This window comes from Salvelinus sp. IW2-2015, linkage group LG3 (assembly GCF_002910315.2).
Source record: "Salvelinus sp. IW2-2015 linkage group LG3, ASM291031v2, whole genome shotgun sequence".
In the NCBI taxonomy this organism is placed as follows: domain Eukaryota; kingdom Metazoa; phylum Chordata; class Actinopteri; order Salmoniformes; family Salmonidae; genus Salvelinus; species Salvelinus sp. IW2-2015.
In genome coordinates, this window is record NC_036840.1 from 19655076 (window position 1) to 19723900 (window position 68825).

At 43.1% G+C, this 68825-nt stretch overlaps 1 protein-coding gene across 2 annotated transcripts; it reads left to right on the forward strand.

The window, feature by feature from the left end:
• Window positions 1–24208: 24208 nt before the first annotated feature.
• On the forward strand, window positions 24209–60698 carry LOC111952012 (insulin receptor substrate 2-B). Of its 2 annotated transcripts, XR_002875671.3 has the most exons (3): window positions 24209–28574; window positions 56303–58130; window positions 59135–60698. XR_002875671.3 is itself a non-coding variant. In XM_023970420.3 (2 exons), the coding sequence occupies exons 1-2, from the start codon at window positions 24539–24541 to the stop codon at window positions 56305–56307; spliced, it is 4041 nt and encodes a 1346-aa protein (XP_023826188.1). In that variant the 5' UTR covers window positions 24209–24538; the 3' UTR covers window positions 56308–60698. The 2 variants fall into 2 exon arrangements, 1 of the variants encoding a protein (XP_023826188.1); XM_023970420.3 differs by having other exon boundaries at window positions 56303–60698.
• The last annotated feature ends 8127 nt before the right edge of the window (window positions 60699–68825 follow it).

Consider the following 68825-nt stretch of genomic DNA (forward strand, 5'->3'; position numbering starts at 1 on the left):
CTAGACCTGTTGTGGATGGCCCCTCCCCGGTCTCTATGGCGGTCTCCATGGTGACATCTGCAGCTTCGCCATCATCATCCAGGAAGGGGTTATGAGGGGCCCGCCCTTCTGCATGCATGGGGCAGTCTGCTGCAGGTAAGAGACTACATTACGCAGAGTACACCTGTACAAGGAACAGGAAGTGGTCATGAGTGGGCCGACCTTCTGCATGCTGGAGCAGTCTGCTGCAGATAAAAGTACATTACCCAGAGTACCCCAGTACAGGTAACAGGAAGTGTTCCCCCGAAGAGGTGTACATTTTAGTTTTTGCCCTAATCCTACACACCTGATTGAAATATTCAACACATCATCAATCCTTTGGAACTTGGTCTGAGTGGAGTTAGGTGTGTGGCATTGAGAAAAATATAAATGTGCACCCCTATAGGTCCCCAGGACCAGGATTAAGAAACAGTGCTCGAGAGTCATGTTGCTACTGTATTTTTCTTTAATATACAGGCTGTTGTCCTTTTGATCTTTACCCCCTGCCCCTCCAGAGTTGATCCAGAAGATCCGTAAGCCCCCTCCGCTGTGTCATCTAGTGGTCTAACCTGACTACGCCCCATGGAGTGTATCCAGCTGATGAAACAGTGATGGAAGGAACAGCCAGACAGACGGCCATGCTTCGACGAGATCTTTGACTTGGGTATGTATGTGTACTTTATTAGATGTAGAGATGAATCCGAATCAAATTAACATGTTTTCAAGATAAGGCAATGATACAAGTTATACACTAAGTGAACTCAACATTGCTCTTTCCATGACATTGACTGACCAGGTGAATCCAGGTGAAAAGCTATGATCCCTTATTGATGTCTCTTGTTAAATCCACTTCAATCAGTGTACTGGAGGAGACGGGTTAAAGGAGGATTTTTAAGCCTTGAGAGAATTGAGACATGGATTGTGTATGTGTGCCATTCAGAGGGTGAATCAAATCAATGTGGGCAAGTCAAAAGATTTAAGTGCTTTTGAACGGGGGATACCTTGTCAGTTGTCCAACTGAATGTATTCAACTGAAATGTGTCTTCCGCATTTAACCCAACACCTCTGAATCAGAGGTGCGGGGGGCTGCCGTAATCAACAGCCACGTCTTCGGCTGTCACGCCCTGACCGTAGAGAGCTTTTTATGTCTCTATTTTGGTTTGGTCAGGGTGTGATTTGGGTGGGCATTCTATGTTCTTTTTTCTATGTTTTTGAATTTCTTTGTTTTGGCCGGGTATGGTTCTTAATCAGGGACAGCTGTCTATCGTTGTCTCTGATTGGGAACCATACTTAGGTAGTTTTTTCCCACATGGTTTTTGTAGGTAGTTATTTTCTGTTTAGTGTTTTGCACCTTACAGGACTGTTTCGGTTTCATTTATTCTCTTGTTATTTTGTTTAGTGTTCAGTGTAAATAAAAAACATGAACACTTACCACGCTGCGCTTTGGTCCGACTACTCTTCTTCAGACGACGAAAACCGTTACATCAGCACCCAGGGATCAGTGGGTTAACTGTCTTGCTCAMGGGCAGAACAACAGGTTTTTACTTTGTCAGCTCGGGGATTCGATCCAGCAACCTTCCAGTTACTTGCTCAATGCTCTAACCACTAGGCTACCTGCTGTATGTGCTAGGCGTACCGGTTTGTTTCAAAAACGACAACGCTGCCGGATTTTTCACGCTCAACAGTTTCCCATATGCATCAAGGATGGTCCACCACCCAAAGGACATCCAGCCAACTTGACACAACTGTGGGAAGCATTGGAGTCAACATGCCAGGGAAGCATTGATGTCAACATGGGCCAGCTTCCCCGTGGAATGCTTTCGACACCTTGTAGTGTCATGCCCCGACGAATTGAGGCTGTTCCGAGGGGGGAAAAGGTGGTGTTCTTAATGTTTTGTATGATGAATGTATAGTGGCAAGAAAAAGTATGTGAATCCTTTGGAATTACTGGGATTTCTGCATAAATTGGTCATAAAATTTGATCTGATCTTCATCTAATTCACAACAATAGACAAACAGTGTGCTTAAACTAATAACACACAAATTATTGTATTTTTCTTGTCTATATTGAATATATCACTACAGTACAGTGTAGGTTGGAAAAAGTATGTGAACCCCTAGGCAAATTACTTCTCCAAAAGCAATTGGAGTGAGGAGTCAGCTAACGTAGAGTCCAATCAATGAGATGAGATTGGAGATGTTGGTTACAGCTGCCCTATAAACACTCACAACATTTGAGTTTGCTATTCACAAGATGCATTGCCTGATGTGAACCATGCCTCGAACAAAAGAGATCTCAGAAGACCCAAGATTAAGAATTGTTGACTTGCATAAAGCTGATAAGGGTTACAAAAGTATCTCTAAAAGCCTTGATGTTCATCAGTCCACGGTAAGACAAATTGTCTATAAAATGGAGAAAGTTCAGCGTGTTGCTACTCTCCCTAGGAGTAGCCGTCCTGCAAAGATGACTGCAAGAGCACAGCGCATAATGCTCAATGAGGTTAAGAAGAATCCTAGAGTGTCAGCTAAAGACTTACGTAAATCTCTGGAACATGCTAACATCTTTGTTGACGAGTTTACAATCCGTAAAACACTAAACAAGAATGGTGTTCATGGGAGGACACCACGGAAGAAGCCACTGCTGTCCGAAAAAACATTGCCGCACGTCTGAAGTTCGCAAAAGAGTACCTGGATGTTCCACAGCGCTACAGGGCAAAATATTATGTGGACAGATGAAACTAAAGTTGAGGCACAGCATAGCAACATCAACCTCATCCCAACTGTTAAGTATGGTGGAGGGAGCATCATAGTTTGGGGCTGCTTTACTGCCTCAGGGCCTGTACAGCTTGCCATCATCGGAAGAAGGAATTCCCAAGTTCATCAAGACATTTTGCAGGAGAATGTAAGGCTGACTGCTAATTGAAGCTCAACAGAAGTTTGGTGATGCAACAGGACAACAACCCAAAACACAGAAGTAAATCAGCAACAGAATGGCTTCAACAGAAGAAAATACGCCTTCTGGAGTGGCCCAGTCAGTCCTGACCTCAACCTGATTGAGATGCTGTGGCATGACCTCGAGAGTGGTTCACACAAGACATCCCAAGAATATTGCTGAACTGAAACAGTTTCGTAAAGAGGAATGGTTGGTCCAAAATTCCTCCTGTCCCCATTGTGCAGGTCTGATCCGCGACTACAGAAAACATTTGGTTGAGGTTATTGCTGCCAAAGGAGGGTCAACCAGTTATTAAATCCAAGGGTTCACAAACTTTTCCAAGCCTACACAGTGTGTTCAACAAAGACATGAAAATGTATACTTTTTATGTGTTATTAGTGTAAGCAGACTGTTTGTCTATTGTGTGACTTAGACGAAGAGCAGATCAAATGTTATGACCAATTTCTGCATAAATCCAGGTAATTCCAAAGGGTTCACATACTTTTTCTTTCCACTGTATATCCGTTGCTTGATATTGACCAATATGATTTAACCCTACTGGTATTTCCATGACATACGTTTATCAGGGTGAACTTCTTACCTTCAAGTCTGTCTCTGTTATTCACTCATAAACTTAGGGTCACTGACTGAACCTGTACTGTATTCCTTAAATGCTCTCATTCTCTCACTCTTTCCCTCACTCAGTCTCATCATTCACACACTATATACTCTTTCTGTCTCCAGTTTAAGAAAAATCAACAAGGGCAGGAAGACCAACATCATAGAATCTATGTTGCGGATGCTGGAGCAGTATTCCTTTAAACTGGAGGACAGAGGAGCTAGATATAGAGAAACAGAAGACCTGAGAAACTACTCACTCAGATGCTGCCTTCGTAAGCCATATAAAGACACCGGTACACACACATACACATACAAACACACCTGTAATGTCTCCCTCTCACTCCTAGGTCCGTGGCGGATGCCCTAAAGGTGGGTTGTAGGGGGTGGTACCAGGCAGTGATACAGCCCGACAGGATGCTCTCGATTGTGCATCTGTAAAAGTTTGAGTGATTTTGGTGACAAGACAAATTTCTTCAGCCTCATGAGGTTGAAGAGGCGCTGTTACACCGCCTTCACCACACTGTCTGTGTGGGTGGACCATTTCAGTTTGTCCGTGATGTGAACGCAGAGGAACAAAACTTTCCACCTTCTCCGCTACTGTCCCGTGGATAGGAGGGTGCTCCCTCTGCTGTTGCCGAGGGAATTCATGTGTGTTATTACAGCTGTTTACATACTGTCACAAGCAAACACCCGGAGGCAGTCTTTATTGTCTTGGGTGATTTTTAACCAAGCACGTTTAAAATAAAAAACTTCCAAAATATCACCATGTATCCACGAGAGGAAACAACGTGCTGAACCATCTATATACAAACATCTGTGACGCATACAAAGCCATTCCCACCCCCACTTCAGCCAATCAGATCAGGTCTCCCAGTTCCTATTCCCTGCCCACAAGCAGCAACTCAAGAGAGCCAACACAGAATATTGAGGCGCTGGACAGAAGAGGCAGACTCTAATACTGCGGGACCTTTTTGAGAATACTGATTGGAATTCAAAGCTGTTAGGTGCCAACCGAAGCCTCACGCCCAGACAAGCTTAACACATTCTATGCTCGCTTCGAGGCAGACAATACTGAGTCATCCAGGAAGACTCTCGCTGCCTATCAATACACACACAAGTTACAGCCTTATTCTAATAGATTACATWAAAAAAATCCTCAGCAATCTACACACAATACCCCATAATGACAAAGCGAAGATAGTTTTTATAATGGTTGCAAATTTATTAAAGATTAAAAACAGAAACACCTTATTTACATACGTATTCAGACCCTTTGCTATGAGACTCAAAATTGAGTTCAGGTGCATCCTGTTTCCAGAGATCATCCATGAGATGTTTCTACAACTTGGAGTCCACCTGTGGTAAATTCAATTGATTGAACATGATTTGGAAAGGCACACACTTGCCTATATAAAAAGGTCCCACAGTTGACGGTCCATGTCAGAGCAAAAACCAAGCCATGAGGTTGAAGGAATTGTCCGTAGAGCTCAGAGACATGATTGTGTCGAGGCACAGATCTGGGGAAGGGTAGCAAAACATTTCTGCAGCATTGAAGATCCCCAGTTTCGAACCACAAACTCTTCCTAGCGCCGGCCGCCCCGGCCAAACTGAGCAATCAGGCGAGAAGGGCCTTGGTCAGGGAGGTGACCAAGAACCCGATGGTCACTCTGACAGAGCTCTACAGTTCCTCTGTGAAGATGGGAGAACGTTCCAGAAGGACAACCATCTCTGCAGCACTCCACCAATCAGGCCTTTATGGTAGACTGGCCAGACAGAAGCAACTACTCAGTAAAAGGCACAAGAGCCCGCTTGGAGTTCCCCAAAAGGCACCTAAAGACTCTCAGACCATGATAAACAAGATTCTCTGGTCTGATGAAACCAAGATTGAACTCGCTGTACAATTTGCCCAGGGTCATCCTTGTTTGGCTGGTGTAGGCAGTCATTAAGAATTTGTTCTTAACTGACTTGCCTAGTTAAATAAAGGTTACACACTCTTAATCTCTATCCAACAATGTCACCAAGCTTCTCAACACATAGAACCCCCATAATGCTCTGTGGCACAATCCCAATACAACTCACTAGGTTCATTCTCTGATCCTAATTCTATGATTGATGGACAACATGTCAGTTCATACTGCAAAAGTTGATTGGTTGGAGGACATCCTGGTCGTGGTCATAATTACCATTTATCAAATCAAATCAAATTTTATTTGTCACATACACATGGTTAGCAGATGTTAATGTGAGTGTAGCGAAATGCTTGTGCTTCTAGTTCTGACAATGCAGTAATAACCAACGAGTAATCTAACCTAACAGTTCCACAACTACTACCTTATACACAAGTGTAAAGGGATAAAGAATATGTACATAAAGATATATGAATAAGTGATGGTACAGAACGGCATAGGCAAGATGCAGTAGATGGTATCGAGTACAGTATATACATATGAGATGAGTAATGTATGGTATGTAAACATAAAAGTGGCATAGTTTAAAGTGGCTAGTGATACATGTATTACATAAAGATGGCAAGATGCAGTAGATGATATAGAGTACAGTATATACATATACATTATATTAAGTGGCATTGTTTAAAGTGGCTAGTGATACATTTTTGATCAATTCCCATCAATTTCCATTATTAAAGTGAGCTGGTGTTGAGTCAGTATGTTGGCAGCAACCACTCAATGTTAGTGGTGGCCGTTTAACAGTCTGATGGCCTTGAGATAGAAGCTGTTATTCAGTCTCTCAGTCCCAGCTTTGATGCACCTGTACTGACCTCGCCTTCTGGATGATAGCGGGGTGAACAGGCAGTGGCTCGGGTGGTTGTTGTCCTTGATGATCTTTATGGCCTTCCTGTGACATCGGGTGGTGTAGGTGTRCTGGAGGGCAGGTAGTTTGCCCCCGGTGATGCGTTGTGCAGACCTCACTACCCTCTGGAGAGCCTTCCGGTTGTGGGCGGAGCAGTTGCCGTACCAGGCGGTGATACAGCCCGACAGGATGCTCTCGATTGTGCATCTGTAGATGTTTGTGAGTGCTTTTGGTGACAAGCCGAATTTCTTCAGCCTCATGAGGCTCCTGAAGTTGAAGAGGCGCACAACGCTGTCTGTGCGGGTGGACCAATTCAGTTTGTCCGTGATGTGTAKGCCGAGGAACTTAAAACCTACTACCCTCTCCACTACTGTCCCGTCGATGTGGATAGGGGGGTGCTCCCTCTGCTGTTTCCTGAAGTCCACYATCATCTCCTTTGTTTTGTTGACGTTGAGTGTGAGGTTATTTTCCTGACACCACACTCCGAGGGCCCTCACCTCCTCCCTGTAGGCCGTCTCATCGTTGTTGGTAATCAACATTGAGAATTAAAATTAATTGCGAATTAAAAGTGAGGGTCGACCTCTGTCTAAGATCAGTTTCATGAAGAAGGATGAAACGGTGCGTGCGTTCAATACCAACTGGTACAACAGTATAGCTGGTTAACAGGAGCCTTTCATCAAGCCGCCTGTATGTCTATAGAAGGGGGTGAGGCCTACCAGCCTCCTAGGTTTTGTATTTAAGTCAATGTGGCCAGAGGAGGACAGAAGCTAGCTGTCCTCCGGCTACACCATGACAGTGCTGTTGAAGTTACCTTCATTGCAAAACAGTGTATTTTAATCAATTATTTGGTGACAGGAATATATTTAATACAGTTTTATCTTAGGATACTTTTTTTATCTTAGGATAGTTTTATCTTATCTTATTGTTACTATTGTTATGAAATTTCACTGAGTAGGATGGTCCTCCCCTTCCTCTGAGTAGTTGCTTCTGTCTGGCCACTCTACCATAAAGGCCTGATTGGTGGAGTGCTGCAGAGATGGTTGTCCTTCTGGAACATTCTCCCATCTTCACAGAGGAACTGTAGAGCTCTGTCAGAGTGACCATCGGGTTCTTGGTCACCTCCCTGACCAAGGCCCTTCTCGCCTGATTGCTCAGTTTGGCCGGGCGGCCGGCTCTAGGAAGAGTTTGTGGTTCCAAACTGGGGATCTTCAATGCTGCAGAAATGTTTTGTTACCCTTCCCCAGATCTGTGCCTCGACACAATCATGTCTCTGAGCTCTACGGACAATTTCTTCAACCTCATGGAGATGCATACAGCCTATGTGCGCTGTCCATTTGGTCAGGTAAGGTTGATGCAGTTTGACAGGGTTTTCATCCGCCCAGGACCAGGAGTTTTTTTTCTTCCGTTTTAAAAACATTGGACTTGATTGGGAAAAACTGGTCCCATCATAACCCTTATGTCACGTTCGTCGTAGTGAAGAGACCAAGGCGCAGCGTGATTGGAATACATTCTTCTTTTAATAAACGAAGAACACTTAAACAAACTAACAAAACAACAAAATTAATGTGCCGCTATAAACAACTAGTGCTGACATGCAACTAAACATAGACAACTACCCACAAACCCAAAATGGAAATGGCAACCTAAATAGGATCCCCAATCAGAGACAACGATAAACAGCTGCCTCTGATTGGGAACCAATTCAGTCCACCATAGACCTACATGACCTAGACATACAAAATCCCCATAGATAAACAAAAACCCTAGACAAGCCAAAAACACACATACCCACCCTCGTCACACCCTGACTTGACCAAAATAATACAGAAAACATAGAAAACTAAGGTCAGGGCGTGACACCTTATAAAAACGTTTTACAACTGATTAATCACTGTCATACCTTATAGGATCCAGAGTTTTCCTGGTTAGGTTAACAGATTAGGAAAAACTCTGGGCCCCAGGGGGTAAAAATGGCCCCCCGCTCTGGGACCTATGGTGCCACCAGTCTGCTTGCAGTTGTCTGTTATGGTCAGGTATGTGGATGATCAGGGCTTTATTCCGGAACGTTTCTTGGGCTACTTGGATGTGTCACGTGGGCGAGATGCCAACTCTGTGTTTAACTTCACGGAGAAGCTTCTTCAAACCTACGATGGCGCAGCTGTAATGGAATGTATCTGCTATTTGTATTTCCAGCAAAGTCCCCTCCTGTTCCCTGATTTTAAGAGGTGATGACCAGTCCACTCTGCTACCAGTGTCAACTCTGTCCTGACATGAACTGAAGCCATGTCTCATGTGCCCGCTCATCCACTTTTAAATTCAACCTAGCTAATTTCCGAGATTTCCGCTAATTTCCGAAATTGTTTGACTACAGAGGTAGCAAAACTGTACTTCAAATCTATGATACTCCCCCACTTAACATACTGCTTGACTAGTTGGACCCAAGCTTGCTGTACAACATTAAAACCTATTCAGTCTGTCTACAAACAGGCTCTCAAAGTGCTTGATAGGAAGCCCAATAGCCATCATCACTATTACAGCCTCAGAACGCATGAGCTCCTGAGTTGGGCAAATCTTGTGCAATACACCGACGCATGTCTTGTATTCAAGATCCTAAATGGCCTGGCTCCCCCTCCACTCAGTATTTTTGTTTAACAGAAAACCCAAACATATGGCAGCAGATCCACAAGGTCTGCCATGAGAGGTGACTGTATAGATCCCTTAAGGAAAAGCACCTTTAGTAAATCCGCTTTCTCTGTGAGAGCTTTCCATGTCTGGAATACACTGCCATCAGACACACATAACTGCACCACATATCACACTTTCACAAAATGCATGAAGACATGGTAAAGTCAATCAGTTTTGTGAATATAATCCTAGCTGTGTGTTGCCGCTTTCCATGGTGTCTGTTGTCTGTAGCTTGTGAGGTGTGGAAACACTTTGTTGCTTTTATGAATTTTGTCTTGCTGCTTTTTGTTCTATGTTGCTCTGTCTGTATGCAACGTCTTGCTTGTCCTATGTTGCTCTGTCTGTATGCTATGTCTTGCTTGTCCTATGTTGCTCTGCGTGTGCTCACTGCTCAATGATTGTCTATTTGTAATTGTTTTTAATAACCTGCCCAAGGACTGCGGTTGAAATTAGCCGGCTGGCTAAACCGGCACTTTTACTGACAGTTGTTTAATGTGCACTGTCCCTTTAAAAATAATAAACTCAATGCCTCAAACATTGAATGTTTCCTCTCCAAGCCCTGTGTACCCTATCATTTTCTCTCATTACTCTATGTAGAGTCAATCACATACACAATCACATTATTACACATCAATGATTTTGCTCCGTGCTTGGTCTAATTGTGTTGTGTTATTGTTTTTTTTGTCTTCCCAGACATTCTGTCCTGCACTGAAGTCAAGCCTCTGAACACCTCAACTCATGCCTCACACATCATTGAATCACTGCTGTGATACACATGTGGAACCTCTTATTCCCATTCCCCATAATATTGTAATATAAATGTCTTTTATTAAATGCTTTAGGTTAAAATAGTTACTCTTTTGACGATTTTTGAAACACACTGACATCTCTGTGCATTCAGCACTTATACCGTGGGTCTCCCATCATCAATTTTTCAAGTCACAAGCATCCACTGATATATATATATATATATATATATATATATATATATATATATATATATATATCTATATTAATATATATATAGCCGCAAGCTCCGGCTTACTGTCTCTCGTTCAGGCAAATGAGAAATAAGTGCACTCAGGCTATCCAGAAGGCCAAAGTTAGTTACTTTAAGGAGCAATTCTCTCTCTGTGGATCTATCCCCAAGAAGTTCTAGAAAACAGTTAAAGACCTGGAGAATAAACCCTCCTCACAGCTGCTCATGTCCCTTAATGTTGATGATTTGTTTGTTACTGACAAGAAGCACATGGCTGAGCTCTTCAATCACCGCTTCATTAAGTCAGGATTCCTATTTGACTCAGCTATGCCTCCTTGCCCATCCAACATTTCCTCATCTCCCACCCCTTCTAATGCTACTATCCCCGATGCTTCTCCCTCTTTTTTCCCCCTGCCCCGCTACAAAGTTTCAGGCAGTCACTGAGTCCAAGGTGCTAAAGAAGCTCCTTAAACTTTACCCCCCAAAAAACACGAGTCAGATGGTTTAGACCCTTTAAGGTTGCTGCCCCTATCAATCGCCAAGCCCATCTCCAACCTTTTTAACCTCTCTCTCCTTTCTGGGGAGGTTCCCATTGCTTGGAAGGCAGACCTGGTTCGTCCTTTATTTAAAGGGGGAGATCAAGCTGATCCTAACAGTTATAGGCCTAGTTCTATTTTGCCCTGTTTATCAAAAGTGTGAAAAACTTGTAAAATAATCAACTGACTGACTTTCTTGGTGTCTATAGTATTCTCTCTGGTATGCAGTCAGGTTTCCGCTCGGGTTATGGATGTGTCACTGCGACCTTGAATGTCCTCAATGATGTCACCATTGCCGTTGATTCTAAGCAATGTTGTGCTGCTATTTTTATTGACTTGGCCAAAGCTTTTGATATGGTAGACATTCCATTCTTGTGGGAGAAGGAGAATTGGTGTCTCCTGAGGGGTCTTTGGGCTGGTTTGCTAACTACCTCAGAGTGCCGTGTATAAAGTCAGAAACTACTGTCTCAGCCACTGCCTGTCGCCAAGGGAGTACCCCACGGCTCAATCCTAGGCCCCACGCTCCTCTCAATTTACATCAACAACAAAGCTCAGGCAGTAGGAAGCTCTCTCATCCATTTATATGCAGATGATAGTCTTATACTCAGCTGGTCCCTCCCCTGATTTTGTGTTAAATGCTCTACAACAAAGCCTTCTTAGTGTCCAACAAGGTTTCTCTACCTTAACCTTGTTCTGAACACCTCCAAAACAAAGGTCATGTGGTTTGTTAAGAAGAATGCCCCTCTCCCCACAGGTGCGATTTCTACCTCTGAGGGTTTAGCGCTTGAGGTAGTCACTAGGGATGCACGATATATTGGTGAACATATCGGAATCGGACAATATTAGCTAAAAATGGCAACATCGGTATTGGCTGATGTCTAGTTTAACGCCGATGTTAAAAACCGATGTCAAAGCTACCGTGCATACCTATATAACGTAGGTACATGACCTAATGACGCCACTTAAAATTTTGCGCTACACGTGCAACACAGCATTCATAACCTAGCCCACACAATGTCTGCTGTGTGGATTTCAGTGAGACAACTCAAAGGCGAAATCTATTAAAGCCAAGATAATGGAATTCATTGCCCTTGACAATCAACTGTTCTCTGTCGTGGGTGATGTTGGCTTCGTCGACTGGTCGAGCACTCGTACACACTACCACGTGCACTATTTTTCAGATGTTGCCCTACCGGAATTACACTGTAAATGCGTCACTGCTATTAGCTTCATGACATACATACTGTGGAACGCCATTTGGGTCTTTGCGCGTCAAAAAAGATACAGTAGCACTGTCAAAGCTGTACAAAAAAGTATGCAAACAAGCAAACCCTGGACACGAACGATGTGTTTACAATACCGCGTTGGTGATAAAGCATAATTTGCTCGACCGGAACTTCTGGGGTAGCTAACTTTAGCTTGGTACCAAGCTAACGCCAATACAACCAGCCTGAAAACAATGACCAGTAGAAACTGCAGTCATTTTCATTATTCTTAGCAATGATATAGAAATCCTTGTGAGTAAGTATTAGCTAGGTATCCACTTATTGTTCGCCTATTGAAATTGAACTTCAGTTCATGAAAATAAATAGCTAGCCAGCTACTTAACCCTGTTGCCCAAAGCTAACGTTATAAGCAGCCAGCTAGCTTCATCTGACTAGTGAGGTTCGATCAGACCGGGTTGTGTTGTGAAGCTAGCCACAATCAGGATTAGGCCCAATAGTGGAATTTGCTGTTTGCCTTCAAAATAAAATTATGTCATTGAGTGATGCAAATGAATACAAATAGTAGAATCATGCCATACTTTTATTTTGAAGGCTAACCGTAAAGTCCAGTATTGTGGCTAGCTTCACATAGATGGGTCCGACCACCATTAATCAAATAAGAACTGTCTTATAAATTAGGGTTATTTTAGATGATGACACCTAGCTATATTTTTAGCTAGCTAACTATAGCTACTGAAACATAATGTCGTTTTGCTATGTTTTTGGGGAAGAGCATTGTTTCCATCCATGAGCTAGCTAGCTTTTTTTATGACCAGCACTGTAGGTGCGCGAGACAACGTTACCAGCATCATAGCATACGTATCGATGAATCGTAGTGACATATGAAACACGAGTGATAGTGTAATCAATGTGTTAAAAAAAAGTATGAACGCGTTAAATTATTATGTGACGTGCTGTCATATTCAGGCCCTGATTGGTCAACAAACTTATTTGAAACGTCAAATAGTGTTATTTGACACGCAAAGACCCAAACGGTGTTCCATAAAAATCCTGGTTCAGAATGAAACGACTAAACAAATGAACAACGAAACAGCACAGCAATAAGTGAAAGAGAGGATTTGATGATGTTTTACTGGTAATGGGGACACAAGTAAATGCCAACAAAATAACTTTTTGGTCAGTGTGGTGTGTGTGTGTGTAACCTTTTATTTAACTAGGCAAGTCAGTTAAGAACAAAATGACGACCTACCAAAAGACCTCCCGAGTCACATTTMATTTATTTTCCAAGCTATAGCAAACAATATTTGACATAGAACAGGTTTTTAAAGGACAAAATAGTTAGATCTGCTTCGTGTTCATTTTTGCCATGGAAAAAATATTGCGATACTGGTATCGTCCAGGCCCTAATATGAAGCACGTACTATAGGGTCTTATAGCATTTTATATCAGCTGCCAATAATGCTCCCTACTGTATGTGTGGAATCCTACATATGTTGTTTGTACTGTACAGTCGTGGCCAAAAGTTTTGAGAATGACCAAAAAKWTTTTTTCACAAAGTCTGCTGCCTCAGTGCCTTTAGATATTTTTGTCAGATGTTACTATGGAATACTGAAGTATAATTACAAGCATTTCATAAGTGTCAAAGGCTTTTATTGACAATTACATGAAGTTGATGCAAGAGTCAATATTTGCAGTGTTGAACCTTCTTTTTCAAGACCTCTGCAATCCGCCCTGGCATGCTGTCAATTAACTTCTGGGCCACATCCTGACTGATGGCAYCCCATTCTTGCATAATCAATGTTTGGAGTTTGTCAGAATTTGTGGGTTTTTGTTTGTCCACCCGCCTCTTGAGGATTGACCACAAGTTCTCAATGGGATTAAGGTCTGGGGAGTTTCCTGGCCATGGACCCAAAATATCGGTGTTTTGTTTCCCGAGCCGCTTAGTTATCACTTTTGCCTTATGGCAAGGTGCTCCATCAGGCTGGAAAAGGCATTGTTCGTCACCAAACTGTTCCTGGATGGTTGGGAGAAGTTGCTCTCGGAGGATGTGTTGGTACCATTCTCCCTTGGCTGAGAAGCAACCCCACACATGAATGGTCTCAGGATGCTTTACTGTTGGCATGACACAGGACTGATGGTAGCGCTCACCTTGTCTTCTCCGGACAAGCTTTTTTCCGGATGCCCCAAACAATCGGAAAGGGGATTTACCCCAGTCCTCAGCAGTCCAATCCATGTACCTTTTGCAGAATATCAGTCTGTCCCTGATGTTTTTCCTGGAGAGAAGTGGCTTCTTTGCTGCCCGTCTTGACACCAGGCCATCCTCAAAGTCTTCGCCTCACTGTGCGTGCAGATGCACTCACACCTGCCTGCTGCCATTCCTGAGCAAGCTCTGTACTGGTGGTGCCCCGATCCCGCAGCTGAATCAACTTTAGGAGACGGTCCTGGCGCTTGCTGGACTTTCTTGGGCGCCCTGAAGCCTTCTTCACAACAATTGAACCGCTCTCCTTGAAGTTCTTGATGATCCAATAAATGGTTGATTTAGGTGCAATCTTACTGGCAGCAATATCCTTGCCTGTGAAGCCCTTTTTGCGAAAAGCAATGATGACGGCACGTGTTTCCTTGCAGGTAACCATGGTTGACAGAGGAAGAACAATGATTCCAAGCACCATCCTCCTTTTGAAGCTTCCAGTCTGTTATTCAAACTCAATCAGCATGACAGAGTGATCTCCAGCCTTGTCCTCGTCAACACTCACACCTGTGTTAACGAGAGAATCACTGACATGATGTCAGCTTGTCCTTTTGTGGCAGGCCTGAAATGCAGTGGAAATGTTTTTTGGGGGATTCAGTTAATTTGCATGGCAAAGAGGGACTTTGCAGTTAATTGCAATTCATCTGATCACTCTTCATTACATTCTGGAGTATATGCAAATTGCCATCATACAAACTGAGGCAGCAGACTTTGTGAAAATTAATATTTGTGTCATTCTCAAAACTTTTGGCCATGACTGTACACCAGTACCATGTCAGTGTGCGGGTGTACAGGCTAGTTGAGGTAATCTGTACATGTAGGTGGGGGTGAAGTGACTATGCATAGGTAACAAACAAACAGCGAATAGCAGCAGTGTAGAGGGGGATGTCAATTGTTTAGGGGAGATTTTTATGAATTGTTCAGCAGTCTAATGGCTTGGGGGTAGAAGCTGTTGAGGAGCCTTTAGGTCCTAGACTTGGCATTCTGGTTCCGCTTGCCGTGCGGTAGCAGAGAAAAGTCTATAACCTGGGTGACTGGAGTCTCTGACAATTTTATGGGCTTTCCTTTGACACCACCTATTATATAGGTCCTGGATGGCAGGAAGCTTGGCCCCAGTGATGTACTGGGCCATTCGTACTTCCCTCTGTAGCGCCTTGCGGTCAGATGCCGAGCAGTTGCCATAACAGGCGGTGATGCAACCGGTCAGGATGCTCTCGATGGTGCAGCTGTAGAACCTTTTGAGAAAATGGGGGGCCATGCCAAATATTTTCAGTCTCCTGAGGGGGAAAAGGTTTTGTCGTGCCCTCTTCAAGACTGTCTTGGTATGTTTGGACCATGATAATTTGTTGGTGATGTGGACACCAAGGAACTTGAAACTCTCGAACTGCTCCACTACAGCCCCGTCGATGAGAATGGGGGCCTGTTCGGCCCGCCTTTCCCTGTAGTTCACGATCAGCTCCTTTGTCTTGCTGCCAATACCATGTCTCTTCAGCAGAGTTGATTCTCCCTGGTAGTTCGTTGATTAATTGTCATGGATTGACCATTGTGTCCACTCCCCTGGTTGGGGAAGGATGAAGACAGGGATGGAAATTAAGCTACCCCACTAGCCCGAGGCTAGTAGAAAATTGTCTTTTCAAATATCGCAGGGCACAGATTTAGGACCCGGACTTGTAAAACTTGTGGTCTATAAGTCCGACTGAGCAGTACCCAAAATCCTTAACTTCTTACCGTCCCACCTGCCCAACATCCGGTGAAATTGCAGAGCGCGAATTTCAAATTACAGAAATATAAATATTTAACATTCATGAAAATACAAGTATTATACATCAAAATAAAGCTTAACTTCTTGTTAATCCAGCCTCTGTGTCAGATTTCAAAAAGGCTTTACGGTGAAAGCACACCATGCGATTACCTGAGGACAGCGCCCCGCATACAAAAACATGAAAAACATTTTCCAACCAAGCAGGTGCGACACGAAAGTCAGAAATAGCAATATAAGAAATGCCTTACCTTTGAAGATCTTCTTCTGTTGGCACTCCAAAAGGTCCCAGTTACATCACAAATGGTCCTTTTGTTTGATAAAGTCCTTTATATCCATAAAAACTAAGGTTTGGTGGCGCGCTTCATTCAATAATCCACCGGTTTCCCTCCTTCAAAATGCATACAAAATGAATCCCAAACGCTACCAATAAACTTATCCAAACAAGTCAAACAATGTTTATAATCAAACCTCAGGTACCCTAATACGTAAATAAACGATACAATTTAAGACGGAGAATAGTATGTTCATTACCGGAGATAAATAACAAAGAACGCGCTTTCACCCACATGCATGGAAACACTACAGCCAAAATGGGAGCCACTGAGAAAAACTACAACTTCTAGCTCATTTTTCCAAAAACCAGCCTGATACTCTTTCTAAAGACTGTTGACATCTAGTGGAAGCCCTAGGAACTGCAATCTGGGAGGACTTCGCCTCATAATAAACATGAAAGCCATCGGAAACAGTGGGAGGCTGAAAATTATTATTATTTTGGATGGTTTGTCCTCTGGGTTTCGCCTGCCATATCAGTTCTGTTATACTCAGACATCATTTTAACAGTTTTTAGAAACGTTAGAGTGTTTTCTATCCAAATCTACCAATCTACATATCCTAGCTTCTGGGCCTGAGTAACAGGCAGTTTACTTTGGGCACGCTTTTCATCCGGACGTGAAAATAATACTGCCCCCTACCCAAGAGAGGTTAAGTTCCATCCCTGAATGAAAACCAGCAGCAGTGTTGCTGCCAGTCAGACCTCCAGGCTTAGATTTGAATAGCCCCTAGTAGAGCCATGTATTTCTAGAGTTATTTAGAAGTTGTAGAATGTTGAATCTTGTTCTAATTCTAGACATTCAGTTGCATAGCATTATTTATTATTTCAGGTCCTTCTACAAAACGTTCCAAGATGATGGAGCAGCAAACTAAAAGCACTCTTACTAGACTCTGTTCTTGTGTTGGGAACATTTATGTAAAACTCTTCTCTTGTCTTTCAGGTCTGCCCAGGAGATCAACAAGGACTTCAAGCGGCTCCTCCAGAAGGCCGTGAAGAAGATCTCCATAGTGGCTCAGATCACTATGGTGGACGATGACAACGTCATGATGCACCAAGACCGACCTTTGACCCTAGCCAGAAAGACGGGCATTATGCAAAGGCTTATTTTGACTCCATTTTGAACCAATGGAACTTGGGTTTGACCAATTGGTCACCAATTGACTACTTAAAAAATAAAATGATTCTGTGTCCGTTTTGAGCCACATATCCTCACTATTTCTCCATGGTCAACTTTGAAAGGGGAACAGCAGAGAGGGTCTAGTGACCAGCTTGTGTATGCACGTTTTTGGTGACTCTTCAAAAAGGGCAAGTGTCTAGTCATGCATTGCACAAGCCCTGGAACTGTCTCGGGCATGGGGCAAAGTTGTGTGCTGTGCAGAGGTTACTGCAGCTTGTTTTAAATAAGAAGCACCTTGCAGGATGGTAGGATGATGAGTCACATTAGCCAGGGACTATTAATAGGACTCAGTAGGACCGTATTACTCAGAAAACCACGGATTGGATCTTTCAGGAGATGAACACTTAATTCAAAGCCTCATCCTCCCGCTCCCTTCTTTCTTCTCCTACTTCCCCCCTCATCCTCTCATTGTGCCCTAATGAAAGTCTGACACGATTGGACACAGGGAACATGACAAACTTTCAAAGGAAGCACACTTTGTCCGTTTGCAGACTTTGTCCGTCTGCTGACTTACTGAAACGCAAGCTTTGCTTTCTTTAGTTTTATCGTATGTTATAATGATGTTCTTTTATGTACAGCTCAGTCTTCCAGGAAAACGCTCCTGGATTTCGAACAGCAGAGGTTCCATTGGTGGGTAGCTACAGGTGTAAAGACCAAGTCCCCAAATAAGGGAAAAGGTACTGTAACATGTACAGTACATCAGTTGAATGATTCACAAAAGTGTTTTTAATTTTTATTTTATTTATGGGGCCAAGAGGTTGCTGCTATGAACATTGTGCTCACAGAGACACATTTACGTAATTTAGCAGAAGGTCTTATCCAGAGCGACTAACAATTATTGCATTCATCATAGACACTTTTTTTTACGTGAGAGAAAATCCATCAAAGCTTACTTGTAAGAGTTATCTGATGCACAATCATACACTCTGAAGCACAAACATTCCCTCTACTCATTTTTATCAGAATTATAGTTTTTTGTTTTGTGTACCAGTATTGATTGTATTCATCTATGATTGTGTACTGTAACTTGTTAGCATGGCTTGCATTAGATACTATTTTCATGGCTTCATAATAGACTAGTCACTACTGGTCATTTTACTCACAATAATGCACTTTCATGACCCATATGTGGTGACTCAGACAAACAGTACATATGCCTACAGTATGGCCATATAGTTAAATGATTGTAACAGTGTGCCGTCTTTCAATAAACATATTTCCCAATATCACAAATACTGTAGCTTTGGTATTCTGAATGGCATTCAAATTAGATACACAGAGGAGCAAGTAAAACCTAATTGCTTACATCAATTATGAAAACTTGTATCTGTACTTAGAGTGCACATTCTACCTACTCCCATGATCGAATGATATCTGACTGTTATAATAAACCATTTTTCCTCGATCACAAATATATATCTGCGGGGTTCTGAATGGATCTCAAATTAGATAAAAGATGGGGCAGATAAAACCTAAATCTCAATGAAAGGGTTATGAAAAATATATGTATCATTGGTTACAGGCAACCCCTGTATCTGTAGGCTTACTGTCTGTCCCTATGTATCAGTACATGTCTCAGGGTTTAATCAAACTACAGCACTCCCCCTGGTGGCAGAGGGAGCAAAAGCAGCAGATGGTAACCCAGAATGCAACTGGGACTGGGATTATCTCATAGAGATAGATATAGGACTCAAGTGCCCAAAAGCCTGTTTTAGCATGGACAGTGCCATTGAGGACTTTCACCATTTTGAACTAGTCAACTGGGTGGGACTTCCCATGGGTTAAGGAAGGATCACATGAGTACATCTTGATCATCATTAGGGATCAGCCAATGAATTATACTCGTGAGCAAACATTCCATAACTAGGTGGCAGTAAATCGCCAAACTTGGCTTTATACCTGTTCAAACAACACACTCTAAATGGCAGTATGCACCCTTTCAGTTTGTTTGCCAACTCATAGAAGTAGTAGAAGAAGAAAATGTACTATTTCAAAATGAAGATGGCCTCAACGGCGCTGCTCATGCTCTCACATGTGCCATAATGGGACAGGTACAATGATGCTATGTCTATCTACACTAAACAAAAATATAAACGCAACATGTAAAGTGTTGGGCCCATGTTTGATGAGCAGAAATGAAAGATCCCCGAAATGTTCCATATGCATAAAAATAGTATTTATCTGTTAGTGAGCATTTCTCATTTGCCAAAATAGTCCATGGACCTGACAGGTGTGGCATATCAACAAGCTGATTAAACAACATGAACATTACACAGGTGCACCTTGTGCTGTTGACAATAAAAGCTCACTCTAAAATGTGCGGTTTTGTCACACAACACAATGCCACAGATGTCTGAAGTTTTGAGGGAGCGTGCAATTGGCATGGTGACTGCAAGAATGTCCACCAGAGCTGTTGCCAGAGAATTTAATGTTAATTTCTCTACCATAATCTTCCTCCAACGTAGTTAAAAAAAAACATTTGCAGTACGTCCACCTGTAGACCACATGTACAATGAACACAATTGCAATTTATTGATGGCAATTTGAATGCACACAGATACCGTGACGAGATCCTGAGGCCCATTGTGAGGCCCATATTTTTAAAGGTATCTGTGACCAACAGATTATTATCTGTATGCCCAGTCATGTGAAATCCATAGATTAGGTCCTAATGAATTTATTTCAATTGACTATGAACTGTAACTCAGTAAAATCTTTGAAATTGTTGCATGTTGCGTTTATATTTTTATTCAGTATAAATCTATGAATTATCTACTGCTCTACTACCTGCGGCCGGGGAAGTCTGCCTGCTCCTAGAAGGACATAATGTGTAGGAGGGCTGGGTCATCCTTTAGCATATTATAATCACACTACAGGCCCAGTTATAAACCTGCTCATAGATAGACCCACACACAGATTATATGCTGCCTGGGAATATGTATCAGACTACATTAACATTTCAGTGTTATCAGATTCTACTACTGGACAGGAACAAAAAACAGCAAACCCAGATTATAGTCCCTCTGCACCATTTATAAACTTAATCATAGATAGAGCCACAGACAGATTAAGGTTATATTAGAACACACTGCTGCCTGGGAATATGTATCAGACTAAAGTATAATTTCGCCTACAGTATAATCTGGGTTAGCAGATTTTTTTTCAACAGCACTACACAGAGTATATGATAACACTACTAGTCTGCTGGGGATAAGTATCCGTCTAAAGCACCATTTACTGTACATGGGGGCTACTGTCTGAGTTTGCAGAGATTTTTCCCAGTCCAGCACTACAGACAGATTATATTACAACACTTCACTGGTCTGCTATGTTGGGAATATGTATCAACAGACTAAAACACCATTTACAGTACATCAGGATGAGCATAAATACTATGGTTTGCAGGTTTTTGTTCTTGTCCAGCACTAACCAGATCGGTTTAAAAATATTTATTGTGGACTTTAATCAACAGATCACTTCAGTCTGGACCCTAGTTAGTCATATTGAGTGTATTAGTGTCAGGCTAGAACAAAAGCCTGCATATAGCTGTCCATAAATGATTATTATTAATGATAAAGTTCTGTAAGACATACTGGTTAAACACAGTAATGCATGTATTGCACAGTATGTCTGTATATGGATATACAGTGCATTCGAAAAGTATTCAGTCTCTTTGACTTTTTCTGCATTTTGTTACGTTACAGCCTTATTATAAAATGGATTCAATTGTTTTCCCCCCCTCATCAAACTACACACAATACCCCATAATGACAAAGCAAAAACAGCTTTTTATAAATATTTGAAGATTTATTAAAAATAAAAAACGGAGATATTACATTTACATAAGTATTCAGACACTTTATTCAGTACTTTGTTGAAGCACCTTTGGCAGCGTTTACAGCCTTGAGTCTTCGTGGGTATGACTCTACAAGCTTGGCACACCTGTATTTGGGAAGTTCTTCCCATTCTTCTCTGCAGATCCTCTCAAGCTCTGTCAGGTTGGATGGGGAGCGTCGCTGCACAGCTATTTTCAGGTCTCTCCAGAGATGTTCAATCGGGCTCTGGCTGGCCCACTCAAGGACATTCAGAGACTTGTCCTGAAGCCACTCCTGCGTTGTCTTGGCTGTGTGCCGAGGGTTGTAAGTTCTATTGGAAGGTGAACCTTCGCCCCAGTCTGAGGTCCTGAGCACTCTGGAGCAGGTTTTCATCAAGGATCTCCCTGGACTTTGCTCCACTCATCTTTCCCTCGATCCTGACTGGTCTCCCAGTCCCTGCCGCTGACATACATCCCCACAGCATGATGCTGCCACCACCTTGCTTCACCGTAGGGATGGTGCCAGGTTTCCTTCAGATGTGATGCTTGGCATTCAGGACAAAGAGTTCAATCTTGGTTTCATCAGACCAGAGAATCTTGTTTCTCATGGTCTGAGAGTCCTTTAGGTGCCATTCGGCAAACTCCAAGCGGGCTGTCATGCGCCTTTTACTGAGGAGTGGCTTCCGTCTGGCAACTCTACCATAAAGACCTGATTGGTGGAGTGCTGCAAATATGGTTGTCCTTCTGGAATATTCTTCCATCTCCATAGAGGAACTCTGGAGCTCTGTCAGAGTGACCATCGGGTTCTTGGTCACCTCCCTGACCAAGGCCCTTCTCCCCCGATTGCTCAGTTTGGCCGGGCGGCCAGCTCAAGGAAGGCTCTTGGTGGTTCCAAACTTCTTTKATTTAAGACTAATGGAGGCCACTGTGTTCTTTGGGACCTACAATGCTGCAGACATCTGTTACCCAGATCTCTGCCTAGACACAATCTTGTCTCGAAGCTCTACGGACAATTCCTTTGACCTCATGGCTTGGTTTTTGCTCTGACATGCACTGTCAACTGTGGGACCTTATATAGACAGGTGTGTGCCTTTCCGAATCATGTTCAATCAATTGAATTGACCACAGGTTGACTCCAATCAAGTTGTAGAAACGTCTCAAGAATGATGAATGCATACAAGATGCACCTGAGCTAAATTTCGAGTCTCATAGCAAACGTGTCTGAATACTTATGTAAATACGTTTTCTTACATTTTATTTATAATACATTTGCAAAGCATTTTTAAATAAACTGTTTTCGCCTTGTCATTATGGGGTATTGTGTGTGAATTATTTAGGGAAAAACATAATTTAATCAATTTTAGAATAAGGCTGTGAATGTGAAAAATGTCAAAGGGTCTGAATACTATCCGAATGCACTGTATGGCATGCAGAATAGGAAGGAGACTAGAGAACAGTCATTTTGGGATGAATTATGTAATCTGGAGTTGAATGGTGGTTGAGGGGGAGGGGTAGAGGGAAAGGATGGAGGGAATTGAAGGGGGATTGGTGAGGGGGGGAGGAAAGGCGATAGCCTATAGCATTATATGTGTAAGCATGCAAAGTAGGTAAGCACTTTTACTATTCACTATTCCATTTTAGTTCTATGTCCATGCATTTTTACATAAAATAACCAAAAAACTACAATACATCACTATAGATGTAACTACAGCACACCCAACTGCGTTTTTCTCTGGCACATTGCTTAATCAGGAATATTACAACATATTATGGTGGTCCCATTATTATCAGACGGCATACCATTTACAGCACAATGGGCAGACCTTCTGTAATGTACTAAGGAAAACAGTAGAGGACGCTCAAACTGTCTGTTGTAATGCCAGTACAAAAGTACTGACAAACACATAACAATGACTATTAAAAGTTTCCACTCCTTCAATGGCCAGTATAGCTTGATAAATCCACGTTGGGTAGGCCGTCATTGTAAATAAGAATTTGTTCTTAACTGACTTGCCTAGTTAAATAAAGGTTAAATTAAATAAACAAAGATCGGGGGGGACTAGTCCAATCCAGGGATGTCCCATGTCAAATAATGAATGTGAAAAGATCATGATACTATAGTGATTAAAATAAAGTTTGGAAAGAATGAATAACTCATTATTATACTTTACACCCATCTCTGTCTCTCTGGAGCTTGACCAGACAGCAGGTCACAGGTACATTTTTGCACAAGCGCCAAGCGGCAACAACAAAACATAGGCATGCTGAGTCATGATTCACACCACTAATCATTCTACAGCAAGCTAACTAACAAGATGATTGCAAAAAGAAAACACAAATTGTCAACAGATTCTACAAACAACACCATAAATAATTACTGTGGCCCCTGACTGTGACACCTGGCCCTTCCAATTTTGCAGATCTGAAATATTCGGATAGGTGCTATCAGTTTGGTAATATCTCCAACCATTCCAATGGTTTTACTGGAGCCCACTTCTTTGGAATCTGTAAAGTACACCACATGGGAAAGAGGCAAGGGGTTGTTTTGGGGCACATTTTTCCCAAGGCCTTGCAAAGATTTTGGGGTGGCAAGTAGCCTAGTGGTTAGAGCGTTGAGCCAGTAACCAAAAGGTTGGTGGCTCGAATCCCAGCGCTGACAATTCTGCCCCTGATCAAGGCAGTTAACCCAGTGTTCCTAGGCAGTCATTGTAAATAAGAATTTGTTCTTAACTGACTTGCCTAGTTAAATAAAAATACACCTTCGTGCCAAATCAAAACAGTGGTCAATCAACAATATTGTCCAATGAAAGGGATAGCATCAACGAACGCCTATCACTGTACCTATAATCATTGGCCAGTCAGCTGTCAATCATCTCGAATACCTCTCTTTAACTAATGAAAATATGTGCGATGTCTCATTGGTCCACCGTATTGACGTAAACACGAATGACACAAAACAATTGTCTCGTTTGCCTGTCAGTTCCTGTCAATCTCGCTGAACTTCCAATGAGAAGCCCCGTCTGGCTCATTATTTCGCCTACTTATGGCTGACGCACCAGTCACGTGTTGTTTGTGCTCCGCTCTGTAGAGATATGTAGAGAGGGAGAAGGGGACAGGTTGCTAGCTAGCTAGCTTGGAGTCTTACGATTATAGAAACGTGGGCATGTTGCACAGGGGCGGCTTTATTTCATAAAACCCCATATTGGATACCTGTTTTTCGCGAAGAGGCCTGGACCGGTCGTTTTTAACTTAACAATCTGACATTTTTGCTTTGATTGTAGCTAACCATCGCGCCACCACAATACAGCAGCGCCAGCCGGAGCCCGTCTCCTAAACAAGAATGGGGTCTAGGTCCACAGCACTGCTTAGGTAAAGTGACCTTTGGTTGTGTTATATAAATGGCCAATTTTATGAATTACCAAGAAAACAAAGCCGCTATGTTGTTGGTGGAGACGCAACAGAGGGGCATCGGGACGACACCAGCGGCTACGGCAGCCAACGGCTACACCTCAATTGGGGAACCCCCTTCCCCGTTATTGAATATCTGTGGTGGCAGTGGAGCTCGTTTTCATCAGCAATTGCCGCCCTCCAACCACCACAGCCACCATCACTATTCTTTGAGCTCGCTGCCCAAAGAACAACGCCCGCTGTTGCACCACTATCAGGCGGCGACACAGCAACAGCAGCATACTCTCTCTGGTGAAAACATCCCTGGGTCCCCGGTAAGGAAAGCCTCGTTGTCGTCTTTGAACCTGGTACATGAGGACCCCTCTGCTAGCCACCACGCACTCGCTGCATCGGTGAACGCGGCGTCGGCTGCGATTCAATTGGCTGCGAATGCTAACGTTAGCGTCGCTGCCTCAGGGGTCATGGACGACATTCGGAAGTGTGGCTACCTACGGAAACAGAAGCACGGACACAAGAGGTTTTTCGTTCTGAGGGTGGCGAGCCACCTAGGCCTCAGCCGGCTGGAGTACTATGACAGCGATAAAAAATTCCGCAGTAGCCTCCGGTCTTCAGCAGCAGCCCCGAAACGGGTGATCTATCTGTATCAGTGCTTCACCGTCAACAAAAGAGCAGATTCCAAGAACAAACACCTCATAGCCCTCTACACTAAGGATGAGTACTTTGCCATTGTGGCTGAAAACGAGCAGGAGCAAGAGGACTGGTATGTAGCCCTGAGTGAACTGATGAGTGAGGGGAAAAAGGGGCATCTAGACTCTGACGAGTTGGATGATGGCTATGGTACAGTCACACCAGGTACGGTTTTCAAAGAGGTGTGGCAGGTGAACGTGAAACCCAAAGGGCTGGGTCAGACCAAGAACCTCACAGGTGTGTATCGTTTATGCCTCTCTTCTAAAACGATCCATCTGGTCAAACTAAACTCTGAGACACCGTATGTTAACCTCCAGTTAATGAACATCAGACGATGTGGACACTCAGAAAGCTTCTTCTTCATCGAGGTGGGTCGGTCGTCCTCCATAGGACCAGGGGAGATATGGATGCAGGTAGATGACTCTGTAGTGGCTCAGAACATGCACGAGACCATCTTAGAGACCATGAAGGCTCTGAAGGCCTTCGCAGAGATCCGCCCCAGGAGTAAAAGCCAATCATCGGGCTCCAACCCCATGGCGTTCATCACCACCCGCCGTCACCTAGGCAACCTGCCGCCGAGCCAGACGGGTCTCCAGCGCCGCTCCCGGACCGAGTCGGCGGTCGGTACGCCACCATCGAGTAAGAGCTCCGGTGCCAGTGGCTACCGCTTCAGGACGTCGAGTGAAGGCGAAGGGACGATGAACCGGCCATTCCGGTCTGTTACCGGCAGCCTGATCCACCTGAACACCGCCCGGATACACCTAGGGCGCCAGGAGGGTGGGGGAGGGGCAGGGAACACCGGGGGAGGAGGGCGCTACGTCAGGGCGCTACCGGGCTCCAACTGCCACACCCGCTCCGCCTCGCTCCCCGTCTCCCACTTCTCCTCCACCACCTCCCCCGTCAGTGTGTCCAGCAGCAGCGGTCACGGCTCAGTCTCTGACACCCTCACCCGGCCCTCCAGCTCGTCCATATGCGGATCCCCCTCTGACGGAGGCTTCAACTCCTCAGACGAGTACGGCTCAAGCCCCGGAGACTTTCGCTACTTCCGAGTCCGTAGCAACACACCCGATTCGCTGGGAAACACCCCACCAATCAGAGAAGAGAACTGCCTGAGTGACTACATGGCCATGGGCTGGCACCGCGAGGTGTTTGGAGCGGGCGGCGTGAGTAGCTCTGGCGGCGCTGAGGCCCCCCACCGGGACGAGAGCACGTCGACGGACGAAGACCGGTCTCTGAGGCGGCGGACACACTCGTTCACGCGGCCCGGGAGTCAGGGTGGTGTTGCCGGCGGTAGCAGCGGCGTGGCTGTGTACCAAAAGATGACCCAGACCACCACCTCACAGGACGAGTTGGTGTCTGTGGAAGAGGCTCTGTCTCTGGGCCGCAGCAGCAACCAGCCTTCCTCCCCCTCTTCCTCCCTCCGCTCTGACTACAGCTCCTGCTCCGAGCACAGCCAGGGCAGACCCCCTCTCTCCTCCTACCCCTCCTCCTCGGCCAAGGAGGACAGTGGCTATATGCCCATGTTGTGTGGGGTGGCAGCCTCACCCCGTGACACCCCGGATTACATGCCTATGCAACCTAGCTCCCATTCTCATCCCCATCACCACTCTCTCTCACACCCTCCCCACCCTCAGCCCTCCCACTCCCCCCAGGCCTCTAGCCCAGCACTGGCCCCACGCTCGGCCCACCAGCTCCAACCCCACCAGCCTACGGACCCCCAGGGCTACATGATGATGCTACCAGGGGGACCGAGCTCCTCTTCCCCAGTCCAGGCCTCCCCAAGTCCCCGTAGCAGTAGCAGTAACATGGGTCTTGGTGTCGGTAGTTCTGGTAGTATAGTGGAGCGGCCTGAGACTGGAGAGTACATGGACATGTCGTACAGCAGTGGAAGAGGAGGGAACGCGACAGGAGGACGGAAGCTCTCCAACGAGGGTGGATACTACACACTGAGCAACCCTGAGGGTACCCCTAAATCATACAGTCCCTACTTCTCCCTGCCTCGCTCCTACAAGGCCCCRGTCGCCAGAGATGGTGAACAGAGAAAATGGGAGCATGAGGAATACGTGCCTATGAGCTCCCCGGCTAAACCCGTCTACTCCCAGGTCACTGGCGTTACGACAAAGGGTTTCAGTAGTGGGGGGTCAGACACCCCTCACGCCCACCACCCCCCGCCCTACGGGGCCCACCACCAAGCAGCTCGCGGTGACCGGCGAACGACTGTGGTTCGGCCCAACCGCCTCCCCCTGGGCCGCCACAGCTTCCACGGGTCGCTGAGGGTTAGTGAGCCAGCTGCTGCCGAGGGACCCTCCAGCCCCGGCGAGTACATCAACATCGAGTTTGGGGATCCCTACGGACCCCCCACATCCTGCCCTCTCGCTGACCAGTACGTCTCACCCTCGATGGGRTCCGTCGAGCAGCGTCACTCCCCTCCCCAGAACCAGGACTATATGAGTGTAGAGGGTGGGGGTGATGATGGTTGCCGCCTGACTAAGAACCAGTCCCCCAGACCCTCTCTGGTGGCCCCATGGAACCCACCCAGCTACATTCGACCCCTGACCGCCAATTCCTCCCTGAGCGGAGCTCCTGGATCTTCTGGCGCTCACTGGCGGACGGGAACAGATGACTACACAGATATGACCTTCAACCTTAGCACGGGTGAGGGGTCGAGGGGGTCACAGAGTAGCCCCACAGCCATGCTGCAGCACCTGTGTGTGATGGAGGGCCGGTACCCCCCTACCTTACTCCCCCACCCCATCACTCCTCCCTTATCCTCCAGCCCCCAGCCTGAGCCCCCCAAAGTGGTACGTGCTGACCCCCAGGGGCGACGCAGACACAGCTCTGAAACCTTCTCCTCCACTCCCGGAGGAGGCAGAACCACAAGCTCTAGCACAGGCACCAATCCCCCCTCGGGCTCAGCCAACCCCTCGGCCCTCAACGGCGCTCTCCTGGCCGAGGGCTCCAAGTGGGCCAGCTCTGGCTCCTTTGACAGCGTGTGGATYTGTGTGGAGGGGATAGGGGTGGATTTGGCCGGTTTCCCTGCCCAGCCAGGGCCCTCTGATCTGGGCATGGACTCAGCCTCCTCTGGGGGCCCTCCTGGAGGACATATGTGCAGAAATGTGTCTGTGGGGTATCAGAACGGCCTCAACTACATTGCCATGGAGCTGAGAGAGGACCAGGAATCTAACACACTCCCCATATCCCAGCAGCAGCAGGGGGGAACCGGGCCGACCCCCAACGCCCCCTCAGCTGGTAATGTGACTGTGCCGGTAGCAGAGAACAACGGCGCCTATGCCAGTATAGACTTCACCAAGTCAGATGGGATGACTGCCACGTTCACGGGTGAGTGACGGAGGGAGTGTTTTGGTGGGGGATGAGGTGGGGTTTGTGTGTGTATGGGGGGTCTGTGTATATTAGCCTAATGCTCATAAGTGTGTCTGTGTGCTTACATCTGCTCTGTGTTCAGTGTGCTTGTAGGAGTTCTGTGTTTGTGTCTGTGTGTGTAGCCCTCCAGTTGTGTCTGTTGSCATGCAGGGAGGCATGCTTGCCCTGCAGTGTAAAAGGTGATAATGAGGAGAGGGATTCTCCCCTACTGTACTCTACCAGTGATTGGGGGGTAATCGATAGTTGCATATCGGAAAATAATTTGACCATCGCAATATTATTTTTGCACTAGTTGGCTGTACCTGCACCAACACTCCAGTATTTTTGCTTAATAGTTTGTTCTCCATCTTCCTTTTGAAATAGAGAGCCGATTTTGTTTTCGGCACTTTTTTTATTTCCATGACTGATCAAAACACATTTTCTCATGCTCTCTTTTCCAACTGCAGCAGACATATAATGAGCAATATGTTTGCAACATAGAATCACAGTATTGAACCGCAATACACAGAATCGTGAGAATGCAATGCATATCGTATCGGCACCAAAGCATCATGATAATATCGTATTGCGAGGTCCCTGGCAATTCCCAGCCCTATACTCTGCACACACTTTTGTATTGAATTTTTTTATGAATCAGCAGCATTCCTGTATCATGCTGTAGATGCATCAGTCATGAGTTAAAATCATCCAAGGTGTTACATTTTAAGGGTGCTTTGTAAATTCACTCGAGTGTCAGAGGGCGCTCAGAGCGTTTTGTAAATTCAAAGGTTGACAGATTGTCCCTTCCTAAATTCAGTGTTTCACACTGAGCGTTCAGAATGAGCACTAGACGCTCTGCAGACCTGCAAACTTGCACACATTTTGAGTTCAAAGTACGCTGGTATGAGACACGAATGTAAAATATGCAAAAATAGACTTCTAGTTGGCACATTGGTTTTTGACTCAACCGTCTGAAGTTGGAGCTAAGCCAATCAGAGGACTTGGGCAAGGAGAAAAAATTAAACACCATCAATTTTACAACGGGTGTAGAGCTTAACTGGCATACGTAGGCGGTGTGTGAATTTGGAGAAGATCATTTTCACCATTAAAAATGCACATTAATGATGCATTACATGCATGATCTCATTTACGGTCACGGAATATTCGTGTTTATAGCCTACTGCCATGTGCGCATTGCTGCACAATTAGCAGGAAAACAACATTCTCAAAAGTGACCGTAAATGCACTTTTAATGTGAATAAATAGCCAAATAGTTTATCAACATTTTAAGCTAAACGTTCTAATCTGTTGCATCAGCCTCATTGATTTTTAAAATGTTTTTTTTTTTATATTAGTGGTTGTATTAATTTGGGATCTATCGCATTCCACATCTGTCCCATCCTACTATCCCCCATTTGTAATTCTCACTCAGAAGTACAAGTTGACCAATAGAATACGTTAACTTTTGTACTTTGAGGGATAGTGGATTGACATGTTTCTTTGTTAACCGCTCAACACAGAATAGTCGTATGTGCGCACTCCCTGAAATTGTTTGGAGAAAATATATTTCATTCAGCTATGTCCAATTGTGTTCTTCATACTATAAAAGAGTCCCACGGAATTCAATGCAAATCTTGTCTGCTAAATTAACTGCTGCTAAATTAACACAGCCAATATGGCATAGCCAGATCCGGGCCTAACATAAGGACAACTCAGAGTATGCTAATCTGTTCTTCTGAAATAGACTACATTTTTTTCATATTTCTTTAGACCTGTCTTAAATGAATAATGGATTTATTGTGATGGTGTAGGCTATATTATATGGATTTATTATACTTTTTAAAATGTAGATGTTCCAAAGGTCTGAGTCAGTTGAGACCGGCAGTTATTTGCTTGACCGTCACCGGCTGACAAAATTTTKTGACTGCCACAGCCCTTGGTGTACCGTATTTTAATATATACCGGTATTGATGCATGGACCAGTTTGGGTTTTTACTTTAGCTTCTATAACAGTATTTAAATGTTTGGTTTTCTAAATGTGATACGCCTTGCATGAAGTCAATTGTTATAGTTTACTCTGCTACTTGAGTCATCTCTCTCTATGCCACTTTCCACAGACCTAGCCCCGCCCCCTGTCACTTGAGGAGCGCGTTTGTTGTTGCTCGACCACGAGACACTTGCATTCAGTCTGCGTGGTTAATGCAGCACATGCAGCAATGTTGATGACTGCGATGCTGTTTCCACTTAGCTTCTTAATATAAATCCACAAGCGTTCTATAATTACACAATTCGTTTGTGTTTCTTACATCTGCAAACAGCTAGTTTGTCTTAGCAAGTTGTGGCTAAGTCGTGTTAACCGCTAATGCTAATCGCTAGTTAGCTGGCTAGCTAGCTAATAAAAGTACTGAGTCGGCGCAAACGTAGCTAGCTATACAGCCTGATACCAGTGATGGTTTGGCCTAAATCAGCCTAAATCAGCATATTGTTTTTACAACCTTATCTTCTAAATCAGAGGAATAGGCGAAGCATGACTGTTAGCTACATGAAGTAACTAAGAGAAAATATTTAATGAAGCCAAAGATTATAGGGTGCCCTAGGAAACGATGACCAACTCTTTGGTTCCTACCCTGTCACAATAACTCCTCCCTGGCATTTTCATTCGTTGTCATGTCAAACACTGTATTCAAAGTGCCCACTATTATCTTCTAACTATAGAATTAGAATAATCATTATTTTCTTGTGATTCCAACGGTTCACATAAGTGTTTTGATCTAAATCGCAAGGCAAATCGCAACACTTGGTTAAAAACAAGCCTTATTTCCCCTCCATATCTTGCAGCCCTACGTGGCAGTGTGGAAATGATCTCAAATGAGTGCAGGAAATAAAGATTTTTGGGGGAGGGGTTGAAGTTTAATTGAACAGTAGCAAACAGTCAAAGTAGAGCAACCCATTGAAGTCACTTAGAATGTACAGTACCAGTCAAAAGTTTGGACACCTACTCATTCCAGAGTTTCTTTATTTTTACTATTTTATACATTCTAGAATAATAGTGAAGACATCAAAACTATGGAAAAACACATATGGAATCATGAAGTAACCAAACAAGTATTAAACAAATCCAAATATGTTCTGGCCCAACGCTCTAGCCACGAGGCTACCTGCCGCCCCTTGCGCTTAGTCCCACTATCATTTGTTTTTCAACATATATGGACCTCCAGGCTGTGTAAAGGCTATTTGACCAAGAAGGAGAGTGATGGACTGCTGCATCAGATTGCCTGGCCTCCACAATCACCCAACCTCAACCCAATTGAGATGGTTTGGGATGAGTTGTACCGCAGAGTGAAGAAAAAGCAGCCAACAAGTGCTCAGCATATGTGGGAACTCCTTCAAGGCGGCAGGTAGCCTAGTGGTTAGAGCGTTGGGCCAGTAACCGAAAGGTTGCTAGATCGAGTCCCCGAGCTGACAATCTGTCGTTCTGCCCCTGAACAAGGCAGTTAACCCACTGTTCCTAGGCTGTAAATAAGAATTTGTTCTTAACTGACTTGCCTAGTTAAATAAAAGACTGTTGGAAAAGCATTCCAGGTGAAGCTGGTTGAGAGAATGCCAAGAGTGTGCAAAGCTGTCAAGGCAAAAGGTGGCTACTTTAAAGAATCTCAAATATATTTTTGTTTAACACTTTTTTGGTTACTACATGATTCCATGTGTTATTTCATATTTTTGATGTCTTCACTTTTTATTCTACAATATAGTAAAAATAAAAACCTTTGAGTAGGTGTCAACTTTAGACTGGTACTGTATGTGTTCCCACTCTAGGGTCACGCACTACTCATAAAGCAAATTTTACAATTTTATCATTGAAAAACATAAAATACCACCCAAAATTGGAAAAATACTGTGATTTATATTTTGGCTATATCGCCCTAATCCAGTAATCCACAAACAAAGTTAAGAAGCCATTTTCACTAGACTATTGACATAAAGACACCTAATAATCAATACCCCTACATTTTAACCTAGAAAAATGTGAAGGTGTCATTGAGACGACTACCTCAATTTAATTTAGGATTCAACACAAGACTTCTGTGTTGTCTACATTGTTTGATATAGACTCTGTTTCAGGAAATGGCATTCAAAAATGCAAAATGCTCCAACTTCCTGAGGGGGAAGTTGACTGACCCAACTTTAGGCCTACATCAGCACCGCCTTGTCAGAAAATCCTAGGGAGAGCCCTGATTGTACATTTTAAACATATTTCTAGTTAGCTAAGGAAGAGCAGCCAATTTCCAAGTACCCGTAACAGTCTATAGTCTACCATTCCTGCTGAGGCAGTCTTCAACCAAGGTAATTATTAGGCTAAAAAAGGTTGCATTTGCTTATGATTTGAGCAGTGTGGGTGCCACCGTGGGGGCTGGGGGTGCCACCGCCACGCTGAAGTGGTACTCGTAACAATTCAGGACTGGCTGAGGAGTAGGGTTGATCTGAGCATTCTGACCTCACAATGGCGGTCAAGCACCCAAGCCAACTGGCTAAAGTTGGCTAGCTTACTAGCTAGCTATTTCCAGGCACAATGAGAGAACGCCTCTGAACATTTTACTCGCCCTAGCAAAGCTGGTAGAGCTGCTAGTGTTTTCATGTTATCAAGAGGGTTAGTGACGAACTGTTACTGGCAACAATTGAATTGTTTATTTTTGTCTGTCTACTTACACCTGGCATTCCTCAATTATTCTAATGTTTTATGAATTCTTCTTGGAAATGTACTTAAAAACATCTACCAGATCGGTGCCCCGATCCTGTAGCTTAAATTCTTGTTAATCTAACTGCACTGTCCAATTTACATTAGGTATTACAGTGAACGAATGCCATGCTATTGTTTGAGGAGAGTGTACAGTTATGTACTTGAAAATGTATCAATAAACCAATTCGGCACATTTGGGCAGTCTTGATACAACATTTTGAACAGTAATGCAATGGTTCATTGGATCAGTCAAGAACTTTGCACATTGCTGCCATCTAGTGGCCAAAATCTAAATTGCTCCTAGACTCCTTAGTCATATAATGGCCTTTCTCTTGCATTTCATAGTTAATTTTTTTTTGAAAACACGTTTTTTCTTTGTCTTTTACCAGATCTAATGTGTTATTCTCCTACATTAATGTCACATTTCCACAAACTTCAGTGTTTCCTTTCAAATGGTATCAAGAATATGCATATCCTTGCTTCAGGTCCTTAGCTACAGGCAGTTAGATTTGGGTATGTTATTTTAGGCAAAAATGGGGGGTACGATACGATCTTAAGAGATTTGTAACTTTAGGACAGCTAAACCKTTGTCTTGTGATGAATGGATACTTTTGTAACCATGAACTSTCCCTTGCCATACCCCCGACGGCAGAGACCGACTCGGCCATCCTCTCTTTTTGGTCTCTGCAGTGACCCCGCAGTTATCAAGTCTCCCCAACAGCAACCTTTTTCTGGCTGCTATTTCCTCCAGCATCACTACAAGCACTTGTTTGCTGAAGCTTCCCTTGGTTATCTTTATTTTTGATATAGCTAGTCTGATGGCTATAATGTGTGAAAAATAACATGTTGTTTTTGTGTATAAATGGTTTGCGAGCCAACTAAAAAAAWATATATATATATATTCTCGAGACATAAAGCAGATGCTTCAAATGTATTACATTTATCAACACTTTATTATAGTGGGCAAAATCCTATCATCCCTGTCACAGGCTTATTTATGGTTTCAAGCCACTAATGTCAATGCCACCAAAGGAGATATTTACAAAGTTTTTAGGAAAGCTATTTGCAAAGTTCCTAAGAACATTTTGAGGAATTGCACTTACAAACTATCTTGTGAACTTGTATTTTTTCCCCCCCTTAAACTTCTTACTTTTTCGTAAGTAGTGTTTTGTGAATCCGGCCCCAGAACATTAGTGTACCGTTAGTACAGTACATGCCTACTACAGTACAGACAAGATTGGGTTGGTTTGACAGCCCATTAGGAAAGAAGCATGAGGTGTCAGCCTAGTAAACATGTGTTCACACACAGTGCTTGCGTGCGTGTGTGTGTGTGCGCGTGTTAAGTGCAGTCTATCCGGTGTTAAGTGAGACAAGCATCTTTCTTTTGAGCCTTTAACCTATATATTTTTTTCTACAACATATCCTATGAGCCATCTAATGAAACAAACAAATCCTAGACAATGAGCAATTTCATCCGGGGTGATTGGTGCTTGGTAGTTTGACTCAATAGGTTCATGCAACCACAGGCTGACTCATATGTTAACTGTTGAGCTGGGGCTGAAATGGACAAAGGGGTATAAGTTCATTGACCCTGAGGCTGGCCAGTGGGTCAAACAGTACCAAGGTAATATGGAGAAACCTTGACCTGCAGTTGTGTGTGTTCACGTGTGGTGTGTCTGTGTTTTCTCCCGAGGTGTGTGTCTTGCATTGACACATTTCTGCCCCCCTTAGTGAGGTCATGCTCCCATAGGAGAAACAATACTGTTTGTGGGTATGCGTGTTTTTGGTTTTCCACAGGGAAAAAACAGTCTTTTCTGATGAAGGGTGTGTTCACTGAAGTGTTTTCCGCTGTTGTGTGTGAGTCATGCGGATGGTCTTTGATGTGCTCTAATTGGCCCAGCGTGTCTCAGCAGCACGGCAAGAGGCACAGGAAACGCATCATCACACAGGAATGCACTTCCTGTGACCTGCCCTGAGCAGCCAGGCACACCTGAGTCTCTTTCAGTACCCTTTCCATTTCTTCCTCCATGAGAAAATGTTTTGAAATGGAGTGAGACAGGGAAGTTAGTGGGCTACTAGGTCCTGTTCATTAGGGAACGCCGTKGTGAAACTTTTTGAAACGGGAACATGGGCAGAATGTACTATTCAAAGTTGTCTGATAACAGCACAGACTTAACTTTTCGATTTGCTATGTGTGATATACTGAACACGACCCTGGCTTCAGAGTGAGAGTATATGGAGGGTTGTGTGTGTGGAGCATGGTTGAAAGAGCGTTGTGCTTGCTGCTGCCCTTTCCTATCCCTGTGACATCCATAGGCTCCAGAGTGTGAACGTGTGAGTGTAGCCTACTGGTTGTCTGGAGCATGGAGTTATTTGGAGCTTGGTTATGGTCCCGTTGAGTACAGAGTAGCGAGAGTTTTAGCTAGCTACTGTTTTTTAGCTTAGAGAGGGTAGAGGGCGTTAGCTGGCTGCTGCCCATTCCTATCCCACATCCATAGGTCCCCTTCAGAGTGTGACTGAGTATACTTGTTACTGGTAGTATGGGGCTGAGTTAAGTTTCGCAGAGCGGTGTATCAGCTAGCTGCTGTTGAGTGTTCGCTAGCTGCCCTTTCCAATACCTCCTCCATCTATATTTACTGCTTTATTTTCAGACTGACACTTATTTATGAGCTGGGCCTAGCAGTAAGTATGTGTAGGCTGCGTCCCCAAATGGCACCCTATTCCCTATGTAGTGCACTACAGAATGTACACTGGCCCTAAAGCAGGACACTACCCAGGCACAGGCAACTGGACCCCTGTGTGTGTGTGTCGAAGAACCTAAACTTGCTCTCAAACACTGAGGAAAATACAAGATGTTAGGTCAAATCAATTTTTGTGTTTTCGTGGGCTATATACCTGTCTCATTAATTGCAGGTTGACGTTTTATTGGGACGAGCTCATTCATTTCCTTATCGCTGTATAATAAGTCGCTCTGTAATAAGTTGTTATGAATGACGATGTAAGTCTGGCTCATTCCACCTCAATAAGCACAAGATTTGATTTCAACACATTTTGTGTAACCACAGCATTCAAACGAGGCTGCAATAAAAACGAATGGGAATGTAGCGACTGTGTAGCATTTTAAAAATCTGGGGTGTTTATTATTAATTTTCTTTACCTTTATTTAACTAGGCAAGTCAGTTAAGAACAAATTCTTATTTTCAATGATGGCCTAGTGGGTTAACTGCCTTGTTTAGGGGCAGAACGACAGATTTTGTACCTTGTCAGCTCTGGGATTCGATCTTGCAACCTTTCGGTTACTAGTCCAACGCTCTAACCACTAGGCTACACTGCTGCCCCTAATGGACTAATAGTATTTGAGAAAAGATGAAAAAACGGACCCCTCTGACACTGTTCGTCACATCGTGTGTGTGTGTGTGTGTGTGTGTGTGTGTGTGTGTGTGTACGTACTACCGTTAAAAAGTTTGGGGTCGCTTAGAAATGTCCTTGTTTCCCCCCCCATTAAAATAACCTCAAATTGATCAGAAATATTGTGTAGACATTGTTAATGTTGTAAATGACTATTGTAGCTGGAAACGGRAGATTTGTACTTTTTTGGGAATATCTAGAGGCCCACTCAGCAACCATCGCTCATGTGTTCCAATGGCACGTTGTGTTAGCTAATTCAAGTTTATAATTTTAGAAGGCAAATTGATCATTAGAAAACCCCATTGACCATCTCTGAGTTCCGTGTGCCAGCTGAGGTTATTTAGCCGCCAATGATCACAGTAGGCTTGTCACGATACCAAAATGATACCAGGCCAAGTATCACGTTACCGAGTAGTATCACAATACCACGGTGGGGGAAAAAAGTGGCCTAGCATCCTGTTCGCCCCATCCCCCGGACGCTTGGTCACGTTTGCTAAACTTTCTCCAAAAACCTGTCACTGAAATTCACACTTCTACTTAATATAACACATTTGATTTTAACTTCACACTATTTAGTGTATATAATAGTGCATAAAATGGCTAATTTGCTCATATTGTTAAAGGCCTACCTGTTATTTGGCTGGAGGAATGGGAGGAAATAATATAGTGCTTTCAGAAAGTATTCAGACCCCTTTCATTTTTCCACATTTTGTTACGTTACAGCCTTAATCTAAAATGGATTAAATAAAAAGAATATCCTCAGTAATCTACACACAATACCCCATAATGACAACATTTTTGCACTGTATTAAAAATAAAAAACTGATACCTTTTTTAACATAAGTATTCAGACCCTTTGCTATGAGACTCGAAATTGAGCTCCGGTGCATCCTGTTTCCATCGATCATCTTTGAGATGTTTCTACAACTTGATTGGAGTCTACCTGTGGTAAATTCAATTGATAAAACAWGATTTGGAAAGGCACACACCTGTCTATATAAGGTCCCACAGTTGACAGTGCATGTCAGAGCAAAAACCAAACCATGAGGTCGAAGGAATTGTCCGAAGATCTCCGAGAGATTGTGACGAAGCACAGATCTAGGGAAGGGTACCAAAACATTTCTACAGCATTGAAGGTCCCCAAGAACACGGTGGCCTCCATCATTCTTACATGGAAGAAGTTTGGAACCACCAAGACTCTTCCTATAGCTGGCCGCCCGGCAAAACTGAGCAATCGGGGGAGCAAGGCCCTGGTCAGGACAGTGACCAAGAACCCGATGGTCTCTCTGACAGAGCTCCAGGGTTCCTGTGGAGATGGGAGAACCTTCCAGAAGGACAACCATCTCTGCAGCACTCCACCAATCAGGCCTTTATGGTAGAGTACCCAGACGGAAGCCACTCCTCAGTAAAAGGCACATGACAGCCCGCTTGGAGTTTGCCAAAAGGCACCGAAAGACAATGATGAACAAGATTCTCTGGTCTGATGAAACCAAGATTGAACTCTTTGACCTGAATGCCAAACGTCACATCTGGAGGAAACCTGGCACCATCCCTACGGTGAAGCATGGTGGTGGCAGCATTGTGCTGTGGGGATATTTTTCAGCGGAAGGGACTGGGAGACTTGTCCGGATCGAGGCAAAGATGAACGGAGCAAAYTACAGAGATCCTTGATGAAAACCTGCTCCAGAGCGCTCAGGACTTCAGACTGGAAGGTTGAACCTTCCAACAGGACAACGACCCTAAGCACACAGCCAAGACAATGCAGGAGTGCCTTCGAGACAAGTCTCAATGTCCTTGAGTGGCCCAGCCAGTGCCCGGACAGCTCTGAAGAGACCTAAAAATAGTAGCAACGCTCCCCATCCAACATGAGAGAGCTTGAGACGATCGTCAGAGAAGAATGGGAGAAACTCTCCAAATACAGGTGTGCCAAGCTTGTGGCATAATACCCACGAAGACTCAAAGCTACAATCGCTGCCGAAGGTGCTTCAACTGAGTAAAGGGTCTGAATAAATTAAACTCAAGACCAGGGTTTCCGTTAACTGCAAATTGCCGGATTTTGCCCCCCACACACACACACACACAAATGAAAAGCTAATAAATACATTTGTTGCCAGCCAAATTGACCGGGAGGAGAAAAACTACGGTAGGCAGGTTATCGGCGCATCACCGATCACTTTACAATGTGAGCTGGAGGCGGTATGCATTTTGAAAACATACTTAATTGTTTGAAAGATTAATATTTTACTACATATGAGGCATGTCGTACCTTGCTTGAAAATCCGACAATAGGAAGCTGGTGGCAATTATTTTATGACTTCATCTGCATCTTTTGAGTTTAGGGAAGTATACAAATTATCATACAATTTCTACCGATCTGCGTGTCAGTTATAATGTTCATATGTGCATTTTCGTGGTAGTTTCATTTCAATAATAGTTTTTTTTTTTTGCAGCCTCAATGTCAGAGGGTAAAAACGCAACAGGCATGCTTGCAGCTTAACAGCAAAGAAAACACCTCTAGCCTAAACTGTTAATGAAATATGGCCCATATTACCGGAGATGCCAATCCATTTGCGCCGTTGCAGCCATTATTATGAGCTGTCCTCCCTGCAGCAGCCTCCGCTGATGTACCGTGCATCCGGAAAGTATTCAGACCCCTTGACTTATTCCACATTTTTTTAATTTACAGCTTTAATCTTAAATGGAATAAATGTTTTTTCCCCCCACCCTCAATCTACACACACACCATAATGACAAAGCAAAAACAGTTTAATTTTTGCAAACTGAAATATCACTTTCCGTAAGTATTAAGACCCTTGACTCAGGATTCTTTTGTTGAAGAACCTTTTGGCAGCGATTACAGCCTCGAGTCTTGGGTGTGACGCTACAAGTTTGGCACACCTGTATTTGGGGAGTTTCTCCCATTCTTCTCTGCAGATCCTCTCAAGCTTTGTTAGGTTGAATGGGGAGCGTTGCTGCACAGCTATTTTTCAGGTCTCTCCAGAGATGTTTGATTGGGTTAAAGTCCGGGCACTGGCTGGGCTACGCAAGGATATTCAGAGACCTGTCCCGAAGCCACTCCTGCGTTGTCTTGGCTGTGTGCTTAGAGTCGTTGTCCTGTTGGAAGGTGAAAATAGCTGTACAACCCACGCTGGCCTCAGACCAAGGCATGCTACCTGCTAATTATCTATAGGCTATGTTTCAACTTGTCAATTCAAATTACTCTGACAAAAATATAAGCGCAACATGTAAAGTTTTGGTCCCATGTTTGTTGAGCTGAAATAAAAGATCCCAGAAATGTAATGCACAAAACGCTAATTTCTCTCCGATTTTGTGCACAAATGTATGTACATCCCTGTTAGTGAGCATTTTTGCTTTGTCAAGATAATCCATCCACTTGACAGGTGTGGCATATCAAACAGCATGATCATTACACAGGTGCACCTTGTGCTGGGGACAATTAATGGCCACTAAAATGTGCAGTTTTGTCACAACACAATGCCACAGATGTCAAGTTTTGAGGGAGCGTGCAATTGGCATGCTGACTGTAGGAATGTCCACCACAGCTGTTGCCAGATAATTGATTGTTAATTTCTCTACCATAAGCTGCCTCCAACGTTGTTTTAGATAATTTGGCAGTGCATCCAACCGGGATCACGACCGCATGCCACGTGTATGGCGTTGTGTGGGCGAACGGTTTGCTGTTCACAACATTGACATCAGAGAGCCATGTGGTGGGGTTATGGTATATGGGCAGGCATATACTATGTACAATGAACACAATTGCATTTTTATCAATGGTCATTTTGAATGCACAGAGATACCGTGGTGAGATCCTGAGGCCCATTGTCGTGCCGTTCATCCGCCACCATCACCTCATGTTTCAGCATGCTAATGCACAGCTCCATGTCGCAAGGATCTGTACACAATTCCAGGAAGCTGAAAATGTCCAGGTTCTTCCATGGCCTGCATACTCACCAGACATGCCACCCATTGAGCATGTTTGGGATGTTCTGGATCGACGTGTAAGACAGTGCGTTCCAATTCCCGCCAATATCCAGCAACTTTGCACAGCCATTGAAGAGTGGAACATCATTCTACAGGCCACAATCAACAGCCTGATGAACAATGTGAAGGAGATGTTTGAAGTTCTATTTTTGAACGTCAGTTTTGAATTGGTGTGCCTAGTTAATTCATAGAAGTATCCCATTTTACTGTTGAGGACATTTTTTACGTTTGCGGCATTACTGAGCAGCGCAAGCGCAAACTTTTTCCTCCCTGGCACATTTCCCCAGGTGGCCCCCGCATTGCCTTCACTACTACTAATAATTTTCATTCCTATCAAAGTGCCTTATTAGGTTATCATTACAGTTTCTGCATAACATTTTTAGATTTTTTTTTTMACTGATTTATGATAAGCTAATGCTAAGCTAATTGCCAGTTTTGTGGTGCCATGTTTGTTGACATCATACAATGCATTCTGGTTGTCATGTAAACGTCTGTCAGACCAAAGATATTATAACAAAACGAGGTGAAGGGATTGTTCACTCGCCTTTCTGGTAAACTTCCGGGAAGTGAATGATGGTAGACAACACACCCCCTTCAATATGCATACTGCAAACAGACCCAACTCCTCTTGTAACTGTCTTTGGTTGATGCGGGAAAAAACAAACATGGCTGCTCGCACAAACTACCTATCGTCGGATTACTTTCGATTTTTCTAGAAAGTGTTTTACTAAATAATTTCTATCACTGGTGAGGTCACCCGTGATGTGAATTGTAAATAGTAATTTATAATTCATATTATGGTTTGTCAGCTGAGAGTTATTTACGACCAATGTAGCCTACATCTTCCGGTGTGGATGAGAATTGTTATGCTGTCTTCTATGGATGTCTTAACATTGCATCCAAAAATAAACTGCTCACATTGAGGACAGCTTTGTAAAGAATGTGTTTGTGCAAAATGGTGTCCAGGTCTAACGCTGACTGTTGCGTCAATCGTAACTGGACGTTCTAATCGCACCTGTTTGAGCACACGCTGCAGGGATCACTGTAGAATGATCCCACCCTTGTGATTGTACGTGTCAAAGGGTTAATCACCGTTACATTATTTCACTGCATGTCTTATTTACGGTTCACAACCTGCTACACTTGTGAGGAAACAAAAATTTAGKATTTTTTTCTTCTTTCATTTGTTTTGAGTGCTCCGTATGAGCAAGTGTCTGGTTTCTCTGTCCTGTTTATGTTAACGGAGCGCGCACGCATGCATAGAAGTACCTGGCCTTCTGTGGGCAAATATAGGGAAGTGCCCATTTGGGGGTTTCTGGTTCTTAACTCACCACATCCACAACTAATAAGCTGAGCTTCTCAGTAATTTTCTTTCTTCACATCACATAGTCAGACAAAGTCAGTTTTTTTTGTAAATTATAATATATATATTTTTTTTACATCCATTACGAATGATAATAGTTCCTTACAAATCTTTCCAACTATTTTTCTCCTGATAATCACCAAGCATCTGTGTGAAATAACTACTATTTTCCTTTGGGCAAAATCAGTTGTCTGATAGCCCAGAATAGGCTAGTTGATACAATGTTGCAAGTTCGCTAGTGCAAAGCTTCAGGCCAGACCCATTTGATTTGAAACAATGTTGCACTTAACTAGCAATAGCTCAAGACCGATAGATAGAAATGGAGGTAAAACAGGCTCAGTATAGAGATGAATGCGATTTGAAAGAACTGGATCTTATCATTTTTAACTTTTTTTTTTTTGTCGGCTTTGTATTTTTACTTAGGCTATAACTTTTATTGTCAACTATGGGCCAATGCAGCAGTAGGCCTATCTCTGCACTCATTTCTTTAGCCGCCAATAGCTCACGTGTATCATCAATGTGTCCATATGGCAGAGGCTGGTGCTCTTGCGTTAGTTTAATGTAATCTTTTAGATTTTTATCATTTGAATTCAGAATTTTATAATAACCACGTGACAGTGATTTTGAAAACAAACTTTATTATTTAGAACTGTTCCACGGAAATGAGCATATGGCAATCGTAACTGGAACACAGATCGGTAGAAATTGCAGGAGAAATTGATTTGAAAAATAATTGCCTCCGTGTTTCTATGGTCAGATTTTGCCTGTAGGCTACTTTGAAACAAGGTAAGACATGCCTCATAATATGAAGTAAAACATTCAGGTTTCAAACCATTAACTAGGTTTTAAAAAATGCATACTGGCTCACATTGTAAAGAGGTCAATCTGATAGCCTACTGTTGCTTGCACTTGACTGGTGAATGGGAGGCGTGCTTCAATTATCAGTTGAGATATAAAAAATAGTTTTTAAACATGCACCAAAATTGTTAGCATTTTAGAATTGTTGCGCAATGAATGGGCTTATAAAAACACGTTTTACTCCAGCTGAGGATGCTGTGCGTGTGTGATAGTCGTTATTTATCCAATAACTAACATAAATACAGACGGCAATTTAATTCCACAAAATTATGCAAATGAACCGAATATACTGAATATACTGTATTTATAATGACTGCTATTTCAATCAATTAATTAAAAAGCGTTATTTTACAAAAAAATGTTAGGCCGGTCAATTTGGCAGGCTTTTCATTTTTTGTTGTTGATCAGCTGTAATTGCCGGCTTTTGGCCGACGGAAACCCTTGTGTGCCTGTGCTGTGCTAAATGTTTTCTCTGGGACGTTAGATGACTGACTAATAGGCCTTGCCGGAGAGTAAACCTTCCCTCCTATCCACTTAGGAGGAGGATGTGAGGTGACTAATARGAATTTGGTTGAGTAATCATGTGCCTTGAGTGTAAATATCCCCCGCAACGCCAAAGCTTAGTGCTGTTTGTATGACCATAGAAGGACAGAAGTTGGCTAATGCTGTTAAGGTCGTAGTGTGCTCACTGCGCACCTATTTGTTCACTATAATTGAATTGTTCAGTGTCCCTAGTATTGCTGCACGATATACTGAAACTTCAGTACTTTTTTGATACTAGAACATGAAACYGTTCTGTACTGGAATTTGTTACTTTTGGTACTTCTGTCAAATTTGTCTCACGTCGTACAGATTGAGAGGATCCAGTCTGTCTAGTAATCTGTCTGGATCTCCTCAAGGGGGCACTAGAAAGCGAGCTAGGCTACTTGCGCATGCAGTTCACACAAAGCAAGCCACTTTTGAGAAGAAAGCAGGAGGGGAGAGAATGCTGACAGCATGGCTTCTTCTAATGAAAACGTCATGCCTCCACAAAACTGGCTCCAGAAGCGAACTATGGGAATGCTTTGCTTACAGAGCAGATGAGGGCCAGCCCACCAAAACAACTATGCGAAAGGTGTTCCAAAACAGTGCAGCGCAAGGGAGGTATAGTTGCAAAATGTATATTTAAAAACTATTTTACACACATTTGCATTGTAACGTTATTCTACTAGCWACTAAATTCAAATGATTTTTGAGTGACAATGATATTGCAACCTGAAAGTAATGTGAAATGTACTCATAACTTTGAAATAACAGCAATATATTTAGACTAAAGTTACTTTGTTTGTCTGGACTTGTTACCAGGAGCCAGCTGGCAGCCCTGGGTGAAGCATTGCACCCTGGGAGTTGAAATGCGCTCTGGGAATCATAGTATGCTGTGTAAAATTCATTCTATTTATGGTGTGTAGACTATTACAAAGTATAATCTTCAGAAATTTGTTTTTGTTGTTTTGGAACTTAACTATTCATTTAATACATTAATTGATTTAGCTATAATGAATCATAAGTCTAATGGATGTAATTTGACCCAATATTATGGCCATAGATGAGGAAAATGTACTTTTCTACTATGGTGGATAGTAGATTGACGTAGGCTAGTGAATTTGCGGTCTCTTACTTGTCTTGTAACAAGAGTACGCAATCTCAATGGCATTCCACACTGCCCTTTCCCACGTGGACCAAAGGAACACCTATGTGAGAATGCTGTTCATTGACTACAGCTCAGCATTCAACACCATAGTGCCCACAAAGCTCATCACTAAGCTAAGGACCCTGGAACTAAACACATCCCTCTGCAACTGAATCCTGGACTTCCTGACGGGCTGTACCCAGGTGGCAAGGGTAGGCAACAACACATCTGCCATGCTGCTCCTCAACACAGGGGCCCCTCGGGTGCGTGCCTAGTCCCCTCCTGTACTTCCTGTTGACCCACGACTGCGTGGCCAAGCATAACTCCAACACCTTCATTAAGTTTGCTGACGACACAACAGTGGTAGGCCTGATCAACGACGAGACAGCCTATAGGGCGGAGGTCAGAGACCTGGCCGTGTGGTGCCAGGACAACAACCTCTCCCTCAATGTGAGCAAGACAAAGGAGATGATCGTGAACTACAGGAAAAGGAGGGCCGAACAGGCCCCCATTAACATCGATGGGGCTGTAGTGGAGCGGGTCGAGAGTTTCAAGTTCCTTGGTGTCTACATCACCAACAAGCTATCATGGTTCAAACACACCAAGACAGTCGTGAAGAGGGCACGACAACACCTTTTTCCCCTCGGGAGACTGAAAATATTTAGCATGGGTCCCCAGAGCCTCAAAACGTTCTACAGCTGCACTATCGAGAGCATCCWGACCGGTTGCATCACCGCCTGGTATGGCAACTGCTCGGCATCCGACTGTAAGGCGCTACAGAGGGTAGTGCGTACGGGCTAATAKATCACTGGGACCAAGCTTCCTCCCATCCAGGACCTAAACTCAGCAAAAAAAGAAACTTCCACTGTCAACTGCGTTTCTTTCAGCAAACTTAACATGTAAATATTTCTATAAACATAAGATATATCAACTGAGACACAAACTGAACAAGTTCCACAAACATGTGACTAACAGAAATGGAATAATGTGTCCCTGAACAAAGGGGGGATCAAAATCAAAAGTAACAGTCAGTATCTGGTGTGGCCACCAGCTGCATTAAGTACTGCAGTGCATCTCCTCCTCATGGACTGCACCCGATTTGGCAGTTCTTGCTGTGAGATGTTACCCCACTCCACCCACAGGCACCTGCAAGTTCCCGGACATTTCTAGGAGAATGGCCCTAGCCCTCACCCTCTGATCCAACAGGTCCCAGACGTGCTCAATGGGATTGAGATCCAGGCTCTCGCTGGCCATGGCAGAACACTGACATTCCGGTGTTGCAGGAAATCACACACAGAGCGCTGCAGTATGGCTGGTGGCATTGTCATGCTGGAGGTCATGTCAGGATGAGCCTGCAGGAAGGGTACCACATGAGGAGGAGATGTCTTCCCTGTAACGCACAGCATTGAGATTGCCCGCAATGACAACAAGCTCAGTCCAATGATGCTGTGAACACACCGCGCCCAGACCATGACAGACCCTCCACCTCAATTGATCCCACCCGAACTATTTACATTGACCCCCCCCCCCTTTTGTTTTTTACACTGCTGCTACTCACTGTTTATTATCTATGCATAGTCACTTTACCTCAACCCAATGTACAAACTACCTCGACTAACCTGTACCCACGCACATTGACTCTGTACTGGTACCCCCTATTTATAGCCTCGTTACTGTTATGTAATTTTATTGTTACTTTTAATTTTTTACTTGATTTAGTAAATATTTTCTTAACCAACAATGCACTTCAAGAAATAGAGTTAAGGGCTTGTAAGTAAGCATTTCGCGGTAAGGTCTACCTACACCTGTTGTATTCGACAAATGTGACAAATCAAATTTGATGTGTAATTTGACTTGCATGTTCTGTTCATTTGAYTTACCYTTATCGAAATGTGATTTCTGTCATTCTGAGCACTGTTGCCGGACACACTAATCAGGTTACGCACCCACTGCATATGGGWCTGGTAAATTTCTCAAATATACAGGTAAATTAATGTGTTGCTGGTCAGATGTCCGGCYCCACATTTTCCTGTGTGTACTTTCTAGGAGAGTGTTGTCACGATACCAGTATCGCAACTAGGAAGAAAAGGAAGCAAAGGAAACAAATCATAAAGTGGACTGAATTTCTTGAYGAAAACAGTCCTAATGTTGGAAAAAAATCTGCCTTATGTTGTCGCCCAGAGTCACATTTAGTTWAATTTTTTAATTTACATTTTTTTGTGTGCTTTGTTTTCTTTTTTACCAAGGGAAATCTAGTATCCTGATTAGTACCCTAGAAGCGCACACTGGTGATTAATATTATATATTTTTATAAATGTAACCATTATATAACAAGGCAAGTCAGTTAAGAACAAATCCCGATTTACAATGACAGCCTACACCGGCCAAACCCAGATGTAACCAATTGTGCACCGCCCTATGGGATTCCCAATCACGACKTGTTGTGATGCAGCCTGGAATCGAACCAGGGACTGCAGTGACACCTCTTGCACTGAGATGCAGTGCCTTCGACAGCTGCGCCYCTCGGGAGCCCGAGTGTATCAGGCAGTGTAGTGATATCATCTGTGGCGGAAAAGCCAATAGTTGGGCAAACAGACCCTCTACCCCTGTTAAAAGCTGTGATTGGCTGTAAGTGGTATGTTGGGTGATATTGATTGGCAGTACTTAATGGGCGGGACTACAGGATCTCCTTTTGGCACTAAACATCGGATTTTTGCGGTTCAGAATTTATCCAAGGGTCATTCTAAATTAATCAATGGGCTCGATCTCTCCCGCGGGCCACCAGTTGAATAGCCCTGGCCTAGGCTAACCGATTCTAAATGGCACTAGCAGTTCGCAAAGTAGCTTAAGCGGAAAATAGACAGGACGCAATTATTACAAAACTGCAGCTCGTTGTTGGAATACACATATTTACCCATTTTCAATCAGCCAGTCCAGTTTGAATTGGTGATAAAACTGTCATCATTTGGCAATAAATTTTGCTTGTGTATCCCATCAGTTAGAAACATTTTTATAGGCATATATTTCTGTAGGCCTAACGAGAGCTTGTGTGTGCACTCGGCACATGTGTAGAGGGAGTGGTCATAACGCAATTGAGTGAGTGAGACATGGAGGAGAAAGGGAATTAAGGGAAAAGAACTGTGATGCTTGGCTTTATACATTTTTTGTTGTGCCCCGCAAATGCACATGTACAAATGGAACACTYAAGTCAAAGCAAATTAGCAATGTCTTAAAGACAAAATGTCAGTTTTCGGGACCAAATTGTACTTGCCCATTCAGGCAGCCATAAAGCACATTCCACCAAATAGTTCTACAGTATTTTTTTCCCGTGTTAGTTTTGACGTCCATTTGAGTACTCGATTACGCGTGCTTTTTACCCCTTTTTCTCAATTTCGTGATATCCAACTGGTAGTTAGTCTTGTCCCATCGCTGCAACTCCCGTCCAAACTCGGGAGAGGCGGTGGTSGAGAGCCATGCGTCCTCCGAAACCCGACCCTGCCAAGCCACACTGCTTCTTGACACACTGCTCACTTAACCCGGAAGKCAGCCGCACCAATGTGTCGGAGGAAACACCGTACAGCTGGTGACCAAAGTCGGCYTGCATGCGCCCGGCCGCCACAAGGAGTCGCTAGAGCGCGATGGGACAAGTACATCCCAGCTGGCCAAACCCTCCCCTAATCCGGATGACGCTGGGCCAATTGTGCGCCGCCTCATGGGTCTCCCGGTCGCGGCTGGCTCCAACACAGCCGGGTTCGAACCCGGATCTGTAGTAACTCCTCTAGCACTGCGATGCCGTGTCTTGGACCGCTGTGCCACTCGGGAGGCCCTATGCCCATCCCTACCCCTTAGCACCTCTACCCTTCCACTAGACCTCAGCCCTATTTTTATTTTGTATTTTAATGTAATATCRTWTGTTTTTCTTGTTTAACTGTTCTGTACTTTTATGTATTTGTACGTTTTATGTGGATCCCAGGAAGAGTAGCTGCTCCATGTGTTGTAGCTAATGGGGATCCTAATATACTAAACCCCAGATCTAAAGGTGACAATGGGATAGTTACTGTCATGTTCTGTTTCCGGGAGAGAGACAGTTCCTCTATGGGTTCCATTACAGAATTGTGATGTCAATTGTAAAATATTCTGACTTCCAAACATAGAATTCCATTCTGATTCTAACTCTACATAATGGTCTGGCTTGGAAGGTTATTCCTTGTCAGCCAGTATAATATAGTATTGTTATTTACGTTAAAATGTTCTTGTGTGTTGCATCACTCAAGTTTTTCCTTCCTGTAGTTTGTGTGTGTGCCACCCCTCACCCATTTATCTATCACCCAGCATTTGGCCATGACCACCTTGTCATGSGTGTGTCTGGGATAGACTGATGGACCTTTTAGGCCACACACACACACACACAGATCCTTAGGCCAAGTGGAAGGATTGCACTCTCCATTTCAGAGGAGATGAGGGGGAGGCAAGGTACTGAGTGTTGAGAAGCCACATGGGCAGCCTGGTCGCTCCGACTAGACACAACATAGTACACGTTTGTTTTTACCTGTATGTAACTCCAAAAAGTATAATACAAATGTGTGCGAGACTGTGTTGACATGGGTGAATGGCATTACCACTAAGCCTATTTCGACTCCCATCGTTTAATTATGGCATTTTATCTATTGGACTTGACCCGTTGGATGGAACTGACCCAAAGTCCCTAAACTAGAGATGGTCGGGAGAAAGAGGAGCAAACGGAGTGGGAGGAAGAGAAGGAAGGGTGGTGAAGCCGAGTAATCTAATTGGTTTTCAAGTGGGATTGATTAGTCTCCAATGTAGCTAGGTTAATTCCTTCTCTTCCTGCTCCTTCTGGCATCAGCAGTCTTCTCAGGTCAATCTCGCGCCCTCTTTCGCACTCTTTCTCCTTCCTTTTCAGTCCAGCAGTCGGCCTTCTCTGCTTATCCTGGGACAGTAGCGTTGGTGGCCATTTGACCTTTTGAGSACCTTTTAGTGACGGGGCTAACATTAGGGGAGGTGTGTGTGTGTGTGCACACAGTACCAGTCAAAAGTTTGGACACAGCTACTCATTCAAGGGTTTTTCTTTTAACTATTTTCTACATTGTAGAATAATAGTGAAGACATCAAAACTATGAAATAACACATATGGAATCATTTAGTAACCCAAAAAAGTGTTAAACAGATCAAAATATATTTGAGATTCTTCAAAGTAGCCACCCTTTGCCTTGATGACAGCTTTGCACACTCTTGGCATTCTCTCAACCAGCTTCGCGAGGTAGTCACCTGGAATGCATTTCAATGAACAGAATTTCTTTCCTTAATGCATTTTAGCCAATCAGTTGTGTTGTGACAAGGTAGGGGTGGTATACAGGAGATCCTTGGCTATTGGCTAATCAGGGACACTTAACCTGTAAACTGATTGACAGTTTACCTTTTACCGCAGAACCAAATCCAGACCTGACCAGAAAGAAAACGGGGATGGACCTACCTGAATTTGTGCACTGATTTCTCATATATTAGTCTCAAATGATGGTGTGATGTTCACGTTGGGCCCAATTCTAGCAAACAAACTGAGGACACCATCCAACCTGGAACTGAGTGAGTAGTGGTTGGTCTGATGCTATTTTGAAAGCCAAGAAGAAAAATAAAGTACATTACAATTATTTATTTTATGGGAACTGAATGCTGAGTTAAGGCTCCCAGGCTTGCAAGGACAGACCAGATACAAATTCAYTTGGCACTAAGGTGTGAAGTGAAAGGTGTCGAGGCCTTTGCACCCAGCAAGTGGCAGGAGTCTTTGAAGCATCCTCTGAATCCCTCTCCTGCTGTTCAAAGACCACTGGCATTTTCTAAAAGAAATCTGCCTCCAGAAATAAAAGCTTCTCCCAAGTGGGTGTGACACCTACTCCCATTGCCTGCTGCACTGCTGCTTGCATTCCACCTGGTGATCTGTTCACCGTCTGCCCTGGCCTGTCTCCCCCCGCCACCACACTCACCCCTCTCCCGAGCTTCCGCTCGCCTCCAGTCGTTTTATATTAAATGTATTTCTTGTGCATTTTGCTATTTGCCTCATGACTCCTGCATACGTTGTAGTCAGCAAACTTTCTTTACCCAACCGTGGGACAGACTTTGTTCCCACACTCGGGACTTTGACTCTATTTTGTTTACACAGACTTTTGGCCTCCCATCCTATTCTAACCACCTCTCGCCGGCTTTGTATTCATGTTACCTGATGGAATTGCTGTACAATATGATCTTGTTGCCATCTGATGCACATGCAGATGTCATAAATCAGCACTGCAGAGCTCTCCGGTGTCCTATTGCGTGCCTTGATTGTATTACTGTTGATGATTTCTGGAAATGTGCATGTACACTCTGGCCCATCTACTGATGCTAGCCCCAATTCTAACTTGTGCTCTGATATCTGCTTCACTGATTTCTGCTCTTGTAGAAGCCTGGGTTTTCTGCACGTTAACACAAGAAGCTTATTACCTAAAATGGATCAATTGAAAGTGTGGGTTCACAGCTAATGATGTTTTGGTCATTACTGAGACGTGGTTAAGGAAGAATGTTTTGAATACTGATGTTAACCTTTCTGGTTATAACCTTTTTTGGCAAGACAGATCTTCCAAAGATGGGGGAGTGGCAATTTTTTACCAAGGATCACTTTCAGTGCTCGGTTGTATCCACCAAGTCTGTCCCCAAACAATTTGATTTGCTGGTTTTAAGCATTACATTTTCAAATAGCTCTTTGTTGACTGTTGCTGGGTGCTAGCGTCCTCCATCAGCACTGTACCCTACCTGCCCTAAGCTCTCTCCTGGCCCCTAACACTAAGTCTGAATTTGTCCTACTTGGTGACCTAAACTGGGACATGCTTAAACCATCTGACCAAATCCTAAAGCAATGGGACTCTCTAAATCTTTTTCAGATTATTACCAATCCCACAAGGTATGACTCCAAACATCCAGAAAAGGCTACTCTCCTTGATGCTATCCTCACAAATAATCCTGATAGGTATCAGTCTGGTGTTTTCTGTAATGACCTTTAGTTATCACTGTTTTACAGCCTGTGATCGTAATGGCTGCTCATTGAAACGACCTGTCCTGATTTGTCAGACGCTTGTTAAAAAAAAATGCTTTAATGAGCAAGTCTTCCTTCATGAACTGGCCTCTGGAAAATGGTATAGAATCAGCTTGATCACCACTGTCGCACACTTGGACTTAAAAAAAAATATTAAGCAGAAATATAGCTAAAATGAATCACTAACCTTGGATGATCTTCATCAGATGACACTCATAGGACATCATGTTACACAATACATGTATGTTTTGTTCGATAATGTGCATGTTTATATCCACAAATCTCGGTTTACATTGGCGCCATGTTCAGAAATGCCTCCAAAATATCCGGAGAAATTGCAGAGAGCCACGTCAAGTAACAGAAATACTCATCATAAACTTTGATGAAAGATACATGTTTTACATAGAATTAAAGATACACTCGTTCTTAATGCAACGGCTGTGTCAGATTTCAAAAAAACTTTACGYAAAAAGCACACCATGCAATAATCTGAGACGGAGCTCAGATATAACAACATTTCTCCACCATGTTGGAGTCAACAAATACGAAATTACATCATAAATATTCCCTTACCTTTGATCATCATCAGAATGCACTCCCAGGAATCCTAGTTCCACAATAAATCGTTGTTTTGTTTGATAATGTCCATTACTTATGTCTAAGTAGCTACTTTTGCTAGCATGTTTAGTGCACATGCCCAAATGCTCGCGCAGATGCAGGCGAACTCGGACAAACTTCAAAAAGTTATATAACAGGTCGAATAAACTGGTCAAACTAAGTAGAGAATCAATCTTCAGGATGTTGTTATCATAACTATCCAATAACGTTCCAAGTCCTTTTATGGAAAGCAAGACGATATCGTTTGGAACGCGCATGACCAGGAACTGGCATTCTGCCAGACCAATGACTGAAACACCTCCCATCCGGCCCCACATCACACTAGAGGCTTCATACCACGTTCTACAGACTGTTGACATCTAGTGGAAGGCGTAGGAAGTGCAAACAGATCCATATCTTACAGGGAATTGAATAGGCGATGAGTTGAACATTGACCAGTCTCAGAATTCTCACTTCCTGTTTGGATTCTTTCTCAGGAATTTTCCTGCCATATGAGTTCTGTTATACTCACAGACATCATTCAAACAGTTTTAGAAACTTCAGAGTGTTTTATATCAAATAGTAATAATAATATGCATATATTAGCATCTGGGACAGAGTAGGAGGCAGTTCACTATGGGCATGCAATTCATCCAAAAATGAAAATGCTGCCCCCTATCATAAAGAAMTTAAATCAATACACAGAATATTTAGTTTTAAAAAAATTACCTTAGCAGGCAATATTAACTTGGGAAAATGTGTCACTTCTCTTGCCGCCTGGCTCATTGTGAACTAATTTGCCAGAATTTTACATAATTATGACATAACATTGAAGGTTGTGCAATGTAACAGCAATATTTAGACTTAGGGTTGCCACCCGTTCGATAAAATACGTAACGGTTCCGTATTTTACTGAAAGAATAAACGTTTTGTTTTCTAAATGATAGTGTTCGGATTTGACCATATTAATGACCTAAGGTTTGTATTTCTGTATTTATTATAATTAAGTCTATGATTTGATAGAGCAGTCTGACTGAGCGGTGGTAGGCAGCAGCAGGCTCTTAAGCATTCATCCAAACAGCACTTCACTGCGTTTGCCAGCAGCTCTTAGCAATGGGGCTGGCAATGCATAATTCCTACAATAACTACAACCTAAAACTTCTTAACTGGGAATATTGAGGAACTGGGAATATTGAATCACCAGCTTTCATATGTTCTGAGCAAGGAACTTATACGTTAGCTTTTTTACATGGCACATATTGCACTTTTACTTCTCCAACACTTTTTGCAGTATTTAAACCGAATTGAACATGTTTCATTATTTATTTGAGACTAAATATATTTTATTTATGTATTATATTAAGTTAAAATAAGTGTTCATTGTTCATTCAGTATTGTTGTAACATTGTATATATTATTATTTTTTAATTTAATCGCTATCGGCTTTTTTTGTCCTCCCATAATAGGCCCATTTCTATTTTGCCCTGTTTATCAAAAGTGTTGGAAAAACTTGTCAGTAATCAACTGACTGGCTTTCTTGATTTCTAGTATTCTCTCGGGTATGCAATCTGGTTTCTGCACAGGTTATGGATGTGTCACTGCAACCTTAAATGATATCACCATTGCCCTTGATTCTAAGCAATATTATGCGGCTATTTTTATTGACTTGGCCAAAGCTTTTGATACAGTAGACCATTCCATTCTTGTGAGTATTGGTGTCTCCTGAGGGGTCTTTGGCCTGGTTTGCTAAATACCTCTCAAAGAGTGCAGTGTATAAAGTCAGAAAATCTGCTGTCTCAGCCACTGTCTGTCACCAAGGGAGTACCTCAAGGCTCAATCCTAGGCCCCACGTCTTCTCAATTTACATCAACAACAGCTAAGGCAGTAGAAAGCTCTCATCCATTTATATGCAGGTGATATTCTTATACTCAGCTGACCCCTCCCTGGATTTTGTGTTAAATGCTCTATAACAAAGCTTTCTTAGTGTCCAACAAGCTTTCTTTACCCTTGAACTTATTTGGAGGTGTTCAGAACAAGGTCATGTGGTTTGGTAAGAAGAATGCCCCTCTCCCCACCAGTGTGATTACTACCTCTGAGGGTTTGAGCTTGAAGTAGTCACCTCGTACAGGTACTTGGGAGTATGACTAGACGGTGCACTGTCCTTCTCTCAGCACATATCAAAGCTGCAGGCTAAAGTTAAATCTAGACTTGGTTTCCTCTATTCTAATCGCTCCTCTTTAACCCTAGCTGCCAAATTAACCCGGATTCAGATGACCATCCTACCCATGCTAGATTACGGGGACTTAATTTATAGATCGGCAGGTAATGGTGCTCTGGAGCGGCTAGATGTTATTTGCAACCAATGCACCTTATAGGATACATCACTGCACTCTATACTCCTCTGTAAACTGGTCATCTCTGTATACCTGTCGCAAGACCRACTTGTTGATGCTTATTTATAAAACCCTCTTAGGCCTCACGCCCCCCTATCTGAGATATCTACTGCAGCCTTCATCCTCCACGTACAACACCCGTTCTGCCGGTCACATTCTGTTAAAGGTCCCGAAAGCGCACATCCCTGGGTCGTTCGTCTTTTCAGTTCGCTGCAGCTAGCGACTGGAACGAGCTGCAACAAACACTCAAACGGGACAGTTTAATCTCAGCTTTATCTCTTTATTCAACGACTCAATCATGGACACTTTTACTGACAGTTGTGGCTGCTTCGTGTGATGTATTGTTGTCTCTACCTTCTTGCCCTTGGTGCTGTTGTCTGTGAGCAATAATGTTTGTACCATGTTGTGCTGCTGCCATGTGTTGTTGCTACCATGTTGTTGTCATGTTGTGTTGCTACCATGCTGTGTTGTGTTGCTGCCTTGCTATGTAGTAGTGTTGTCTCTCGTTGTGATGTGTGTTTTGTCCTATATATTGTATTTATTTTTAATCCCAGGCCCCCATTTTCCTTTTTGGTAGGCTATCATTGTAAATAAGAATTTGTTCTTAACTGGCTTTCCTAGTTAAAGGTTAAATAAAAAAAGATATACACAAATTCAAAGTTGAGGTAAGTAGACTTAACATGGATTTGGACTGGATGTAAGTATTTTTCTTAAAGGGATAGTTTGGGATTTTGGCAATGAAGCTCTTTATCTACTTCCCCAGAGATGAACTCGTGGATACCATTTTTATGTCTGCTTGCAACTTAAAAAAGGAAGTATGCTCTCTAGTGTTTACACTAACACTAGTTAGCAACTGCAATGACTGGAAGTCTATGGGAACAGCTAGCATGTAGACTTCATCATTACTCTAATCCTAGTTAGAACTGAGTTGTGAAATGACATCTTGTTTCCTTCATACTGTACGCAGCAACTTAAAAATGGTATCGACAAGTTCATCGGACTCGGCGGAAGTAGGCTGGAGCTTCATTGCCACATGGGGTCAGTTGAGGCTGTTGTACAGTAGTGTCCAGCAGTGGTTGGAGCCTGAGCATATTCTTATGGTCTAAGTAAACTGCCGTAAAAAGGTCCCTAAGACCCCTCTCCACATCTTCTCTATCGCTCTCTCATCCTCTATCTCTCTGTTTCCCCCATCTCTCCTTCCCTTCCTCTCTCTCTCGCTCTTTCTGTCCCCATCTCCTCCCACTCCTTTCTCCATCCCCCCCTAACAGACAGATAGAAAGCGTTAGCCAGCATTCCTGTCGCTCCAGCCCGACCACAGCTGAAGCCCTCTCTCAAAGCAACTGTATTGTGACCCAGCGGCCATTGTTCTAACAGGACAAAGCCCCTATCAAAGCCCTGCTCAGGGTCAACTGAGGCCAGCCTTAAAACACACACGCACGCACACAGGGGGGATATACGCACACGCTTTAGATACAGGGGATATGCACAGCCAGAGCCCAGCCTAATCCACTGCCAGAATGTGTGTGGGCCACGAAGGGACATGCTTCTTTACCAACTTTTTTGGTGAGGTTAACTGATGCTCTCTCTCTCTACAGAATGAAGCTGGATGGAGGGATCTGATCTGAGATAGAGGGGTGCACCACAGAAACTAACTAAATCCCTCCACTACCACCCTTTGACCTCGACCCCAAAGCTGGCCCTCCGCCACCACCCTTCAAACTCGACCCCAAGGCTGGCCCACAAGGTCACGCCCCCTTTGAACCACAACATCACGAAGACAGCAGAAGATGAAGACTGAAGGCGCTTGCGTTTTAGTATCTTTTTTTTTATATATATTTTTTCCCGATTTTGTTTCGTCAGTGGCTGGTTTTGAGGCTGCTCTCTCTCATCGTTAAATGACTTTAGATATAAAAACATTATTTCTGATCTACAGCGCAAAAAAGGGAGCTTCGCTCAAACATGGTATCGCTGTAAGTTAATAATAATAATAATAGCCAAATAATAATACAACTCTTAGACAGGGTTGAGACTGGTCAGTAGAGTTTACTCTTAAGTATTACTCTTATCTTAGAGTTTACTCATCTTCTCACTGAGAAACTGCTACATGTATTTAAAGCCACATAGTGCATTTGTTATTCTAACATGGTTTATTTAGTATTTTTCTATTAGCAGAAAATGGTACTGGACTCGACGATAGTCCCAATATTTTCCATAAAAGACGCAAGTATTTTATTTCCACTTAAGGGCCTTATTAGCACAGGTCTGGCTCACAGATGGATGGAGATATATACACATACACACTTTCGCTTGTCTGTGCTCTTTAGGCTACAGTCAAGGCCYTAACCAAGGTTTTTGTGAGGTCTGGATTGTTTTTGGGGGGGGAGGTTGAAGCTCATTTACTGCATTTCTATACAATAAAAAAAAAAAAAGCTATTTGTAGAACAGCAAAACTGACCTCTGCCATTATCACCGTGGCCGCTGTAGGTTCATTCATTCACCTCAGTCGATCTACAAACATATATTAGCTATACAATTGTAATGTCATATCCCTGAAAGGGGGGAAATGGGAGGAATGATTCAAACTGACACATAGCGACTGTTGAGTCCGTTTGTGTGATGAATTGCATAAAATCCCATTTTTACACGTCTCTCTTCTCAAATGACATGGCATTAACGTTTGTATCCCTAGGCATTACTAATCAAGCGCTGCACAAACGGACATCAAAGGAGCACACAGATCGTATTATCACATGCACATGAATTATTAGAATATTATGATTCTGTATTAATATCAGTGATGTAGTGGTAAAAAAAAAAAAGTGGGTAATGGGTAAACTATAAACTCCAGGGGTAAACGGCTACCAATATAAATGAAAACGTATGTCATTTTCAGTGTACTGTATTGTTTGCATTTCYATTCGAATGTAATGTCGGCCTATAGGGAAGATGGGTCATGTGGAGATGTTCATATTGAAACATATTTTAAGTTCCTAACCTGTTTTAAAAGATTAGTACAGATTTTCTCAGGGGGGCCCAGACCCAAGTTTGGGAACCACTCCTTCTCCTCTGCTTCCATTGCAGCCTGCCTCAACCTTAACACTGAGTTGCCACACCACTGTCTGTCTCAGTAGCCTACTCTCTGTAAAGCAAAGTTATTGTGAGATCTTAACCTATTTATTTGCTCCTGTTGAGGTAGGCTTCGTTTAACATGATCTTCTTACTTCATCCTTCTAGCTGGCCCTCGGCCTGTGCCACAAGCGGGCAAAGTTAGCCGTTTGAGAGAGTGGTGAATGTGCTGCTAAAAAGGAAAATCCGGGAGGCAAATCCAGGGGACGCAGGCGAACACAACGAACAAACCACGGTTCCTGGTTCCAACTCGTTCGCAAAGAAGCCGGCGTGATTTAAAGCAGTCAGATCAAGAATGTAAGCGTTCTGAGCTTTGATCAATGCTGAAAGTAATATTCAGATGTTGACCCATAATAGATTATTTTTATTAGAAAAAGAATTGAGGTCCGGACCGCTGTGTCCTCATGTAGTTACGGCCCTGGRTACAYTGACTGACCACACACACGATGCCCCCTGTTGCTGTGACTCCACTAATCCATCAGTAAGTGTGCTGGGTGACACACGGGGTTGGGGTGACGTTAGAGGTTCCAGTAACCTGACTCTACCCCCCCCCCCCCAAGGTGCAACATGCACACACACGGACACACGCCTCTGCCAGCCCCTAACTTCCCTGGTTACGCACGTTAGACCCCTCACATTGCCAAGCATGTAGGCTGGCCGTAGTGAGGGAGAGCGCAGGGGAGTGAGGGTCTATTCTCGGCCTAAACTGGGATCCACAAGAACCAGTTCAGAGAGGTTTTCAGGATTTGACGACGTTACTTTAGGGTTAGCGCTGGGAAGTGTAGCTACAACAAAGGGTTAKATGCAAGAGATGAGGTACAAGTAAGGTAAAATACGTTGTCTAATACGTTGCTTGGAATCCGTTAGGGGGGAAAAAACGTGTCAGTGCGCCACTTAACAGAGGAGTGATCATGTTACCATCCTAACTGAAAGAACGCTGTGGGTTGTCCTCTTAATTTTCTTTCATTTCAGTATTTTGACTCGTGTGCCATGCCTTTAAAAAAAAAAATATATATATATATATCCCTATCCCTAAAAAAAATGTACCCTCCTGTCTCCCTTCTGAAAGGCTGGAAGCAGTGAGTTCTGCTGGAGTACTGTTGTGTATTTTTCTGTGCAATTTCTGTCGGCCTTTTATATAGTTAACCCACTCTATGGGTGTCGGTGGGAGGAATGTGGGGGGGACAGAGGGAGAAGATGTTAGTCACACTATCGATCGCGTGACTGGAGTGTTAATTTTATTCGCTCACCTGATTATTCCCTCGCTCCCTTCCCCCTCTTTCCCTTCCCTCTTTTTCTAGATCTCTTAGTCATTTGATGATGACTGAACCAAAATGTCAGTGAAAAAGAAAAAAAGAGCTTGATGCTTGTTAGGAAAGGGGGTGGGGGGATTAGAAGGGCTCAAAAGTATCATGGTACGTCTTGTCGGTGTTAACTAAAGTATGAAGATGATGATGATGATATATTTGTTGGTGCAGAATAATGGACTGTGGAAAAGGTTGACCCCCCAGCAAAAAAAAAAAAAAAACTTTCAACAACCCGTCAGATCCCATTTGGTACAACCAATGTCTTATATGGTACAGTTGCGGTGCACAGAACCTACTGTTAATGTATGTTATGGAAAAGGAACTGTTACTATATCTACCCAAGGCTGAAACCATAGAACTAGAATCCTCATTCTAATTCTGTGGTTGGAACACATTTTTAAAGGCTGTACTGTGATTTTATTTATATTTGGTTACGCTGCAGCGCTGTTCGGCTTTGAGCTATTAGATTTGAATAATACGAACGCTTTATTTGGCAAGACTTTCTGTGATTTTAAGAAGTTTTACTTAATCAATTAAATAAAAAATTGTCTTGATTATCGATACTCACTCATATCAGCCTTGTTCAGTTCTGTACTATTTGGTGGATGATTCTACTTTGTTCTGTTGATGATATATTATAGGCCAATATGGTCGGGTCCCACACTCCTTACTAGCGATGTATTGGACATGCATTCTCAGTAGTGTGCGACTAGCTACTAGTGTGCATACTAAGTAGTATGCTAGTGTGGATGTTGGAACAGAGCCGTAGCGTTTTGAGTTAACAATAATAACAAACCCTTTTAGGAAATAATGGGGGGAAATCTAATAACTACATAATATATTACAGAGGAACTAAACGGTACTGCATAAATAAATGTGCAACAGTATTTTTTTTATTTTTAATCTACTTTATAGAAAGAGCAGAAGTTAAATCTCCATAGTCTTTTGGGTGTTGTGTTGATACTTTTGATGGAACTCTTAAAGACGGGGTTTAAAATCATTTTTAAGCTAAACGGAGACAGTGGGGTAAAGTTTTGAAGAGTTTGAGGATGTAGACATTTAGCAGTTTTGTATTAAAAAAAAGAAAAGGAAAAAAAATATCCTCTGCCTAATGTTTTGTAACTTACTATTTTATTTGCTGCTGTGTAGTATTACAAAATAACCATTTTGAATGCTGTTGATTGATGGCAACCATGACGATGTCATTTTCATTGCTACCTGTGTTTTCTTTCAGAATTTAATGGCATTGTCATTTAGCTTTATGGAACAGACAGTTCTTCATACGGTGGAGGTGTTAATCCTCATATGTGCATTATATTTCTCTGCAACGTATGTCCTTACGGGGAAAAAAAGGTGTTAAAATAAAAAGAGAAATTATTTAAATATGATAGTATTTTTTTCATGTTAATTGCGCCCCAAGGTGACTTTTTTTTCGTTCTCACTTCAGGAGGGATGGGGGTGAAGTCCTAGCGGAGGAATTTGGAGCATAGTGTTTATATTTATCCAACTTTTTTGCTTTCAATAGAGCTATTGCAATAAAAGTGTTCATGTACATCTACCACCTCAACTGTCCCTCATTATMTTTGTGTGTGTGTACGTATTAGTAAGCCTTGTCTGAGCCAGAATGCCATGTGGGGCTGGAGTTTACTGTTTCTGGAGCATGAGGCAGAGTTGATGTACAAGTACAGCAGTGAAGGTTGCTGAGGAGGATGGCTCATAATGGCTGGAATGGTATCAAACATGGTTTCCATGTGGTAGATACCATTCAATTGACTCCATTCCAGCCATTTACTAGGTGCCATCCTCCCCTCAGCACCCTCCACTGAAGTACAGTATACACACAGTCCCCTGTCCAGGGGGTATGTTGTGTACTACATGTCATAAGTTGACTCTTTGGCCAATGCACAGTGACTCTGCTTCAGAAGGTCTATACCCAGAATGCAACTGGTCAACAACAGCCACTGACTGACAGTTGGACCACCTCTCTAAAATAATATGTTGACCTTTTAACAGTTGCGGGCTCGAGTTGCCTTTTGGCTCAAACAACTTATACCAGTGTTTACCAACTGTTCCATTTAGTTCTCCCACTATGATCAAAAGCGGACCCTGACAGCAGTGGAATTCGAAACCCACGCCCCCAAAGAGATTGGAGCGCCTTAGACCACTTGGACACACTATCACCTAACCTGTCACAACTTTGTTTTGGCAATCCCATGAWATCCTATCAAGTCTATATCTCTTTACTGAACTTGTAACCTTTTGTGCACATTTGACACTAAATATCTATGTGCACATTTCACACTAAATATCTATGTGCCATTTCTGAAAAGACTGCATGTACAAAAATAGAGATTTATATGCCCAAACCTTCCCGCACAAAGCCCTAACCTGCAAGGAGATTAACCTAAAGAGTCCCTGCAGCCAGCTGGTTCTGGCGACACAATTGCACCTAACCAGATTAAGAGAAAACAAAAAGAGAACTACTTGACACATTGAGAAAAAAAAAAAAAAAAAAAAAAAACACAGAGCAAAATACTTGAAATAATTGATTGATTTACCACTAACGTGGGTCCAATTTAAATGAGAGCTGGGACATTGTTGGCATTGTTGGGTACTTCGCAAGTAGGAAACCATCACAGTCAGAAAAGGTGATCATGGAAATGAAATAGGAAATATAAGCTTATTTCTAACCATTTTAGAACGCAAACATGTTTATCTTCGCTCTTCTCACTAGCGGCAAATGATTGCATCTTATATTTACTTTTTTTATTTTCATAAGTGTGTCATATCCCCCCCATTTGCACAAAATACCCAGCATGGTCTCATACAAATCTTAAATTCTTGTTAATCTAACAGCACTGTCCATTTTACAGTAGCTATTACAGTGAAAGAATTCCATGCTATTTGAGGAGAGTGCATAATTTATAACATGAAAGTTATTAATAAACATATTAGGCACATTTGGGCAGTCTTGATACATGTTTAACAGAAATGCAATGGTTCTTGGGAACAGTCTAAAACTTTGCACATACACTGCTGCCGTCTAGTGGACAAAATCTAAATTGCACCTGGGCTGGAATAATACATTATGGCCTTTCTCTTGCATTTCAAAGATGATAGTACAAAAAAAATACAAAAGAACGGTTGTTTTTTTCTTTGTATTATCTTTTACAAGATCTATTGTGTTATATTCTACTACATTCCTTTCACATTTCCATGAACTTAAGTGTTTCCTTTCAACTGGTACCAAGAATATGCATATCCTTGCTTCAGGGCCTGAGCTACAGGCAGTTAGATTTGGGTATGTCATTTTAGYTAAAAATTTGAAAAAAAGGGGCGTATCCTTAAGAGGTTGGCAACAACAAAAGGAGGGTGGGTGGGTGTATAATGTGAACGTCTAGCAACCAAAAGGTTGAGTGTTCGAATCTCATCATGGACAACTTCAGCATTTTAGCAAATACTTTTTAGCTACTTTGCAACTACTTAGCATGTTAGGTTAAGGTTACCTAACTCATAACCTTAATCCCTAACTGCTAGCCTAGCTAACATTATTCGTAACGGAATTCGTAACGTATATGTACTGCAAATTCATAACATATTGTACCAATTGCAATTCGGAACATATACGGATTGCTATTTGTAACATATAAGAAATGGATGATGACATCCACAAATTAATACCATACGAAATGTAACATAACATACTAAATGGAGTGTACAGATTAATAGGAAATGCTCTGAGACCAGGTTGAAATACTAGGCTATTTGCCTGCTTGCAATGCAATACTTCAACCACTAGAAACTGCGTATGCATGGTCTAAAGTTAGCGGGAAGTTAAGCACATTCTCACGTCACGTTCAGTTTTTAAATAAGCCGCACCCATGTTTTGGGGTATATTTTGTACATATGCAACGTTTATAAATGAGGCCACAGCGCCTGTGTCCACAAAGCAGCTGAGTAGGAATGTGAATCTACGATCTGTCTATACAATCTTATTCCTAATGATCTCAAATTCAAAACTGATGCTCGACAGCTAAACACATTCTAATTGATACTAACACGGTTTTCAGACGGAGCACAGTAGTAGTGGGATACTGTCTGTCTCTGTTTCTCTCTCTCTCTCTGTCTGTGAATAATTCCCTTTAATTTATATCACTTGTTCTCAAACTAACCCAGTGTTAGTCCCAAATTCCACCTCAGGGACAGAGAGCCTCCTGACTGTCAAAACAAGGTAAAGTCCACATGACGTACAGTTATGCATGGAACTATGTTTCCCTGGAGAAGGGAACGAGGTATAACATACTATGGGGTCTCAACGTCCAATCCTATTCGTGTGAAGCAAACTGAAATCATGCCCAACGGAGGCCGAGCCCACCCTCGGCAGCCCCGTCTTCATAGCTATAATACCAGGGCTCCTCTATTTCCTCAATTCAGTACCGCTCTTCAGCGAACCCAAGCGCCCTGGCGGTGCTTAGCCAAAATATGTCATACCTCGTTCCCTCCTTCAGGGAACAGTCGTTTTATTCATAACTGCACGTACCCTTTCAGTCGGTCACTCGGTATAACATACTATGGGGACATACAATCGCGCCCCACGTCGGCTCAGAGGGTACCAAACTAGGAGGACCGCGGCAGCTCAAGCACACACAGGTTCCGTTGTGTTGTGTTCATCATTGATTGGCTAGTATAGCATCCATGATTGGACAGTTTTTTGTTTATGTTTTTTCATTGGAAATGACTAGGTGATTTGGTGCTTCTATTTCCGTTGTATTTTGAGATGCTACTTGTTGAGATAAACGTCCGCTTCAACTAAGAACAAGTGGGGTTTTTTGTTTGTTTTTTAACATAACATTTGGCAAACGAGGATTGCTGAAAGTATTTCTGCATTATCCCTACCTCCATCGGAGCAGTTCTTGCCTCATGCGGGCAAACCAACAATCCCATGGGACAGATGGAAGTTGTCGTTTGACACGTCTACCAGACAGGATGTGGTTAGCCCTGGGAGAAAAAGGGCCATTCTTCACTGTCTTAGCGCCGAGAGCCTGCACATCTTCCAAACGCTCGGGGAAGCACACACATGATGCAGCTGTTGAACTTTTGGATGGACATTTCACAAAGAAACATTTTCGGCATCGCTCACGGCAAGTGGGTGAGTCAGTGACCGAGTACGTCAGCAATCGTAAAGGGCTAGCGCAGTCAGTTTGGTTATCTTCGAGATTAAATGATCAGGGACCAGTTCATTGAAAGAACCTCAAGCTCATTCGTGCAGGAAAGGCTTCTTCTCTTTAACCTCAACAGCCCAACTCTGGTCACTTGTGACGCATCAGCCACTGCAGTGGGAGCCGTCCACTCTCAGCTTCAGGATGGTGTTGCGAAGTCAGTGGCTTTCACATCTGGCGCATTGAGGCCCACCAAACAGAAGTACTCCGTTGGAGAGAGGGAGGCACTAGCATGCGTCTGGACCTGTGACCTGTGGTACATTTACCTCTACGGACATTCTTTCACACTGCGCACCGACCACCAGCCCTCATAGCCTTGACGTCTACCTCCAGGTCGGGTCACAAGCCCCTCCGCATGTACCGCTGGTGAGACCGCCTCATGGAGTATAACTTTAAGCTGCAGTTTACGCCGGGCAGGGACAATGTGGTCGCAGATCTCCTTTCGCGCTCAGTTCCCCCAGACTCCACCAGGCTGACTCCGCGGAGGACCTCATCCAGCTCCTACACTCACCTCCTACAAGACAGTGTCGCTCAAGGAGCCGACCAAGAATCAGTCAACGACCCCATCTTCACGACCTTGTGGGAATAGGTAGCCAATGACTGTTCGGCACAGCTCCCGTACTATTGTTTGTATAGATGAACATTGTACCTTCAGACGTTTGGAAATTGCTCCCAATGATGAACCAAACTTGTGGAGGTCTACAATTTATTTTCTGAAGTCTTGGTGGATTTCTTTAGATTTTCCCATGATGTCAAGCAAAGAGGCACTGAGTTTGAAGGTAGGACTTGAGCATCCACAGGTACACCTCCAATTGACTCAAAAATGTAAATTAACCTATCAGAAGCTTCTAAAGCCATGACATAATTTTCTGGAATTTTCAGAGCTGTTTAAAGGCACAGTCAACTTAGTGTATGTAATCTTCTGACCCACTGGAATTGTAATACAGTGAATTATAAGTGAAATAATCTGTCTGTAAACAATTGTTGGAAAAATTACTTGTGTCATGCACAAAGCAGATGTCCTAACCAACTTGCCAAAACTATAATTTGTTAACAAGAAATTTGTGGAGTATTTGAAAAACGAAAGATAACTTTATCCCATTACTCAACAATATGAAAGCAGATCTAATTAAATGGAACAATATTCCCATTAATCTTACAGGTAGAATAAACCTCTTCAGAATGGCATGGCTCCGAAAGTTTGAATATTTATTCTCTGTAATATTAATTACCCCACCGAAGAGTATACTTGGTCATAACGGACTCTATATTCGCAAATAAAACTCCTAGAGTAAAAAATTACGTTTTACATCTCGTCACCGAGTGTGTTTACTTGCGACATATAGTTAAATGCATTAAAGAGGAACAATGGGTATATATTGAAGATGAGGATACTCATCCCGAGAATTGTTTAACTCGTCTAGTTTCTAAGGATAAATCTAAGAACATTAACAACTTCATAGTTAAGAACACTATAACAATATAGAAGAAAATGAAACGTACTCTACAGTAACCAATATCACTCACGAAAAGCACAACCCTATGGAACAATCCTTGGATAGCCTTTGAGAATTCAATGATACATTTGTCTATGTGGAATACAAAGGCATAGAAACCGTAAATGACTTGGTAATAGGAAATACATATATTTCACAGAATTAAGAAGGAATTTTGGACTGACCAATGTAGATATTTAAAATCTAAGCAACTTAAAAGTTTTATATCAAGAAATTCCTATTTCAAATCTTGTGGACATCAGAGTAATCTTGAGGGAACCCTATTTGAGTCAGAAAATAATATTAATATAATAGGTAAGATATAAAACCTTGCAGAGAGCCTATTCAACTAACAATCGCTACTGGAAACAATACATAAAAATAACTGATGTTGGCACAAGGTGGAGGGAATGTTGGAACATAACTAATGAAATTACAGTTAACTGAAATGTATGCTTACTCCAGTTTAAACTAATGTATGGAATTGATTACGCAGACAAAACTCACAAATTATACAGCACAACGGCAGAGTCCTGTCTTGAATGTAAAACTTACAATGACTCAATAATCCATGCCTTCTGGGAATGCTATAATGTCCAAAAGTTATGTGCACAGTTAGAAAGTTGGCTGTCAGAAGTATTACAATATCAACGTACTTTTAATTCATCTGTCTGTGTAACGATTCTTGTTGGTGGAAMGAGAGGAGGACCAAGGTGCAGCGTGGTACGTGTTCATTTTAATAAACAAAATAAACTGAACACTGAAATGACAAAAAAATAATAAAGAGCGAGAACGAAAACGAAACAGTTCTGCAAGCAATACGCACAAACAGAAAACAATCACCCACAACACACAATGGAAAACAGGCTACCTAAGTATAGCTCCCAATCAGAGACAACGATAGACAGCTGCCTCTGATTGGGAACCACACCAGGTCAAACACAGAAATAGACAACCTAGACATACAACATAGAATGCCCACCCACATCACACCCTGACCAAACAAAACATAGAAACATACAAAGCAATCTATGGTCAGGGCGTGACAGTCTGCATATTTCAAAACATAGCATATGAGGGTGAAGTGAAATACTCAATGGGTTGGATGTTATTTTTCTCGTCAATCATCTTGAAAAAAGATATACAGTACTTCAAAACTGGAAATCACAAAGGAAAGATCAAATGCTTAATTATCTAAATGTTGAAAGTGTGCATGGGTGATGGAGAGAAACAAAATGGTGCAGTTTGAGGCCATGGAGTGGAGAGTGATACAGGCACTGGAGATGAGGGTGTGAGCAGGTGGGTATAGGCAGTGGTGATGTGGGTGTTTGTGTGTGTCTGTATGCTGTCGTTTGTATGTGTATTTATTGTATTTAAAAAAAAACATGAATAAAAAATGCGGATATCCTTGGTCCTATCCATATACTGTACATGCGTAAAGCTAGCACCAGACCCAGGCCATGCGATCTCTATTGTTCACTGGAAGCGAACGGAGGAGGTGAGACAGGGGAAATGCTCGAAAGTCAGGGACCTGTATGATATACAGTGGGGAGAACAAGTATTTGATACACTGCCGATTTTGCAGGTTTTCCTACTTACAAAGCATGTAGAGGTCTGTAATTTTTATCATAGGTACACCTTCAACTGTGAGAGACGGAATCTAAAACAAAAATCCAGAAAATCACATTGTATGATTTTTAAGTAATTAATTTTCATTTTATTGCATGAACATAGTATTTGATCACCTACCAACAGTAAGAATTCGGCTCTCACAGACCTGTTAGTTTTTCTTTAAGAAGCCCTCCTGTTCTCCACTCATTACCTGTATTAACTGCACCTGTTTGAACTCGTTACCTGTATAAAAGACACCTGTCCACACGCTCAATCAAACAGACTCCAACCTCTCCACAATGGCCAAGACAAGAGAGCTGTGTAAGGACATAAGGGATAAAATTGTAGACCTGCACAAGGCTGGGATGGGCTACGGGACAATAGGCAAGCAGCTTGGTGAGAAGGCAACAACTGTTGGCGCAATTATTAGAAAATGGAAGAAGTTCAAGATGACGGTCAATCACCCTCGGTCTGGGGCTCCATGCAAGATATCACCTCGTGGGGCATCAATGATCATGAGGAAGGTGAGGGATCAGCCAGAACTACACGGCAGGACCTGGTCAATGACCTGAAGAGAGCTGGGACCACAGTCTCAAAGAAAACCATTAGTAACACACTACGCCGTCATGGATTAAAATCCTGCAGCGCACGCAAGGTCCCCCTGCTCAAGTCAGCGCATGTCCAGGCCCGTCTGAAGTTTGCCAATGACCATCTGGATGATCCAGAGGAGGATGGGAGAAGGTCATGTGGTCTGATGAGACAAAAATATAACTTTTTGGTCTAAACTCCACTCGCTGTGTTTGGAGGAAGAAGAAGGATGAGTACAACCCCAAGAACCCATCCCAAACGTGACAGCATGGAGGTGGAAACATCATTCTTTGGGGCTGCTTTTCTGCAAAGGGGACAGGACGACTGCACCGTATTGAGGGGAGGATGGATGGGGCCATGTATCGCGAGATCTTGGCCAAAACCTCCTTCCCTCAGTAAGAGCATTGAAGATGGGTCGTGGCTGGGTCTTCCAGCATGACAACGACCCGAAACACACAGCCAGGGCAACTAAGGAGTGGCTCCGTAAGAAGCATCTCAAGGTTCTGGAGTGGTCTAGCCAGTTCCAGACCTGAATCCAATAGAAAATCTTGGAGGGAGCTGAAATTCCGTATTGCCCAGCGAGCACGAACCTGAAGGATCTGGAGAAGGTCTGTATGGAGGAGTGGGCCAAAAATCCCTGCTGCAGTGTGTGCAAACCTGGTCAAGAACTACAGGAAACGTATGATCTCTGTAATTGCAAACAAAGGTTTCTGTACCAAATATTAAGTTCTGCTTTTCTGATGTATCAAATACTTATGTCATGCAATAAAA